This window comes from Pistacia vera, unplaced genomic scaffold (genome assembly GCF_008641045.1).
Source record: "Pistacia vera cultivar Batoury unplaced genomic scaffold, PisVer_v2 Contig720, whole genome shotgun sequence".
NCBI classification, from domain to species: domain Eukaryota; kingdom Viridiplantae; phylum Streptophyta; class Magnoliopsida; order Sapindales; family Anacardiaceae; genus Pistacia; species Pistacia vera.
Genome location: NW_022196580.1, coordinates 398,442 through 450,819, shown reverse-complemented (window position 1 = coordinate 450,819; position 52,378 = coordinate 398,442). Strand labels below are relative to the sequence as shown.

Here is a 52,378-nt window from a genome sequence, read left to right as displayed (position 1 = left end):
GAAGGGACATGCAGAGCACAAATACTGGTTCAAACCTGGTATACAGTGTAGGGCTTGTAAGCAATTTGGCCATGTTGAAAGAGTGTGCAAAAAAAAGGGAGAGCAGTCCCAACAGCAAGCTCAAACAGCTGATGAACAACAGCCAGTGCAGGAGACAAAACAACTATTTGTGGTCCAAACCTGTGATGATACATCGCTAATTGACAGTGGGTGCACACATCATATGACACCAGACTTGAGCTGCTTTGTGAATATAGATCACTCTCATCGGTCAAAGATTAAAGTTGGGAATGGAGAATGGAAGCAAGAGGCAAGGGAGATGTTGCAATTCAAACCCAAAGAGGTACAAAACTAATCTCAAATGTACTTTATGCCCTTAACATAAGTCAAAGCCTTTTGAGTGTGGGACAAATGTTGGAAAAGGATTATGCATTGCATTTTCAAAACCAATCCTGCATTATTCAAGATAGTGAGGGAAATGAAATTATGAGGGTGAAAATGATAGGGAAAATCTTTCCTATTATGTGGAGAGTCACACCACACAAAGCTTGCAATACTAGAGAGGATGAAAGTGAAATGTAGCATAAGAGATTATGCCATGTACACTATAGAAATTTTAGTGAAATGCAGTCTAAAAATCTAGTCTAGAATCTGCTTATTGTTGAGCAGCCGAGAGGTGTGTGCAAAGTTTGTCAACTAGGTAAGACCATTCCCAGTGAATCAAGCTTGGAGAGCCTCTAAAAAACTCCAGCTTGTTCACTTGGATGTATGTGGCCCCATGCAAACCTTATCACTCAATGAGAGCAAGTACTTTGTATTGTTCATAGATGATTGGTCTAGGATGGGATGGATTTACTTCCTAAGACAGAAAAATGAGGTGGCTGGAACATTCAGAAAATTCAAACTAGAAGTAGGAAATTTGACAGAAAAATCCATCAAAACCTTGAGAAGTGATAATGGCATTGAATACACTTCTCAAGAGTTTGAAAAAATATGCAATGAAACTGGAATAAGACATGAATTCAGCAGCCCATACACTCCACAACAGAATGGAGTTTGTGAGAGGAGAAACAGGATAGTCATGGAAATGGCAGATGCTTAATGGCTGAAAAAGAACTTCCCAAACCATTTTGGGCAGAAGCAGCAAACACAAGTGTCTACCTACTCAACAGAATTCCCACCAAAGCCTTGAAAAATCAAACACCTTTTGAAGCTTGGACTGGAGTCAGACCAGCAGTGGATGAACTGAAGATTTTTGGAAGCCTTTGCTACGTCCTAGTGCCATCTGCAAAGTGGACAAAGCTGGAGGATAAGGCTATGACTGGAATATTTATTGGCTACAGCAGCCAATCCAAGGCCTACAAGATTTATATTCCTGACTCTAGGAAAGTAGTGGTGTCCCGGGATATCAAGGTTGATGAGAGAAGAATCTGGAACTTGGAAAAGGGTAGAGCTGATGTAGATACACAACCTCAACTGAGTGAGGTTTAACCTGATCAAATTGAAGAAGATTCAGGGGAGGAATCACAAGAAGAAGTTGCTGTTAGGGGAACTAGAATACTAGCTGATGTGTATGACAGGTGCAACTTAGCACAAATGGAACCTAAAAGTTATTTAGAGGCTGCACAATCAGAATCCTGGAGGAGTGCCATGAAGGCGGTGCTTGCCATGATTGAGAAAAACCAAACCTGGAAGCTGGTGGACAGACTAGAAAACAGGAAGGTTATTCAGGTGAAATGGATTTTCATGAAAAAGCTGAATCCGGATGGGTCAATTCTGAAGCATAAGGCCAGGCTTGTAGTCAAGGGATTTGGTTAGCAGTTTGGAGTGGATTTCTTGGAAACTTTTGCTCCTGTTGCCCGGCATGACACCATCAGGTTACTACTTGCAGTGGCTGCTCAATTCTCCTGGAAGGTGTACCAAATGGATGTAAAATCTGCCTTCTTGAATGGCTGGTTAAATGAAGAAATATACATTGAACAACTTGAAGGGTATGTGATCCAAGGAGAATAGGGAAAGGTTTATTTGCTGAGGAAGGCTCTGTATGGCCTAAAACAGGCTCCAAGGGCTTGGTACAGCAGGATTAATGACCACCTGCTGAACTTGGATTTTGTTAGGAGTCCAAATGAATACACTCTATAAATTAGAGAAGCTGAAGATGACTTGATGATCATTTCACTATATGTGGATGATCTTCTAGTAATTGGAAGCAATCAAACTCAAGTGGATGAATTCAAGAAATCCATGCAAAGTGAGTTTGAAATGACTGACTTGGGTGGAATGTCTTACTTTCTTGGAATGGAGATTGATCAACATGTGGATGGGATTTTTGTGAATCAAAAAAGGTATGCAAGTGAAGTTTTGAAAAAATTATGCATGGAAAACTGCAAACCAGTAAATCTGTCTTTGGTTCCAAACTTAAAGTTGTCAAAGGATGAGGATGGTGAGCAGATTGATGAAGGATTGTACAGGAGTTTAATAGGGTTTCTGTTGTATTTGACAGCAACTAGGCCAGATTTGATGTACGCAACCAGTTTGCTGTCCAGGTTTATGAGTGAACCGACTGAAACACACTTCAAAACAACAAAAAGGGTGCTGAGGTATCTAAAAGGAAGCACTGATTATGGGGTGTGGTTCAAGAGATCAGAAGACTTTAGTTTAGTTGGTTATTCGAATAGCGATTAGGCTGGTTCGACAGATGATACGAGGAGCACTTCAGGATTTTCATTTTTCCTGAATCATGGTGTTATCTACTGGCTTTCCAAAAAGCAGGAAACCGTGGCTCAATCCACAGTTGAAGCAGAGTATATATCTGCTATTGCAGCTGTGAATCAAGCTACTGCCATCATGTGTGACAATCAATCCGCAGTAGCTATGGCCAAGAATCCTGTGCAACATGGACGTACAAAGCACATAAAAATAAAGTTCCATGCAGTGAGAGAGGCTGAGCAAAATGGTGAAGTGAAACTGGTGCATTGTAGGAGTGAATCGCAAGTGGCTGACATTATGACCAAAGCTGTCTCCAAAGCCAAGTTTGAAGAATTCAGATTCAGACTTGGTGTTTCCAACCAACACAAGGAGGTGTTGAACATTGACACTTGGCTGGAAATGCAGCAGTTTAGTTAAAGTTTTTGAATGTGTGTTGGCGGCAAAACCTGAACTGAAGTCTGCCAGGGGTCTATTTGATACCTAGAGTTTTTAACTCATTTTGTAAAAGTGTGTAGTGATGCGTGATTCTTACAACATGCAAAAACTAGCAAGTGCACTAGTCGCTCAAGTAATAGAGTGATGGGTAGGATATCGTTCCCACGAGGACTGGTAGCAAAGCACTAAGTTTCCTATGGTGTTAACAAGTTGAAGTAATCGAAAATCTTGGATTTGTGGGAGCAATTTGTAATTTAAAGAAAAACAAAAATAAAATCTAACAGTAACATTAATTCTAAAAAAAAAAATGGAATTCAGAGATTCAATGTAATTAAAACGGTAGGGTTTTGACTTCGTTTGGATTATTTATGGGTTATACCTAAAGTTACACATTTTCACATTTACGTGCAATGGTTGTAAATCGGGTTCACTACTATGATAATACTCCCTCTCGGCTTGTTTTCCTATTTATCCTTATTAACATTCGCACCCAACAATTGAAGGTTAATAACTCTAAATCATGAAGCACAAGAATCCTAAATTGATTTCATAATTCTTGAATCTATCTCTAGCATCCAATACTATAATGGTTATTACCCATGAAGCTTAACATGAATTATTTCTCAATCCATCATGTTCATCACATACAACATTTAATTTCAGAGTAAAACACAACCATAGCCTGACCACATGAAAATAGCATAACATAAACTCAACCCATTTCAAATCCAAACTACAATCAAAACCCTACCCATAGAAGATTAGTTCAAGCTAATTTAACAGAATAAAAACGGAAAATACAAGTAAACAGATAAACATAATGAAATAAAGATGAAAGAATAGAAAACTCCCCAAAAGATAATTATTCCAGTCAAAATCTGAACTTCTTCTCTCACAATCCGAAAAAATCCAGCTTTTTCTCTCTAAGGAAATTGTAAAAAGACGGCTAACCTAACAGATCCGGCCCTTCTAAAAAGTTCAAGTTTTTCTTTTATACCTAGTCCTAAAAACCCAGTCAAAAACACGCACACACGAAACTGTGCGTTTACAAAACTGAAACTTTAAACTGTCGCCGCGGCGAAGAATGAAAAATTTACATTCGACTCTCCCAATTTCGCCGCGGCGAAGACAATTTCTTCGCCGGGGCGAAGCTTCTTCAAGAGTTCTGAAATTTACAGAACTGCCACTCTGCTTGTCTCTTCGTCCGATTCTTCGATTTTCGACTCTCCACATTGGAAACAAGCTCCTCGTGCAATATCCTACTCGGAACTCTCCTACTTCTGAAATCCTTCATTCTGAGTCAAAACTTGTCAATTTTGTCCTTTATTCACTAAAAGAGTCCATTTTAACCTGAAACACAAAAAGTAGAGAATTACGCACCAATTCAGGTAAAAATGTACTAGAAAGTACCTGAAATCCGACAAAAAGATTAAATAAAAACTGTATAATTTACGGATTATCAATATGCATTCCAGATTGTAAGGGATGTTCTGATGTAGTAGTTGTTAGTTGATATTAAGTGTGTGGCTTTAGATTAATTTAAGATTATTATATGTCTGCAAAGTAGGTATATGACAATGTAAAACTTTGCTTTATTAGCTGTAATGGAAACGTATTTTGGCAATGCAGAAAACATATCCTTCTTCATTCAACTCGGCTCCTTTTTTCTTTTCTTAGTTAAACTCCAGTGCATAAACATCAACACTCCCCCTTGCTGTTGCTGCTCTGCTTCTCTATGTTGGTTGCTACCAGGCGAGAATTATGTCTTCTGGTTGCTGGTGTTAATTACTCAATTTTCTCCATAAATAGCTACATCCCTATGCTATAAACGTATTTTGACTTAGATAATATTTTTCGAAGGAAAAGGAATTGGAAAATGTAGAAGAAGAAATAATTGACTGAGTTTTTGTTTTCGGTTAGTAAGCTCAAGGTGAAGTTGGAATCTGATAAAGTGTTTGTTATTAAAAAATCATTTCAGATATTATTTGGGCCTATCAGTTGGCTAATGGTCTCAGAGATTTTCCCAATTCATACAAGAGGAAAAGGCATCACTCTTGCAATGCTTACTAACTTTGGTTCAAATGCTATTGTCACCTTTGCATTCTCACCATTGAAGGTATTCATCCAATTTCTAGCAATCTATTCCTCTGAAAAGTTCTTCGTTCATTGTCCTTGATTCCTATTTTTGTTCAACTGGTTTAGTGATGATCTGCATTAACATTCGCTAATTCTGCTGGAGTTGCTGGGAGCGGGGAACCTTTTTGTTAGAACCAGGATATTGACTACCAACTTCAAGGCCTGTATTAATGCCACTTTCTTAAAGGAAATTTCGCCCCTTTATAGTGCAAATAGGATCAAAGAATTTCTTTAGGATATAATGAAGAACTTGCTTGCGTTATGCACAAAATATAAGCAGACTTGAGAGAGTTTTGGTTATACTAGAATTGTAGCCTAATTTGTTGTGTACTTTTACAGAAAATCTTACTTCTCATATAGGATTGTTTGGAACATTTGAAAGAGAAGGTACCTCTTAGAAAACCCTTTAAGATATGGATATGACCTTTAGAAGGTACATGATCTTTTGAAGATACAAACCCTTATGAAAATAGACATACCCCATTAGGAAAAATGTCTCACACTTTTCCTCCTTTTTGGTGCTATTGCCTTGTTATCCGTTTTGTTCATAGTCCTCATTGTCCCAGAGACCAAAGTTTTAAGATTGGAAGAAACTGAATCTAAAGTTTTGAAGTGAAACCTCACGAGGCACCAGTATACCAAATATTATATTTTTATTTTTACGTGTAAGTTAGAGATTGTTTTCTTTCATTTTATGTTATTTCATTAACTCAGTTGTAGAAATTCCAAGTGTCTTCATGTTATGGTATTGATGCATGATGAGTATGAATAAATTATGCTAACTGGGTCTATATGAATTGTGTAAAAATGAATTTTTTACTTGGTATCTAATATTTGGTTTGTCTGTATGCAATTCATGAAAAAACAGAAAACCATATTGTAATAGAGTAATGTATTCTTTTTGGTGGATTTATTATTGTCATGTTTGAAAGTTTAAAATGCTAACAGAAGGATATCTGCAATGTTTTAAGCATCTATGATGCAGCAGACAATAATGCGTGAACGGATTGGCAATGGAGGTTCAGTCCTAGGCTCAACCTCTTCGGGCAGTCTGAATAAATTTAGTGCATGTTTGAGATTGTTGTAGCTTATTAATCAACTATAAGTGAGACTGGTATGTGACTAAGTTTAAAGCTACAACAATCTTAAATTGGCCCTTAGTTCAAGATTCACCTACAACATTGAAAATAGTTAAAGTTACTAAATTGTTCTCATATCTTTTTAAGGCAAACCAAACAACTTGATTGTGACCTCTGGGATTACTTTTTAACTTTTCTTGGGTTATATTATAGCTATTCTAACATAGATATGGAGTAGGCCATTGTGCTCAATTGAAATCAGATTGACTTACAGAATACAGTGACAAGCAGAATTAATACAAGAACTACCAGTTTGAGAAATTCTCAGAAAGCTGTAGATTGGTCCAAAGAAAGTTGTCATTACATGTAAGATATTTGATTCAACGACCTTCTGTGAGGATTGAATCACTGTTACTTTCGAATAATGAGGGAAGTGACATTACACTATTAGAAGTTTCATTTCCAGTTATGAACACATCAATTGAACTGCTATCAGGTGATATATCTGGCAGTGTAGCATCGCTGTCAAGATACTGCATCACCTGTCTCATGTTAGGCCTGACTACGGGGTTAGGGTGTGAACAAAACAACCCTAGTTTCAATATCAACTCCATTTGCTCCTCTGCGTAAATACCTTCTAATCTTGGATCACTGGATTGATGATAGCTCCTCTTTTCCAGCAATTGATTACCCATTCAACCAAATATACCACTCCATAACCTTGTTGCTCTACAGGCCTCCTTCCACAAGCCACCTCAAGCATGAAAGCCCCAAAAGCAAATACATCCATGCTGGTAGTTGCCTTTCCAGTTCTAATGAGCTCTGGAGCCAAATAACCTACAGTTCCCACAAGGTTAGTGGTTTGCGGATTGCTATCGTGGTCATATAGTTTAGCTAGGCCAAAATCACCTAACCTCCCATTTAGTTCGGCATCCAATAGAACATTACCTGGTTTTATATCTCTATGTAGAACAACTTGTTCCAATTCTTCATGGAGGTAAAGAAGGCCAGAAGCTATTCCTCTAATGACTCGAAATAGCTGAAACCAATTAAGATTTTGATCTGTATTGTTGTGTAATAATTGGTCTAGGCTTCCGTTTGGCATATAATCATAGACCAAAATAAATTCTCCCTTTCACCTGCAATAGCCACGGAGTTGCACCAAGTTCCTATGCCTTAGCCTTCCCATGCTTATTATTTCGACCACAAATTCCTTCATTCCTTGATTCGAACCATGAGAGACTCTCTTGACTGCAATTTGTTCATTAGAAGGAAGGACGCCTCTATAAACCTTTCCAAAACCTCCTTTTCCTATAAGCTCTGTGTCCTTGAAACCTTTGGTTGCTTTGTAGAGATTCTTATTTGAGGACCATATTCCCTTTCCCAGTCTTCATATACTTCTTCATATTTCTTCTTCCATACAATGTAAGCAGCTACAATTAATACTATCAATAACACAGCCACAGCCACTGCTACTACAACCAAAACAATCATCAGTAGTCCTGGTTTCTTACTTGCTTTCCCGTGTGCAGGAACAGGAGGAAGCTTGGAGACATCAAGGTTTTGTGCTTGTCCGCTTCTGTTGAAGCTCCATCCTAGAATATAATGGTCACTTGTAATTTTGCCAGTTGCTGCTGAGAAACCAACATACATAGAGTCCAAGAGTACTTCAAAAAGATTGAGGGGTGTTGACAAGAGAGGTGTTTTTGGTTTTGCAATTCCATTAGGAGAGAGTGTCACATCGAGTAATTTTTAAGCACCATCATAGTCTATCCAAACCTGACACGACCTGCCTCGACCCACCCTACCCCATAAGCTCCGGGCGCACCTATGATACTCGGGCGGCCAAGACGTGCCGTGTGGGAATCTAAAAACCTGTATTCTAAATACGTTTTTCATAAAAACATTCGCTTGGACTCATTTTGAAAGCATAAACACATAAGATATATATATGTATACATTTGAAAATCTGAAAGCTAACTTGTATGTTCATAAAATCCAAAAACGGATGGTATCAGATATTCATATCTTTTATAATCAACANGTTTGGCATATAATCATAGACCAAAATAAATTCTCCCTTTCGCCTGCAATAGCCACGGAGTTGCACCAAGTTCCTATGCCTTAGCCTTCCCATGCTAACAATCTCAGCCACAAATTCCTTCATCCCTTGTTTCGAATCGTGAGAGACTCTCTTGACTGCGATTTGTTCATTAGAAGGAAGGACGCCTCTGTAAACGTTTCCAAAACCTCCTTTTCCAATAAGCTCTCTGTCCTTGAAACCTCTAGTTGCTTTATAGAGATTCTTATAGGGGAACCTTTGAGGGCCATATTCCCTTTCCCAGTCTTCACATACTTCTTCATATTTCTTCTTCCACACAATGTAAGCAGCTACAATGACTACTATAAAAAACACAGCCACCGCTACTACAATCAAAACAATTATCAGTAGTGCAGGTTTCTTACTTGCTTTCCCGTGTGCAGGAACAGGAGGAAGCTTGGAGACATCAATGTTTTGTGCTTGTCCGCTTCCGTTGAAGCTCCATCCTAGAATATAATGGTCACTTGTAATTGTGCCAGTTGCTGCTGAGAAACCGACATACATAGAGTCCAAGAGAAATTCAGAAAGATTGAGGGGCGTTGACAAGAGAGGTCTTTCTGGTTTTGCGATTCGAACAGGAGAGAGAGTCACATTGAGTAATTTTTCAGCACCATCGTAGTCTATCCAAACCTGTATTGGATCTCCACTCATGAGCACTAAGCTTTGGTTCTTCCGTTCTTCATTCGAATAATAAGTTACTGTAGCAGATTCATTAGAAATCAAGCCGTTCACATCAATTCCCACATGGTTTCCATCTATGTCATAAAATGCAGGGTTTTGTACAGTATCAAACTCGATCGCTAAGATGTGGTTTGTAGGCTGGCCATTGTTTTTACGATTGAAAAGTCCCAAATAAGAACCTGCAACAGTGCCAGTAAAGTTCATAGACGGTGAGATGACAAAAGCTATGCCATGGCCTCCCGTATTAACCCATTCTGGAACTATGGCAAAAACAAAATTCGTGGAAAAGGAAAGAGATTCAGGGGAAGATGTGTTCAATTTGAATGGGAATGGATAAAAAGCATGACCAGTTTGCCTCTGAGAAGTGTTGGTTAGCTGCAATAGACCTTTGGGGTGGATTATTGAGATTTCATCCAGTTGTAGATTGGCTTCATGGAAACCATGATTGTAGATTTCATCCAGTTGTAGGTTGTTTCAAATTTCTGAGAGATGAATATTTGTTTAAAGAAAATTGAAATGTTGATCTATGTCTATGATAGTGTAGTCTTGGACTGCAAGAACATAGGAGAAAATATTAACCTGCCAACTCAGGATTTCAATTCAAGGGTCTAAACTGGATTCACATCACTTAATGAATTCCAGAAGAAGTAAAAATTGATCTTCTAACCACCACTGGGTGACCCACTAGTCAAGTAGGGCTCTTGGATGTATTACTTGAGAGATCCTAGGTTCAAACCATTTGGGTTGTTAATAGGGATGACCACTGAGAGAATTTTCCTAGCTGTCAACTTCAGGACCCCAGGGGATTAGTTGAGGTGCACCCAACCTGACTTAGACACCTTGGTCACAAAAAAGAAAAAATTGATCTTCTGCCAACAAATACTAACGACCAATATAAGTCAATTTTGTTATTTTTCATGACTATCCAAGTATATAAACAAATTCAGACCAATTTGTAGATATCCTGTTCTTCAACCACTTGGTTGAAAACAAACCACATCATTGTTATATGCTAATCTCTAGGTTTTTTGGATGTTATTCTAGTATTATTAATTTTAAGGAATCAGGGATGTCAATTGTTATGCCTAAAAAATCAGGCTGATGTAAGCTTACATCAGTGAGTGATGTGACTAAATCAATCCTAGTAAGTGCATTAGTCGTGTTCAAGTAATAAAATGATAAGTTTGAGTATCGTCCCACAGAAATCAAAGCAAATATTCGTAATTACCTAAAGCTGCCTACATGTTATTTGAGAAAATGAAAGTTTAAAGTGTAAAACTAATGAATTAGAAATAACTAAATTAAACAAATAAACAATGTGAAGAACTTTGCAAAATTAATGAAGTTAGGGTGCAAATTTCCTCCTAATTATGCTTGACAACTACTCTTAACCCGTTTGTGCTATGAATTGGTAGGATTCTTTTAAGACCAATTATCCTTATTCAGGAAAAATATTCAACTAAATACAGATCCCTATTCGTTTACTCTAAAATTAATAAGCATAAATTCATCAATCTCTTACAACTAATTCACCCTATTCGGTTATGAATTAGGTGGACCACAAATTAATCCTAGAATCTCTATTCAATTACTTTTAGTTTTAATATGTTGTGCAATGTTATTCCCATAAAACAATTATGAATATGAATTAAGCAATAAACCCTAATTTCCCTATTCGAAACATCATCAAGGCAATTGAATCAATCCAAATTTAAGTCACCACAGTCTAGGCCGTGGTGCTTTCTGGTCTCTTTGTTTTATCTTAATTCCACTACCATGGCCATGGTGAACCACCAAGGCATGACCGTGGCCTTCAAGAATGTTAGATAGTCTCAACTTTTTTGAGCATTAAGTCCCAATTTCATTCCAATGCTCTAATTTACTCAATCAAAGCCTGAAAAATACAAAAGCCATCCAAATCAATAACTAACCATTCATATCTCAAACTTAATAAAAACTAACAACAAAACAAAGAAAAAAATGAGAAATTAACTGAACTAACATCAAAACAACCCTAAAAACACTCAAATTGTGCAACTTATCAGCTAGCACCAATAAGAGATTAAGAAGGCTTTGCGCTATCTAGAATTTGTCACGTCGCCCCAAGATAGAGAGAATACGGTTGTCACCAACTCAGCAAGCTCAAGTTTAGTCTATAAATGAGTAAGGTCCGCACACCTATCTAAGCCCCATATAATTTAATGACATTTCATAAGTTATCAGCCAATAGGATGCAAGGAAGAACTTACCAATAGGATGCAAGGAAGAACTTACCAATAGGATGCAAGGAAGAACTTACACGACACCTATCCACTTGTAAACTTATAATCATTACCTTGAATTTAATGGCTATAAATAGAAGACTCCCTCTCACAAAATCGAGATCTTGGACTTTTATAAAAGCAAATAGTAAAGACAACCTACGAGAAAAAGACTGGCTTAATATTCTCTCTTAATTCCAAGCTCTTGTACTTATGTTTGCAGTTCATGACCTATTGTAACCTAGCTTATAACCAAAAACACTCATATAAAAGAAAATAGTCAATGTAGGAATCACTCTAAGCATTTGAACCACAATAAAATTGTCACTGTCTCATTTATTATTTAGTCTTTGCATGTTACTGTGACCTTAATCCAAATCTCAAGTCAATCACATCTAATTTCTAAGACCTACTTAACACTTTACACATGCGAGGTCATTGATGTCAAAAGCACACATCAACATCAATCATTTAAAATTTATCTCTATTCAAGCCTACATATAATCCATGATAACGGGAATTAGATAGCTCACCACATTTCTTGTTAATCTTGACAGCAATAATTTTGAACCTAGGATCTTGATAGCTGCGTATTTACAGTTTTAGCATGAAGTTTAGGTAGAGTATTGCAAGGCATAAATGAGTCTCCCCAAACTCGATTAACACTCCTTGTCCTTCCCTCTATACAATCTTAATCATGGCCTTCAAAGACACTAGTGTTTTGCTTAAGGAAGGATCCCCTCGTAGTTGTACCATTCGCTCTCCTACTTTGAACTTCATAGTCTGCTTCTTCCAATTAATTCCCGTTTCCCCTAAAGTCTCCAACCACGCCATCCTGAGTACTACATCAGTGCTCCCCATTTCAAAAGAAAAAAAATCTTGAACCACAACCATTCCTTGTAATTCCAGCAGAACCGCTTTACATTCCCCCTGACATGTCACTCGATAACCATCTCCCACTCTGACTCTGAAAGATGGGGTTGTAACCACTAGTAATTCCAACCTACCCACTGCCTCCAAACCAATGAAATTGTGGGAAGCCCCACTATCAATCAACACAATTAATTCTTTACCGTAGGGACTCCCTTTAAGATTCATTGTTTTTGGCCCCTGTATTCCCACCACCGAGCTGATGGATAGCTCCACATGGCTTTGATTTTGTTCAATTGCAACTTCCTCTTTTTCCTCTTCTTCCTGCTGCTCTGGATCATCATGTTCTCCCTCAAGAAAAACAATCTGAAACTGTTTCTCACTGCACCTATGTCCAGGTGAAAATTTTGCATCACATCTATAACATAATCCCTTTTCTCTCTTTCTCTGGATCTCGGATTCTGTCAACCTCCAGAAAGGAAAATCTCGCTGAAAGTTGGAAGATCTAAAGGTGTCTGTTGGAGTTGACGCGTAACTGGAATTGTTCTCGGTGGAAACATGCCTACAATTTGTGTTTTAGGGCTGAATCTTTGTATTGTATATTGAACAACAATGCTACGGACACCAAAAAACTTGCACCAAAAATATGTACTGGCTTACGTATATCAGGCCTCTGATTTTTTTAACAATATAATATGGACGGGAGTCCATGTGAGTGGCTGCGTGTTTTAATTTTTGAAACTTCCCCAAAAATTTTAACCTAAAACGCGACTTTTATTTTATTTTATTTTGATTACAGTAAAGGACGAGCGTCCATAAGGGTGGGACGACCATCCTTTACATAAGGGACGACCGTCCATTAATTATGGACGCCCGTCCACAATAACGGGATGCTAGTCCACCATTTATGGACGGCCGTCCTTTGTTTTATTTTTATTTTTTAAAGCAAAAGAAAGGACGGGCGTCCTTAAGTAATGGACGCCCGTCCATTATTTATGGATGGGCGTCCATAAAAGTTGGACGACCGTCCATAAAGAATGGATGGGCGTCTATTACTTATAAACGCCCGTCCACAATGGTTTTTACTTAAAACGAGATGCATGAGCTTTACTTAAAACGAACTGCATGAGCTTTACTTAAACGAACTGCATGAGCTTTACTTAAACGAACTGCATGAGTTTTGCTTAAAACGAACTGCATGAGCTTTACTTAAACAAACTGCATGAGATGACCTGCATGAGCTGAATATATATTTTTTTTTTTTTTTCATATTTGGGTCAAGGACGGGCGTCCATTATTTGTGGGCGCCCATCCAAAAGTAATGGACGGCCATCCAAAAAGAATGGACGGGCGTCTATTACTTATGGATGCCCGTCCCCAATGGTTTTTACTTAAAACGAGCTGCATGAGCTTTACTTAAAACGAACTGCATGAGCACGAACTGCATGAGCTTTACTTAAACGAACTGCATGAGCACGACCTGCATGAGCTGAATATATATATATATATATTTTTTCATATTTGGGTCAAGGATGGGCGTCCATTATTTGTGGGCGCCCGTCCAAAAGTAATGGACGGCCGTCCATAATGGATGGACGGCCGTCCCTAATGTTTAACAAATTTGTTTAATTGTATTTTATTTAGGGACGGACATACTTTAAATGGGGACACCCGTCCCTTGTAGATGGACCCCCGTCCATATAATATGGACGGGAGTCCATCTGAGTGAACGACCGTCCAAATTTGATGGACAGCCGTTCACTAGAAAAAAATTGTTAAAAAAATCAGAGGCCTGGTACACGTAAGCTGGTACACAATTTCGGTGCAAGTTTTCAGTGTCCGTAGCATTGTTGGTATATTGAATGTGTTTGGGTGGTGCTGGGTTGGGTTATGTGGGTTTGGGTTATGTGTGTTTGGGCTCTTTTTTGTTCTTCCATTCCAGTTGGGTTTAAGTTAAAACGTAGGCCATGACTAATTCCCCCAAATTTTCCTTGTTGGCCCAACCCTCCTTTGGCCTCTTCCAAGATTGAATTTCTTTCTTCCACTCTTTGGGCTAGAACTGAAATTTGAGTTAAAGAATTTGGCCGACCCAAAATTTCTGGTTGCTGGAGCTTCACTTCAGCTTTGATCTCAGGTCGTAACCCATTCAAAAACACTGTAGAAAGCACATCCTCCCTTTCTCCTACTGTCATTGTCGCAATTTCTTCAAACCGCCGGCAATAATCCAACACAGTTCCCATCTGCTTCATTGACATAAGCAGTTCCAGCGGGCTGATTTCTTGTGCACCACTGAATCTCTACAGGAAAGCTACCTTGAACGCAGTCCACGTTAGTCCCGGTGTCCTAGATTCATTCCATTGATACCAATGGAGGGCCTCCCCTTCCATGCACAACGCCGTGGAGAGGACCTTGCTCTCGTAGGCAACTTGATTAAGGGCGAAGTACCTTTCCACATGAAAAACCTAGCCATACGGATCTTCGTCGGAAAAAGTGGGAGTTCTAATTTTCTGCCTCCCCACTCTCATCGGTTTCCTCCTTCGTGGTGGTGATAGCCTCTGTGGTAAGGAGGAGGTGGTGGTGGTGGTGGTTCATCGCGGTGGTTCCCCGTGCCTGAGTTGTTGTCTTCTTCTTGCCCCGTCATCCTCTGACAAGTCTCTTCCTCAACCTTCCGTCATCTTTCTTCTTTTGCTCTATGGTGAGCTTCATCCTGTTCATCCTTACACCTCATCCAGTTTTGCACATCCATCATTATCTCCCTCATGGATGCCACTGTTTCTGTCAACTTAGAAATGTCTCTCTTTACCCCAATAACCTCCTTCTCAACAACATCCATTCTATTTTCCATTCGAGTACTGACCATACCCCGCGGGCAACCTCACTCTAATACCAATTGATAGGATTCAGCAACTCAACAAACCCAACAATGAAATGTAACAGTAAAAAAAAGAAATGTAACAGAAAGTTCAAGAACTGAAGGTTGTATTTGAATTATTCAGACTGTGTATTACACTTTTGGAAATGCAAACAAAAACCAGAATAAAAGCTTACTGCGTACTCAAAATCAAGGACTCAAAATACTCAAACAGATTCAAAGAAAAAAAGATAACTCTGCTGTGCTTCGAGGGCCAGCTGCCTCCCAATAAACCTTGTCTTCTCTTCTGCCTTTCCCTCATGATCTACTGTCTTTTTGTAATGCCCAGTATAACAGAATGTTGTACTGCTCCTCTCCCATATTGCCATCTGTCTAGTATTCCAATAACAGAATGTTGTACTGCTCCTCTCCCATATTGCCATTTGTCTTGTGCTGACTGTCCTCTGTCTTGTTGCCATCTGTCCTGTACTGTTTTGCCAGCCCAGCTTGTGATCCTCTGCCATGCTTCCTTTGCCTATTGTAGACCTGCATTGTATGTGATCTATCACTTTATTTGATATTTAGAATCTCAGTAAGACTTACTTAAACCTGATGAGTTTGTTTAGTTAGTGAATACTAATTTTTATACATATAAAAAAAGAATAAGAATGGAGGCGTTAAACATTCTTTTGTTTTCGTATACTGAACAATCGTTGATATGTATAAATATAACCTGCAATATTATAACAAGAGCCATTGAACTTGTCACATCAGCGTAAATTTCATAGTCTCCTCAACCCAGCAATGAAGCTTTGATTGTTTAAAGAATGTAGGCAAGTCAAACATACAAGTACTCAACTATTGTTAAATGAATAATATATGAAAAAAGTGGAGACTGGTGCAGGAAACTTACTAAATTAATCTAATGCCCTTTGTTTAAACCCTACAACACAGTTATTTCTTGACTCTAAGCCATGTAGTTACAGCATTTTCATGGGTTATATATCACAGCTTGCTATTTTTATAATGATATGGAGACATACACATTCTGGGTTTCTGTTAAAAGCTAAACTAGAGTCGACGTGTATTAGCCAGCAAAACAAGATTATCTTACAGAATAACAAGTCAATACCAGTTTTACAAATTCACAAGTTAGAGAAACAGAGTATTTCAGAATCTTTGAATATTTCTCTCTACCCTCCAACCATAATATGTCCAAAGGACGCAGCTATTGCATAAAACTCTAGATTCAGCGGCCCAGCACGAGGATTGAATCAACAGTGGACAAGGTGTGGGAAGAAATATTTCCAGGCAACGAATCAAATGACAAAACAATATCAGGAGCTTCATACCTCGCTGTTATTGCGCCTATCACAGCGCTATCTGGTGTTATACTTGGCAATTTTGCTTCACCATCCAGATACTGCGTCACCTGCTTCATGCTAGGCCAAGTTTCTGGGTTAGAGTCTGAACAAAAGAGAGCAAGTTTAAGAACCAACTCCATTTGCTCTTCCACATATATACATTCAAATCTAGGGTCACTAACATCTAGAATTGCTCCTCTTTCCAGCAATCAATGACCCAATCAGCCAAATCTATATTCCAGGCTCTATCGGCCTCCTTCCACAAGCAATCTCAAGCATAAAAGCTCCAAAAGGAAATACATCAGTGCTAGTAGTTGCCTTTCCAGTCTTAAGCAGCTCTGGAGCTAGATAACCAACAGTTCCTACCAGGCTGGTGGTTTGTGGATTGCTACCAGGATCATGTAATCTAGCAAGCCCAAAATCTCCCAACTTTCCGTTCAGTTCGGCATCTAAAAACGTTGGCAGCTTTTATGTCTCTATGCAGAACAACCTGTTCCTACTCTTCGTGGAGATAAAGAAGGCCCGAAGCTTCTCCTCTGAGAAGTCACTTACGACACCAAAATTTGAAGTTTCTTCAACTTAAATTTCCGGGTAAAATTAAATAACGTACAATGACTAATAACTCACAGGAAATAAGCTTCAACTATAAGTGATGTACAAAAAATAGGCATGAAAGACAGGTTCCAAAAATATCTAAAGCCCCAAAAGTATAGTGCATCTCTCCTTGGTTCCAAATTCAATTATCAAACAGATGCCCACATTTGTATTCAAGGGAACGAATTCATTGCTTCCTGATGATAGCCACGTCAAGCGTAGGCCCGGCCCCAATAAGTTTTGTCTAAGGAATTTTAACAAATAGTTTTATAGTGTGACATGTCGTATCGAAGGATACGAGCTTCGACTTGGAGGAACATATTCTGACATGTCGTATAGAAGGATCCGAGCTCCGACTTGGAGGCAAGTGGGCCATTGATGCTTTGCACCGAGTATCTTTCTTTGGGGCAAAGATCGATAATCCAAGTCAAATAAGATATAAAGGACAAATCGTCCTTACCAAGGCACAAGAAGTCGTCCTAGAAATGAATGAGATGTCGTTCGCAGCAGTTAAACAAAGACAGCATGTTGTCTTCTAGTAGAACGATGTGTGTTGGCCACTGGCTTTGCATTCTATATTAGCCATTAAACTGGATGTGATTTTTTTTCTTTAAAAAATGCGGGGTACTGAACTGGCGTATCTGAGGGGATGGAAATTTTGTGTAATCCTGAGATGCTGAGATCTAAACCCCAAGATGGTATCATGACTCATGAGGTTAGTATATGATATTAGTTAGAAAAAAGTCATTGTAATGTTACACATCTTAATGGATATTCCAAATTTTGCATTCTAAGTGCTAATTCATATTATAGACAAAGTCACTTCAAATGAGATGTTTAAACCACTGCTTGAGATGTGTAATTTCATTCATATTATTTTCCATGAGTACGCATTTAAAGTGAAAAAACAAAAAGAGAGACAAAGAAAGAAACCACGAGACCTTAACCAAGGCAAAAGAGATTCTTTATGAACAAAAAAGGATCATACATATGAGATTAAACTTACAACTCTTTTATTTGTTTTGTCTTCTGCAGCTTTATGACCCTTGATTAGGCACTTTTCTACTGTTAATGTCAGTTTTTCTGGGCTTGCATGAATCATGGACTAAGTAGTCACCTTTTAGATGAAAGACGTGTACATGAAACTCCAAAACGATGGTTGATTCAACGACCTTCTATGAGAATTGATTCAACAGTTGACATGGTGTGAGAAGAACCCCTTTCCAACAATTCAGAAAAATTCACCAGAACATTAGAAGCTTCATTAGTTGCGGTGAATGCAGCAATCAAAGGGCCATCAGGTGTTATATGTGGTAACATGACATCACCATCCAGATTCTGCATCACCTGCCTCATGCTCGGCCTAGCTGCTGGGTTTGGGTGTGAGCAAAACAGGCCTAGTTTCAGAACTAACTCCATTTGCTCCTCTCCGTAAAGACCTTCCAATCTTGGATCAGCAGCATCAAGAATATTTCCTCTTTTCCAGCAATCAATGACCCAATCAACCAAATTTAGGTTTTCAGGATCTATAGCCATAGGCTTCCTCCCACAAGCTGCCTCAAGCATACAAGCCCCAAAAGCAAACACATCTGTGCTTGTAGTAGCCTTTCCAATCCTAAGAAGCTCTGGAGCCAGATAACCCAAAGTTCCTATCAGGTTTGTGGTTTTTGGAGTGCTACCATGATCATAGAACCTAGCAAGGCCGAAATCCCCTAATTTTCCACTTAAGTCAACATCTAAAAGAATATTACCAGGCTTTATATCTCTATGCAGAACAACTTGCTCCCCATCTTCATGAAGGTAGAGAAGGCCAGAAGCTATTCCTCTGAGAATTCGAAATCGCTGAAACCAATTAAGGCCTGGTCTTGTATCGCTATATAACATTTTATCAAGACTTCCGTGAGACATATAATCATAGACTAATATAAGTTCCTGTCTTCTCCTGCAGTAGCCACGGAGTTGTACCAAGTTCCTATGTCTTAGCCTTCCCATGCTGACTATCTCGGCCACAAATTCTGACATCCCTTGTTTGGAATCATGGGAGACTTTCTTGACTGCAATTTGTTCATTGGAAGAAGGAAGTACACCACGGTAAACCTTACCGAATCCTCCTTCTCCAATAAGCTCTTTGTCATTGAAACCTTTGGTTGCTTTGTAGAGATTCTTATAGGAGAACCTATGAGGACCATATTGTCTTTCCCAGTCTTCACATAATTCTTCGTATTTCTTCTTCTGAAAAATGTAAACTGTTGCACCAGTTGCTATAAGCACAACCACTGCTGCTATGAGGGAAGCAATAATCTTTAAAATTCGTTTTTTTGATCCTCTGACAGGAAGTGAAGGAAGCTTCGTAATATCAAGATTTTGTGCTTGTCCACTTTTGTTGAAACTCCATCCAAGAATATACTGGCCACTTACAAGTTCACCTGTTGATGCAGAAAAACCAACATACATAGAGTCCAAGAAAATTTGAGAAAGATCAATGGAAGTTGACAAGAGGGGCCTGTTTGGTTTCGGGATTCTGATTGGAGAAAGTGTTACATTGAGTAATTTCTCCGTTTCATCGAAGTCAATCCATATCTGCATTGGATTTCCACTTGCTAGCTCCAAGGTTATGTTCTTCACTTCTTCATCGGAAAAATAAGTGGCTGTAGCAGATTCATTAGACTCCAGGTTGTTTACGTCTATTCCCACATGGTTTCCATTTATATCATTATATTCAGCGGATTGTACAGTATCAAGCTCAACGGCCAAAATGTGGTTTGTTGAAAGGCCATAGTTTGAAGAATTGAAGAGTCCCAAATATGAGGTTGGCTTACTTTTGCTTAAGTCCAGGGATGGTGAGATGACAAAAGCCATGCCATGGCCACTATTTTTATTATTAGGATCTGGAACTATTCCAAATACAAAATTGGTTGAAAAAGAAAGAGATTTATAGGATGATACGTTGAACTTGAAGGAAAATGGGTAGAAAGCATGGCCCGTTTGAAGTTGGGTAGCGTTGGTTAACTGCAGTAGACCATTGGAGAGGATTTCTGCCATGCCATCCAGATGCAGCTTGGATTCGCTGAAGCCATGGTAGATGAACTGGTTTTCATCTTGAGCTGAGGTCAAGGAAATCAAGTAGACATTGAAAACTATCCAAAGAAGAAGTGACCTGTGAGCTGCCGCCATTGAGATAAAGAGGTGCTTGCAAGGAGAGACGTTTTGCTTGTTTACTAATCTCTCAACTCTTCAGACTTACTTTTCGTACTCTAAAAGATAATGAAAGGAAAAGGTCAACTTCTGACTTATATGTTTTCCTATCTTATTAAATGGCACAGTGAAAGCTGATATAGTGTCTATCCTCATTATCAGCATAATATCTTACCAGTGAAATGCAGATTCAAAGAAGATAACATAGTATGATATGCATTAATTGGTTATGCATGATGCTTTATTTGATATTTAGAATCTCAGTAATATTTACTTGAACCTTTAGACATTGTTTAGTTAGTTAATACAAGTTTTTATAAATATATTTTATAATAAGAAAGGAGGCGTTAAACATTCTTTTGTTTTCGCCTGCTGAATGATTCTAGAAATTGATGAAAGCCAATACGTCACCGGCAGAAGATAATATTAACTAGTATTTGCAGTAGTCATACACTCAACAATCATTGATATATAAATATAACCTGTAATATTATAACAAGAGCCATGGAACTTGTCACATATTGCTGGCATCAATTTAAATTTCATATTCTCCTCAACCCAGCAATGAAGCTTTCATTTTTTAAAGAATGTAGGCAAGTCAAACATACAAGTAATCAAAAATTTCCACAAAGCTGTAACTGCCATCTTTATTAAACTAATGCATCATTTCCAGGAAATCAGGGCTTTGTACAGTGTCAAACCCAACCCAAAAGACGAGGTTTGCAACAGATGAAAGAAAGAGAACCAAGACTGGAAACTGATGCTCTGTTTTTTATTCAAAAAACAGGGATAAACTTATACAAAACACCCGCCACTGTTTCACCTAATGGAATTACATATTTTGAATTTAAACACAATACACCAACTAATACACGTACAGTCATAGGTAAAATTACATTTAACCACCTAATACACCTGAACACATCACTGAACCAATCCATAACAGTGACCCAAAAACTACTTCTGCATGAACAGTGAGAGACCAAACGGCGGTAAAACATGCGGTTCAAATTTTTCTGCCAACTTCGTCATTTCCAGCATGGTATCACCATTCAACACGTTTAGGGAAAAATATTGTTAAATGAATAATATATGAAAAGAGACAAAAAGTGGAGACTGGTGCGGGAAACTTTCTAAATTAATCCGATGCCCTTTGTTTAAACCCTACAACACAGTTATTTCTTGACTCTAAGCCATGTGGCTACAGCATTTTCATGGGTTATATATCACAGCTTGCTATTTTGATCATGATATGGAGACATACACATTCGGGGTTTCTGTTAAAAGCTAAACCAAACTAGAATAGATGTTTGTTAGCCAGCAAAACAAGATTATCTTACAGAATAACAAGTCAAGTCAATAGCGATACAAGTAGTACCAGTTTTGCAAATTCACAAGTTAGAGAAACAGAGTATTTCGGAATCTTTATTCTCTGTACCCTCCAACCATAATATGTCCAAAGGACGTAGCTATTGCATAAAACTCCTGATTCAGCGGCCCAGCACGAGGATTGAATCAACAGTGGACAAGGTGTGGGAAGAAATACTCAGGCAACGAATCAAATGACAAAACAATATCAGGAACTTCATTCCTCGCTGTTATTGCGCCTATCACAGCGCTCTCTGGTGTTATACTTGGCAATTTTGCTTCACCATCCAGATACTGTGTCACCTGCTTCATGCTAGGCCTAGTTTCTGGGTTAGAGTGTGAACAAAGGAGGCCAAGTTTAAGAACCAACTCCATTTTGCTCGTCCACATACATACCTTCCAATCTAGGGTCACTAACATCTAGAATTGCTCCTCTTTTCCAGCAATCAATGACCCAAGCAGCCAAATCTACCATGCCAGGCTCTATAGGCCTCCTCCCACAAGCACCTCAAGCATAAAAGCTCCGAAAGCAAATACATCAGTGCTAGTAGTTGCCTTTCCAGTCTTAAGCAGCTCTGGAGCTAGATAACCAACAGTTCCTACCAGGCTGGTGGTTTGTGCATTACTAACATGATCATGTAATCTAGCAAGCCCAAAATCTCCTAACTTTCCGTTCAGATCAGCATCTGAAAGAACGTTGGCAGCTTTTATGTCTCTATGCAGAACAACTTGTTCCCACTCTTCATGGAGATAAAGAAGGCCCGAAGCTACTCCTCTGAGAATCCGGAATCTCTGAAACCAATTAAGGTTTGGTTTTGTATCGCCATATAAGATTTTGTCAAGGCTTCCATTAGGCATATAATCATAGACCAATAGAAGTTCCTCCCTACGCCTGCAATAGCCCCGGAGTTGAACCAAATTCCTATGCCTTAGCCTTCTCATGCTCACAGTCTCGGCCACAAATTGCTTCATCCCTTCGTTTGAGTTATGGTTGATTCTCTTGACTGCGATTTGTACATTAGAAGGAAGAACACCTCTGTACACCTGTCCAAAACCTCCTTGTCCAATAACCTCTTTTTCTTTGAAACCTTTGGTTGCTTTGTAGAGCTTCTTATAGGAGAGCCTATGGGGACCATATTCTTTTTCCCAGTCCTCATATACTTCTTCATATTTCTTCTTCCTCACAATGTAAACAGCTCCACCAACTGTTATCAGCACAACCGCTATTGCCACAAGCAAAACAGTAATAGTTCGATCTAGGCCCTCACTGGTTTTCTCAGGTGGAGGAGGAGGAGGAAGCTTTGAAATATCAAGGTTTTGTGCGGGTCCACTTTTGTTGAAGCTCCATCCGAGAATATAGTGATCACTTATCCGCGTACCAGTTGCTGCAGAGAGACCAACATACATAGACTCCAATAGAACTTCGGAGAGATCGAGATGTTTTGAGAGCAGAGACCTGTTTGGTTTTGGAATTTTCAGTGGAGCTATTGTTACATTGAATAATTTTTCTGTTCCATCATAGTCTATCCAAATCTGGATTGGTTTTCCACTTCCTAACTCCAAAGTTTCCTTCTTTTCTTCTTTATTGGAAAAGTAACTTGCTGTAGCAGATTGATTAGAGATGAGGCTGTTCACATCAATTCCAACATGGTTTCCATCTATGTCATAAAATTCAGGGATTTATACAGTATCAAGCTCAACCGCCAAGATGTGGTTAATAGGCTGGCCATTGTTTGTAAGATTGAAGAGACCCAAATATGCACCTGCGACAGCGCCAGTGAAGTTCATAGACGGTGAGATGAAAAAAGCCAAGCCATTGCCTCCAAAATTAACTGCTTTTGAAACCATGGCAAACACGAAAGTTGTGGAAAACGAAAGGGTTTGAGAGAAAGATGAGTTGAATTTGAAAGGAGAAGGGTAGAAAGCATAACCGCTTTCAAGCTCAGAAGTGTTTGTAAGCCGCAATAGACCATTGGGAAGAATCTTTGCCAAGCCACCCAGTTGCAGTTTCGAGTTGTTGAAACCATGGTAGATGAACTGGTTTTCTTCTTTAGCCAAGGCCAAGAACAATGATAAATTGAAGACTACCCACAAATAAAGATATTGAGCTGCAGCCATTTAGAAAATGGATATGCTTTATGTAAAGAAGAGTTTATTCTTTCTGTTTAGTAGTCTTAAGACTCCTAATAGATCAGTTTTCTTGTCTTAGGATACTCTTGCAACTCAAGGTTAAGGCGTTAAGAGAGAGAGAGAGACAGTAATCAAGTTGACCCTGTAAGTTATGGTCAGCTAATTTTTGGAGAAATTGAGAGCAATGAAGAAGAAAGAAATTGAGGAAAATACTGTTCTACTTTTCTTATTACGCTTGACTGCTTATAAACTACAATCATTAACCATACAACTTGCTTGAGTTAACAAATAACTCGAGTTACAATAAAGTCAACAAATCAGCTAACTACCCTACTAATCAAACTACTTATCTGTACAAACTAGCCACAATTAACTGTACAACTCATACAATTAACACCCCCTCTCACGTTGGAGGGTGACAGAGAACCCCTAACTTGTGCAACAATTTGGAGTGAAGAGTGCTACCAAGAGCTTTGGTTAGCAGATCAGCAGGCTGCTCCGAAGAAGGCACATAAGCAGTCTGAATCAAGCCAAGTTTGAGCTGTTCCCAGACAATGTGGCAGTCTATGTCAATATGTTTTGTCCTCTCATGGAACATGGGATTTGAGACAATGTGATTCACAGCCTGATTGTCACAATGAAGTAGGACAGGAATCAACTTTGGAAACCCAAGTTCTATAAGTAATTGCACCAACCACATAACCTCACATACAGTAGAAGCCATCACCCGATACTCAGCTTCAGAAAAGGATTTAGACATAGTTGCTTGTCTCTTAGATTTCCAAGAGATCAAAGACTTACCAAGAAATATACAATAACCTGTAATCGATTTCCTTGTCATGAGGCAAGAGCCCCAATCAGAATCACAAAAGGTCGATAGATTCAAATTGTTTTCAGTAGGAAAAAACAACCCCAAACCTAGAGCTGACTTAATATATTTAACTATCTTAACTGTAGCTCCCATATGAGACTTTTTAGGATGATGCATAAACTGACTGAGTAAGTTGATAGAGTAATACACAAATACAACAGTTTTCCCACCAATCTCTGATAAACACATGGGTCAGAAAGAAGAGGATCATTTGTAGTGGGAAATAAGGCATCATATGCAGTAGAGGTGAGCTTCAAATTTGATTTCATAGGGATTGAAGAAGGCTTAGAACCAGATAAACCAAATTCTGAAATGAGCTCTAATGCATATTTCTTTTGGCATAAATTGATTCCGTTGATAGATCTAGCAACCTCAAAACCCAAAAAATATCTCAACATCCCCAAATCCTTCAATCGAAAATTAGAATGCAACATTTTCTTGGTTTGATTAATCATATCAACATTGTTTTCAGTAAGTACTATATCATCAACATATACTAAGAGTATGACAATACAGGAATCTGCCCTTTTAATGAACAAGGAATAATCTGCCTTAGATTGATTGAACCCTCCAGCAAGAAGAGCTTGTGTAAGCTTAAAGTTCTAGGCTCTAGAAGTTTGCTTCAATCCATAGAGGGATTTTTTAAGCCTACAAACAGTGTGCTGAGTATATCCCTTAGCAACCAACCGAGCCTTATGCCTTTCCAAAGAACCATTAGCCTTGTATTTGAGTTTGTATACCCACTTGCAACCGATAGTAACTTTTCCAGGACGGAGAGGGACTACAGATCAAGTATTATTGAGGTCTAAGGCCTTAATTTCTTGCTCCATAGTAGCCACCCAATTTGGATCCCTAGAAGCCTGAGAAAAACTAGTAGGTTCTACTAATGATTGTTGGGACAAATAGGCTTTGTAAGTAGCTGAAATATGTGTATAAGTAACAAAGTTGGAAATTGGATAAGGAAAGTGGGAAATATGGTTGGCTGAAGGATTGGATAGAGAAGGGCAAATAAAGTCTAAGGTCCACATAGGAGGTTTGGAAACTCTAAAGGATCTCCTAACAGGCTGAGGTAAAGAGTTTATATCAAAAACAGGAGAAGTGGGGGAAGGTATAGCAGGCTAAGCAACTAAAGAAGGAGAAGGTTCTATGATCTGGACAGCATCGGTATGGGAAGGAATTACAAGAGATGAAACTGACTCCAAGTCAAGGAAAGAAGTGTCAACTAGAAAAAGAAGTTGTGATGTTTGAGACCAGGTAAAGGGGAATACAGATTCATAGAAAAGAACATCCCGAGAGACAGTAACAGTATGTGAAGACAGATTGTAAAGCAAATAACCCTTTTGGGTTAGAGAACGTCCTAAGAAAACACAAGGAACAGACCTTGGGGACAGTTTATCCTTAGAAGTAAGGACAGTAGCATAAGCCAAACAGCCAAATACTTTTAAATGATCCAAAATAAGAGGTTTTCCCAAAAAAAAAAAAAAAAAATTGCAAATAGTGATAAACCGTGAAGGACAGATGTAGGAAAACGATTGATAAGGTACACTATTGTTTGGACACAGTATCCCCATAGATGAGTTGGAACATTTGACTGCAATTTTAAGGCCCTAGCTACTTGTAGGATATGCCTATGTTTCCTCTTAACAACTCCATTTTGTTGAAGGGAATAGGCACAAGAACTTTGGTGTACAATGCATTTGCTAGTGAATAAAGCATGATAATCCTTGTTAAAAAATTCAAGGCCATTATTAGTCCTAACACATTTAGGGGTTAAATGGTATTGAGTTTGTACCATTTGAAGGAAATGTTGGATGGTGGCAAAAGAATCAAATTTGAATTGCATTAAGAAAAGCCAAGTAACTCTAAAGTGATCACCTACAACAATGAGGAAATACCTAGCCTTACCATGAGTCAAACATCCATATGCAATATATCAAAAACAGCACTGGATTGGGAATTGCTATGATGTAATACACTGTATAGCTAGTAATTCTTTGAGAAATATAAGATAAAATCCACTAAATAACTTTTATAAACATATATACATAATGTAAAATCCAAAAATTCTAATTTTTAATTCATATAAATATATACACAAAATACTGATATACTTTAGTAAGCACAAGGTAATCTTGAACAATGCACCAAACTCCTCCGCTTCTTGATGTCCCACCTGGTCGTAAATCATCTAGTACCTGCAAAACAGTAAAATAACGGAGTTAGCACTAATTGCTCAGTAAGTAAACCAAACTGCACGACTGTTCTTCCTCCGTTACTCATGTTCTGATTTTTCTTTTCTCACTTTATTCTTTGCTAATATTCTTCATTCCTTTCTACTATTCTGCTTTCTTTTATGATATTCTGCATTCTTTTTTGATACTTTGATTTGATACTTACCAACGTGCAAAGACAATGAATAAAACTGTACATCGTCGAGCACATAAAAATACTGAATCATGTAACTAGCATAATACATATGTAGAATAATAAACTTTCCTGAGAAAAGAACTTTCTTTTCATTTCTGTTGCTGTTTCTCTTATGTTGTATCTCTTTCTTTTCTTCTCTGTTTCTCTTTCTTTTCTTTCTTCTTTCTAGTTTGCAGATCAAACTAGGTTGATGCATGGATTTGGAACCCTGACCATATGAGTGGATACAGTCCTCATCTACATGCACTACTCATGGATTGTACAAATACTGTATCTCTCTACTATGGCCGCTCGCTCGTGGCAACGTACATGTAGGTATACTCTACTGGGTACAGTCCTCATCCACATACACTACTCATGGACTGTACAAATACTGTATCCCTTTGTTGATGCCGCTCGCTCGTGGCGGTGTGTATATGGGCATCTCTGTCACTCACGGGTTCCCCATCGCAAAAACCTTATATCATAGCATGCTGTAGAAGAGAATAGAAAGAGATACTATGCACATTTCAACATGAATTTCCAAGCTACGGAAATTCTACAGTTGCATTCTTTAAAAACATACACTTTCCATTTATGAATATATCATTTCATCATGACAATTTCATGGATGCATAACAAATTCATAGAAACATATCATCCTTAGGCTTGTTTATACATACACAAGCTCATACTTAGGTAATATATAACATATTATACATAGCCTCCATGGTCATTCATTACATCAAATATATATGTTCATACAATCATTAAATAATCACAAAGACCACTCATTCAAACATGCTTCACAACCCTTTAAGCATCATTTTCATACTTGGAATCAATCATAGATTATTGGACCACAAATAAACTAATAAAGTGGAAGCACTTTTGAGATAGTCATTCTACACATATCATATTCAAGAAGGCATATCTTGAGTTATATACATTGGATTGTTATGGTCTTGGTCTCATTTTAAAGCTTAGAGAAAGGGCTACAACTTTTATGTTTAGTTCTCGACCCAATTCAATAGGTAGGATGCCCAAAAATCACTCAGAAAGCCACGGATTTGACAAGGCAACCATGGTAACATGCCTACTTTAAGGCTTTTCCATACCTATTTACCTCCACTTACTCCTTAACCTTTCCTAATCATTCTCCCCTGTGAAAACATGCAATATGTTAAAAACCCATCACACAACTAATTCCATTGATTATCATCGAACTTCAATTCTTGCCTTTCTCTAACCCTTTCTTCATTAGGGTTTAGCCAACTCATGCATGCAATTTCTCTTTGGATTTTCATCAAACACTTCATATGCACGCAACTACCATGTTGGCTACACTTCCACAACTCTCTAATTCAACCAAATTGTGAGCCCAAAACTCACTAATTATAGCATCAAACCTGTCCATTTTCAACAATTCTCTACACTTCAAAAATTTCAACACTAATTCTTCCATAACTTCACTAAATCATCACATAACCATACACTACTTCTCATGGCTGGAAATTACACATCATTAAACATCAAAAACAGCCAATAAATCTCTCATATCATCACATACGAACATGCAACAATTAATTCAACACAAGTCTTGCTCAAATTAAGGTTCAAACTAGGTTTAATTACCTTGAATATGCGAGATCACTTCCCTTTTGCTCTAAATCTCTTCCTCTTGGACCTAGATCATATCAAAACCATAAAAATCTAAAAATTTTAATTTTAATCACACTCCTTTTGCTAGAATCTTACCTTAGGATGCTTTAGGATTGAAAATCTCCAAAAATCCAAACCAAATCCCATGATTTTCCTTTGAAATTTAGTGAAGGAAATTGAGAGAAAATGGTGTATAGGTGGCGTTAACAAGGGCTGAAGTATGTTAGGGTTTCTTCAAATAAAGCCTTATATTAAATAATATAAGCATGTATTCCCATTTTGCCCTTACACTTTCTATGAAATTTCATCTATGTCCTTTAGTCAATTACTAAAATACTCTCATTTTTATTAGCTTCTCCATGTTATTCTATTTCTTTTCACTCCCCACTCTTTCATCTAATTAAGAGTGAAATGACTATTTTACCCCTAATGAAGTTTTAAAGAATTTTCTTTACATTTGTCTAAGGTAACTTCAAAGAAATCCAACTAAGGGTATTAAGGCATAAGTAAAATTATGTACCTTGATGTGGGTGTTATATTGAAGAAAAGGAGTCTTGGTCTGTTTAGCTAAAAGGCAAATAGCACAAGGTGGAGGATTAGACATATTAAGCTTATGGTGCATAATTTGCAAAACTGAATAAGAAGCATGTCCTAAACGTTGATGCCACAACTCAGGACTAACAGATAAATTTGCAGTCATAAACAAAGCAGGAGAAATCAAAGTTTTTTTCAACTGAGCATCAAAAGGTACATTATTGTTTGAAGGTAAAACAGCAGATGCATTACAAACATTTTTATTTGACAGGTCTATATTTGATAATAGGGATGAAATTTTCGTGTTTGGATCAAAAAAATATAGGCCATGGCTATGTCTACCAATCCCCTTCAACTTTCCATTACAAAGATCCTAAATGAGACAAAAATCAAGATAGAAAACAATAAAGCAATTGTTAGAAGTAGTGAATTTAGAAACAGAAAACAGGTTGTGTTTAAATTATGGTACGTGAAGAACTTTAGAAAGGTGAATTCCATTATCAAGATCAACATTGGATGTTGAATTTTCGCGTTTTCTAACAGTTTCTTCTTCAAGTACTAATATTGTTGTTCCATCTTATTGTAAGAAGGCTTCTCGTTTTGGTGTACCATTTTTTTAGTCTCCAAAAGGTTCTTCGTGTTATAGTTCACCAATAAGTGTACCAATATTTCTAATAAAGATATCTTGTTATGCCATAGGCTTGGACACCCTTATATATATGATCAAATTCTAAAGCATGTTGTTTCTAAACCGCACTCTTTTACGTCTTTTGTGCACAATATTTCATGTTGCATGTTCAACTTGTAAAATGTAAATATCAATCTTCTTTTCCCCTCTCTATTTGAATCAGTCTTCTCTGATCTGTGGGGAGATGCTCTCCAAAGAAGGTTATAGATAGTAATCTTCTCTAGTGATCTCTTGGGTTTATCGTCTGAAAATAAAAATGTGATCCAGCTTTTGTCCAACTAAACAAGGGAATGGGTTTATTCCACCAAACCAAACACCTCCATAGTTCCCAACCTAATTTCCATGCAACTATGCTCAATCCGACAAAGACTTTAAGTCTTCAATGCTAATCAATTCACCTTTCTATAAAAGATTGATTTTTTCTTAATTTTGAAGAGGTGGTGACGTGACTAATCTCCATTTCTGAACCACGAATTCACCCATCAAACTTTTTTTTATTTTTAAAGCCTCTATGTCCCACACTCAAAGGTATAAGACTAATTTTCAATTGGGACTTAGGTAAATATCCCTAGCTATGAATTGCTTCTAGGGAGGTTCAAACTCCTTACATTATAGGTAAAATTCGTCCACTAAAAGTCTAGTTACCAGCTATAGTGTATACATATATTCACGAAAATTATAGGATGCGAACATTTTAAGATTTTTAACATGAGAAACAAATATTAATGTATTGGTCATTGGATTTTGATTTTGGCGTTAAACAATGTTGCTTATTATCAACTTAGAAGTAGAATATATTTGGAGGCCAAATAATAGCGAATTTTCTTTTGGCCCTAGCTTAAACTAACATATAGACATGCTAGGTAAAGAGCCATACAAAAATAATTTATGGCAATTTATTTGCTTTTGTCACTTCAAAGAGTTCAATGAATTTGGGCTAGACATTTTGTCTACTTGTTGCAGAATAAAAACTATAATATTCAAAGTTTTTTATGGAGAAAATATATACCAATATCTTTTTTATTAAATATGAACTTATAGAGAAAACATATGTGAAAAGTTTCAAAGTTTGGGAATAGGTATTACAAAGGAAACTTCCAATGAGAATAAAAGTTTTCTAAAAGAGATGGACATAGGATGTGTACCTTCTTCTAGCTTATGTAGCTTAATAATTATAGTTGTAAGTTGTAACCCGAGGATGTCTTTTATGCAGTTGTCAGCAAGGCAGACTTTGATGGTTATAATTTTTGTTTGCTTTCATGCCGTGCAATTTTTTTTTATAGCTAGACAAGCAAACCCAGCTCCAAATTGGACCATTCTGTCTTTAAATGTTATAAAACATTGAAGCACACATTAATTTATGCCTTCTGTGGTTAAATAAGAGAAATCGATCTCTCATTGTAGCCTCCGCATGCTGCTTTCTGTAATGAAATGCGGATGCAAAATGCATATTCCTTTTGACTCTATTGAACTATAGCTAGTTCTGATCAAAACTTCCCATATTTTATTACTAGTTTCTATATATATAAAAATATGTCAGTTGTGAACCATTTGGCCTACGTTTAACTTGCCACATAGGTCTTTCAAGGAGTTATATATGCTTCAATATATTACAAGGAAGACCAAACAAGGATTCAACAAATCTCGCACACATCATGGCTCAGACATGTATTCCAAAAACCTTAAATCTGTTAATTCATTGTTCTACTATCTATGTGTGATCTTGTAATCATTTTGGATGTTGAATTTTCACGTTTTCTAACAGTTTCTTCTTCAAATAATATTGTTTGTTCCATCTTACTGTAAGAAGGCTTCTCATTTTGGTGTATCATTTTTTTAATCTCCAAAAGGTTCTTCTTGTTGTAGTTCACAAAATAAGTGTACCAATATTTCTAATAAAGATATCTTGTTATGCCATAGGCTTGGACACCCTTATATATATGATCAAATTCTAAAGCATGTTGTTTCTAAACCTCGCTCTTTTAAGTCTTTTATGCACAGTATTTAATGTTGTATGTTCAACTTGTAAAATGTAAATATCAATCTTCTTTTCCTCTCTCTCTCAGTCTAAGATATCATCTCTATTTGAATCAGTCTTCTCTGACTTGTGGGGAGATACTCTCCAAAGAAGGTTATAGATATTAATCTTCTCTAGTTATCTCTTGGGTTTATCATCTAAAAATAAAAATATGATCCATCTTTTGTCCAACCAAACAAGGGAATGGGTTTATTCCACCAAACCAAACACTCCCATAGTTCCCAACCTAATTTCCATGCAACTATGCTCAATCCGACAAAGACTTTAAGTCTTCAATGCTAATCAATTCACTTTTCCCCAAAAGATTGAATTTTTCTTAAATCTGAAGAGGTGGTGACATGACTAATCTCCATTTCTAAACCACGAATTCACCCATCAAACCTTTTTTTTTTAAAGCCTCCATGTCCTCACACTTGAAGATATAAGACTAATTTTCAATCGGGACTTGGGTAAATATCCTTGGCTATGAATTGTTTCTAGAGAGATTCAAACTCCTCATATTGTAGGTAAAATTCATCCACTAGAAATCCAATTACCAACTATAGTGTATACATATATTCACGAAAATTATAGGATGCGAACGTTTTAATATTTTTAACATGAGAAACAAATATTAATGTATTGATCATTAGATTTTGATTTTGGCATTAAACAATGTTGCTTATTAACTATTATCAATGTTCCTTATCATCAACTTGGAAGTATAATATATTTGGAGGCCAAATAATAGCTAATTTTCTTTTGGCCCTAGCTTAAATTGACATATAGACTTTCTAGGTAAAGAGCCATACAAAAATAATTGATGGCAATTTATTTGCTTTTGTCACTTCAAAGATTTCAATGAATTTGGGCCAGACATTTTGTCTACTTATTGCAGAATAAAAACTATAATATTCAAAGATTTTTATGGAGAAAATATCTACCAATATCTTTTTTATTAAATATGAACTTGCAGAGAAAACATATGTGAAAAGTTTCAAATTTTGGGAATAGGTATTACAAAGGAACCTTCCAATGAGAATAAAAGGTTTCTAAAAGAGATGGATACATGATGTGTACCTTCTTCTGGCTTATGTAGCTTAATAAATTATAGTTGCAAGTTGTAACCCGAGGATGTCTTTTATGCAGTTGTCAGCAATGCAGACTTTGATGGTTATAATTTTTGTTTGCTTTCATGCCGTGCAATTTTTTATGTCTATTGCCAATTATCCATTAGACAAGCAAACCGAGCTCCAAATTGGACCATTCAATGTTATAAAACATTGAAGCACACATTAATTTATGCCTTATGTGGTTAAATAAGAGAAATTGATCTCTCATTGCAGGCCTCTGCATGCTACTTTCTGTGATGAAATGCGGATGCAAAAAGCATATTCCTTTCAACTCTATTAAACTGTAGCTAGTTATGATCAAAACTTCCCATATCTTATTACTATTTTCTACATATATAAACATATGTCAATTGTGAACCAGTAGATGTCTATTGCGGCAACAATGAAGCAATAGCTCAAGCAAAGGAACCACGGTCTCACCAGAAGTCTAGATACATACTCAGACGATTTCATCTCATTAGAGAAATGGTTGAGAGGAAAGTTGTGCAGATTAATGAAGTGGATACTGATGACAATCTCGCCGATCCACTAACGAAGCCTTTGTCGTAGCAGAAGCATGAAAAACACTTACGGTCATTCCGTATTAAATACAATAATGATTGGCTATAATGCAAGTGGGAGATTGTTAGAGTATGTGCCCTAGAGCCAATCAATTATTGTAAAATTGACTCTATAATAATGTTTATTAATCAATAAAAGGCATTTTATTATATATCATGTAAATCATATCTGTATGTATTGATATATGTCTTAGGATTGTAGAACCGTGACGATTGTATCAAGTGTTTCAAATCTTGATAGTAAGAACCCTATGATCACATATGGTGGCCATTCTAGAAATGCTTGTAGCCCCGGTATTATTCTGACCAAGGACACAGATAATACAGTAAGGCTATCATAGTGTTGAACGACCCTGTCGAAAGACAGTAACTGATCTCACTTGTCAAGGTTGTTTGCCGACAACCTGGTGTAACGTATGGGTGCTTGCTCTAGGCAAGTTTACTGGACAAACCCACTAGAGGATTTCATATAGACGGTAACCCCAGTGTCTATGGAATAAATCCTCTAATGAATGGTGGTGCATGTGATCCTTAGACTTGAGATCACCGGAGCGCCTTGTGTACCGATTGGTGTAGTATGACACTAGCCCAACGTAGTTCTATTCAGAGCTATCAATACAGTAGTGATTGGCTACATCAAGGAGTGTATCAAGATTATGGTGGATCAACAAAGGATTTATCACTCCCAGGTACAAAAGATGTTATCTCATTGCGCAATTCAATAAATGGCAATGACACTAAATCTGTGGCCATAGTGGGATTGAGTTGTTGCTCAATCCAATTTATTATTCTGATCATTGGTCTAGTAACTAAATACAAACATATCTAGGATAACTGAGGTTGACACTATTTCTGTACCTCATCCTCGATCAGATAACAGACGAGAAAAGGATTTGATTGCACGATAACCATATTGTTGATAAGTAGCTATTTCGCTGAATCCGAATCTATCGAGTAGTCATAATGTCTTGCTAGGAGCCAATCTTGGTATGTGTGCAGTGAGACAATTAATTGGTTTTAATTGTAATACTACTTACTGTCGATATGATAAGGAGCCTACGAGTCACACACTTAGAAGATAATTTAAGAATCAGTCTGTGAAATGGGTATTTTCGTCTTTTAGGACGAAATGGTATTTTGGTGATCTCACAGTGCAATTAAATTTACTGAGATTGTTGCTTGTATTTAATTTTAATATTAAAATTAAAATCAATGAGATTATATTTGAATATATGTGCGTATGTATTTAAATGGATTATTATTATTAAATTAAATGCTAATATATATATATATATGAGATTATATTTAAATATATGTGCATATGTATTTAAATGGATTATTATTATTAAATTATATATATATATACACACATTAATTGATTTTAATTAAAATTAAAATATCATAAAGGGTGTGTTTGGTTGCAAGGATAAATTAACTTGAGAATCCATGGCAATTCCTATTGGGATTAGGGCTTTAATTAAGTGACACTATATAAGCGAAACTTAATTAAAACATAACACAACAATTTTTCATTCATTGAATAAAACAAAACCCTAGCCACCTTCACTCTCCCTCTCACGTTTTTCAAAGTGTAAATCAAAGAATTTTTATTCTTTGATTTACTTGATTCTTGAAGCCTTCTATTTGTTCTAGCAAAACAATAGTCGGTTCTCCTGATTATCTTCGTGTGGATCATCGTTCGTGCGGTTCTACTTTGAATCGATAAGCGAAATCAAATTAGAGACGTTTGAATGAGCTTCCAAACGTACATAAGTAAATCTGATCATGTATGGATTCGCTATTATATTGTTTTAATACAGATTTTTTTATGAACATGTAAACATTATAATCTATACCAAGATTTTGGGATTAAAGCATTTTGCCGCTACGTATATCTGATCACTTGCTAACATATGGTGTTGTGGGAGGGTTTTGGAGCCCTTGTGGTTGGAATTCTACTCTCAAAAGCATTTTTGAAGGAGTTCCAATGCTATGTAGGCCATTTTTTTGTGATCAGAACTTGAACGTGAGGTATGTGTGTGATGTGTGGAAAGTAGGCCTTGAATTGGAGAAGGAGTTGGAGAGCGGGAATATAGAGAAAGCTGTAAGAACACTCATGGTGAACACAGAAGGAGAGGAGATGAGGAAGAGGGCTATGCATTTGAAAGAGAAAGTAAACCTCTCTCTAAGGGAAGGTAGTTCTTGCTACAATTCAATGAATGAATTAGCAGATCAAATGCTATCACTTAGATCTAAGTAGAGTTGTACTAGTAACATATTGAAATACCCATATAATCTATGATCGATTGTTGTCTAATATTTTAATGATATTGACTGTTTGTATCAATTTGAGCTCAACTGAATCTTGAAGATCTTAATTAATACTATTTCGATTTTTCACCACAGGTGTTGGACTCTTTAGTGAAATCATAAACGTGCAAGAGCAAGAATAAGAGGATAAGCATATGTAGTTTTCAAAAAATTGAAAGGTTTGCTTAATTAATTTTTTGTAATATCGACTATCAATTCAATTGAATACACTAGTTTCTGAGACTGCTACAAAATTGAAAGCTCTATTTTCACATCAAAGAATATGAGCCACATCTCAAATGACAGTTTGAAGGGGGTCCAGCCAAAAACCATCCTAGGCTTTTAGATAACCGAAATCAGAATGTAGGATAAGGCATGGAGTTACCTCAAAAAAAAGCATCGGGGCATGTGAGGTGATGAAAGTCTCACAAACCTAGGCCAAATACAACCAAAACAGATAAACTTCATCACATTTTCATTCTAGTTATGCATCAATGCCAAAAATGGAAAGCTCTGTTCTTGTATGCAATTTGACATGCACTATTTAATTACTGATTAAAATGGTGAGTGCTGATGAGTTCTATATTTATAAATTACTCCTTTATCAATAATATACTATTGAAAGAAGTGATATTTTGCTTGAAACAATTTTTTGGATTATGCTGGAGTTGTGATCTGGCTGCAAAAGAGAAGAATTTGAAGTTTGGAAGCTGGTTTGGAGCAGTTCATGTAGCTGGTCTGTAGGCATGCTGAAGTGATATATTTTGGTGAATTCAGCTTGCATTTGGTTGCCAACTTTGTATCAATTTAATGTGATGTAATTAGGGTTGATAAGAATGTATGGTAAGGAAGTTATTAGGACTAAAATATGTTTGTGATTAGGTACAACAGTTTTCTATATGCTTATAAAAATCTACTATATTTTTTTCTGCAATATATTAGAACTAATACAAGTTCTTCCTCTCTCTGGTTTTTCTCTCTTTTTTTCTCTCCCGTATAACCACATTACATGCTCAAATAACCAACAACTAGTATCAGAGCTCTACTTTGATCTTAAAGGGCCTGCAAAACCTTTAGCTTGGCACACTCTCTGTCAGTCCTTACCTCACCGAAAACCAGGCTTCATGGTAGCAAGTTCAGCCTCACTCTTGCATCCAACCTTCAATAGGGAACAGTACCATATGTGGGCTGTTAAGATGAAGGCTTACTTGAGAGGTCAGAGTTTATGGCAGTATGTAGAAGAAGAGAAGCAGTCGCCACAATTGGGACCAAATTCAACCTTGAATCAAATAAGACTCCATGAAGAAGAGACTGCAAAAGCTCCAAAAGCCTTGTCTCATTTATATGCTACAGTCACTGATCAAGTCTTCACAAGGATAATGGCTTGTGAGACAGCAAAGGAAGCTTGGGACAAACTTAAAGAAGAATTTGAAGGAAGTAGCTAAACCAGAAACATGCAAGTCTTGAACCTAAGGAGAGAGTTTGAGACATTGAAAATGCAAGAGGTTGAAGTGGTTAAAGAGTATGTAGATAGATTAATGAATGTGTTTAACAAGATAAGGTTGCTAGGGGAAGAGATAACTGATAAAAGAATTGTTGAAAAGGTGTTAGTAAGCCTACCTGAGAGGTTTGAATAAAAAATCTCTTCTTTGGAGGATTCCAAAGACTTGTCTCAAATCACCTTAACCGAACTTGTCCATGCTCTTCAAGCTCAAGAGCAAAGAAGAAAATTAAGGCAGGAGGACAGTGGTGAAGCTACATTGATTGTCCAACAAAAGAGCAAGCCAACTTAGGGAGAAAATAAGAAGTTTATAGGAGATAAGAGAGGAAAGGGGAAAGTAAGCAATTAGTGGAACAAACCAGCAGGTTTCAGGAGTTTTGCATCATGTTCCCATTGCAAAAAAAAGAACCATGCTGAGTACAAGTGCTGGTTCAGACCAAATGTTCAATGCAAGGCATGCAAGCAGGTAGGCCACATTGAAAAGGTCTGCAAAAACAAACCACAGCAAGCACAAACGGCTGAAGATCTGCAGCAGAATTTAGAATCTAAGTAGCTATTTATGGCATCCTGCTATGTTGTTCAGTTCAATGCTGGAACTTGGCTGATTGATAGTGGATGTACAAACCACATGACGCCTGATCTGGAGAATTTTGTGAAGCTGGATCAAGCATACCAGTCAAGTGTAAAGGTGGGAAATGGTGAACTTGTGAAGGTTAAAGACAGGGGAGATGTGGCTGTACGGACCATGACAGGTACAAAAATTATTTACAATGTGTTGTTTGTTCTTGAAATCAACCAAAATCTACTTAGTGTAGGACAAATGTTTGAAAGAAATTACATCCTACATTTTGAAAACAAAACATACACAATATTAGATAATGAGGGAAATGTGATGATGCATGTTAAAATGGTAGGGAAGAGCTTCCCTGTTGAACTCAAAAAATCAGAATTCCATGTTATGATAGTGAATTCAGATGACACAGACCTATGGCATAAAAGATATGGTCATTACCATTATACTGGCCTTAGGCAAATGAAACTTAAAGGTATGGTACACACCTTACCTGAAATGGAAGAGAAAGAGGGCTTGTGTAGGGTATGCCAAAATGGAAGCTTAGCAGACCAGCCTTTCCAACAAATCAGGCCTGGAGAGCTACTAAAAAGCTCCAATTGATGCACACTAATGTATGTGGACCAATGCAGACCCCATCCTAAATGGATCCAGATTTTTCACTTTGTTTGTTGATGATCATTCAAGAATGACTTGGGTGTACTTCCTAAAGCAAAAAGGAGAAGTTGTTGCTGTGTTGAGGAGGTTCAAAGCTGAAGTTGAAAACCAAGCTGGAGTAAAGATCTAGGCTGTGAAAAGTGATAATAGGAATGAATACACCTCAAGCGAGTTTGAATCAACATGCAAGGAGGCTGGAATATGGCATCACTGTCGCTGTCCCTACACTCCTCAACAAAATGGAGTGAATGAGAGGAAAAATAGGACAATGACGGAGATGTCTAGGTGTTTGCTAATTGAAAAAGAGCTTCCGAAGGAGTTATGGGCAGAATCTGTCAATACTAGTGTGTATTTGCTTAATAGGCTTCCAACCAAGGCTTTAAAGGATCAAACTCCATTTGAAGAATGGTATGGAGTTAAGCCTCAAGTGGAACATCTAAGAGTCTTTGGGAGTATATGTTATGTGCTCATACCAACCATCAAAAGATCAAAGCTTGATGACAAAGTAAGGGCTGGAATTCTGGTAGGTTATAGCCTCCAATCCAAGGCATACAGGGTTTTCATTCCAGAGTCAAGAAAGGTTATGGTTTCAAGGGATGTAAAGGTTGATGAGAGGTCAATGTGGAACTGGGAAGAGAAGAAAATTCAGGTTGATCCACGGCCACAGCAAAGAGAGCAAGTTGCTAACCAAGTTGATAGGGCAGATTCTGAAACAGAAGAAGAAGTTTCAGTTAGAGGAACCAGACCTCTTACTGAGATTTATGGGAGATTCAATGTTGCAATGCTTGAACCAGCATCTTATCATGAAGCAACTAAGTCAAAGGAATGGAGGCTTGCTATACAAGAGGAGTTGTCCATGATAGAAAAGAATGGAACATGGGAGCTTATGGATAGGCCTGTTGGGAGAAAAGTGATCCAAGTAAAGTGGCTCTTCAAGAAAAAATTTGCACCCTGATGGTTCAGTTTTGAAGCACAAAGCTAGGTTAGTGGTGAATGGGTTTGCACAACAACATGGTGTGGACTTTCAAGACACATTTGCCCTAGTTGCTAGACATGATACAATAAGATTAGTCCTTGCTTTGGCAACTCAATTCAAGTGGAAAGTGTATGTCAACTCAACTTTCTTAAATGGTTGGCTGGATGAGAAGATTTTTGTTGAACAACCTGAGGGACATGAAGTCAAGGGGAAAGAGGACCACGTGTACTTACTGAGGAAGGTGGCCTCAAACAAGCTCCAAGAGCTTAGTACAACAGAATCAATGACTACCTAGTCAGCCTAGGTTATGCGAGGAGCCCAAATGAGCATACTTTGTATGTGAAGAAAGCCAATGAAGATGTGATTATGGTTTCCTTGTATGTAGATGATTTGTTGGTAACAGGAAACAATGCTATTCAGGTTAAAGAGTTCAAGAAAGCAATGCACAAAGAGTTTGAGATGACTGATTTAGGAGAAATGACTTATTTCCTTGGAATGGAAATCCATCAATCTCAAGATGACATTTTCATTTGTCAAAGGAGATATGCTAATGAAATGATTAAAAAGTTTGGAATAGATGAATGCAAGTCGATTGCCACACCTTTGGTGCAAAATCAAAGGTTGTGCATAGATGATGGAGCAGCCCCGGTGGATGAGACAGATTATAGGAGAATGATTGGGAGCTTGTTATATTTAACAGCAACAAGACCTGATCTCATGTTTGCCACTAGTCTCCTATCAAGATTTATGAGTAAACCAAGTGAGGAGCATCTTAAAGCAGTCAAGAGAGTGCTCAGATTCATTAGAGGAACTGCAGATCATGGAATCTGGTTCAAGGAATCTAAAAATTTCAGATTGGTAGGCTATGCAGAATAGTGATTAGGGAGGCTCCTGTGATGACATGTGAAGCACATCAAGGTATGTTTTCCTACTGAATTATGGTGCCTTTTGTTAGCCTTCCAAGAAACAAGAAATAGTGGCTCAATCCACTACAGAGGCTGAATACATATCAACTACTGCTGCAGTAAATCAAGCCAGATGGTTGAGATTTTTGCTGGCTGATATAGAGGTAAAACAGTGTGAGCCTACTGAAACTTTTTGTGATAATCAATCGGCTGTTGCTATGGCAAAGAATCCAGTCATGCATGGTCGAACCAAGCACATAAAAATCAAGTTTCATGCAGTGAAGGAGGCTGAGCAGTCCAGGGAAATCAGATTGACACACTGCAGGGGGAAGTTCAATTGGCTGACATATTTACTAAGTCTTTATGTAAGTCCAAGTTTGATGACTTGAAGCTTAAACTTGGTGTCTCAAGCAAAAATATCAAGGAGGAGTGTTCAAAGAAGTGATATTTTGCTTGAAACAATTTTTTGGATTATGCTGGAGCTATGATCTGGCGGCAAAAAAGAAGAATTTGAAGTTTGGAAGCTGGTCTGGAGTAGTTCACGTAGCCGGTCTGTAGGCATGCTGAAGTGATATATTTTGGTGAATTCAACTTGCATTTGGTTGCCAACTTTGTATCAATTTAATGTGATGTAATCAGGGTTGATAAGAATGTATGGTTAGGAAGATATTGGGACTAAAATATGTTTGTGATTAGGTACAACAGTTGTCTGTATGCTTATAAAAGTCTGCTGTATTTTTTTTCTACAATATATCAGAACTAATACAAGTTCTTCCTCTCTCTGGTTTTTCTATCTTTTTTTCTCTCCCGTACAACCACATTCCATGCTTAAATAACCAATATATACAACTCAATTAGATCTGTCAGGTTATCCAGAACAAATATTCAATGAGGCATCTGACTATCTGAGACTAGAAATTGATTCTAACTTGCAATTAATACAGAGTTCTAATCACAGACTGAGAGATTGGTGCTTACATTTTGTATGAAAATCTTTATAAAATTTCTTTATAAAAATAATATGGATCCGTTTGGTTTATTATTTCATACCCTGTTCTCAAAATAACTATTTGTTTCATTATTTAGAAAATACTATTACATTTTATTCAATTACTTTTAGGCCCCTTAAGTTTATTAATTTAATTAAACACCCCTAGAAAAAAGTTTAAAAATTAACAAAAACACCCCCACCCACCCATAGTTTCTAGATTCCGGTAACAACCGTCGATGGTAGTCGGAATCTATCACAACAGCATACAAACGACTAGAACTAGCCGGTAATTCGTCGATCAAGTAATGGTCGTCGTTAACGGTCAACGACAGTTATATCTTTGGCCGTCGCTAACAGCCAGATCTGGGCTTTTGCAATTGGCCAGATCCGTGGGAGATCTGACCAGAAAAGGCCAGATCAACACACAACTGGCCAAGTCTGACCGGTCTACGTCGTAATGCCAGATTCCGACGGTGGTGGCCAGAATCTGACATTGTGTGTGGGTGGGGTGTTTTTGTCATTTTACAAAAATTTTATATATTTGGGTGTTTAGTTAAATTAGCAAACCTAGGAGGGTTTTTTGTTCATTTTTAAATTTTACCTCGTAATAATCATGCTACTTAACTATCTAATACTATTTTTAAAATCATATCCAAAATAACAAATCAAACATACCTTATTGTTACCATTCAAGGTTTGGGTCATTAACGAAAGCTTAATTTGATACCCCATTTCAGAAGAAAGTCCAGAACTTTCTAGCGAGAAAGAAGCCCGAGAGGCTTCATTAACTAAACAGAAGAGATTGCGCGCGAAAGTACCAGAATTTTCCATTCTTCTTATAAAATCCCCAACACACTGTCGTTTTAGACCATCAGAGACCATTCTTCAAAGTTGAAGCATCAAACTCAGCTATCAAATTATTCAAATATCATACTTTCGCATTGTCAGAAACCATATGGCACTGATTCCGAGCTTCTTCGGCAACCAACACAGCAGTATCTTCGATCCCTTCTCTCTGGATGTTTGGGATCCATTTAAGGACTTTTCTTCACTCTCCACTCGTTTCCCTCAGGAAACCTCTGCTTTTGTCAATACCCGCATAGACTGGAGAGAAACTCCGGAGGCTCACGTGTTCAAGGCCGATCTTCCTGGGCTCAAGAAAGAAGAAGTGAAGGTGGAGATCGAAGATGACAAGGTGCTTCAAATTAGCGGAGAAAGGAATATACAGAAGGAAGACAAGAACGAGACGTGGCATCGTGTAGAACGTAGTAGTGGGAAGTTCTCCAGGAGGTTTCAGCTACTGGAGAATGTGAAGATGGATCAAATTAAGGCTTCTATGGAGAACGGAGTCCTTACTGTTACTGTTCCCAAGGTTGAGGTTAAGAAACCTGACGTCAAGGCCATTGAAATCTCTAGTTAAAACACTGAATGTTCTGTTTAAGAACAATGTTGTGGATTGTCTCTATGAAATTCATGTAAACGCAATGGAGTTTTGCTAATAAATAATAATGTATGTTAAATTTTTTTTTTTTTTGGTTTTTTTGTTTTTTTTTTTTTTTTCGGTCTTTTCTGGTTTTAATTGTTGTTCTTGGAAAGCAAGTGCAATAATTTAAAAAAAGGAGAAACAGTGAGGTCCACCAATACCTATCTTTTATCTTGTTGTTTGGCACTGCAAACATGCGATATAAGTCTCCAGCAGTCCGTAGAGCTCCGCCTGTGAGTTTCTGTCAAACCCAATTTATGATCATTCCAATCTCAGAACGAAAACCTGGACTAGCCATCTATTCATTCAAATCTTCTAGAGCTCTTATGTATCACTTGTATGATCCAGTTAATTAAATTAATGTAAGTTACATGAAGAGGGGAACACTTGATAATTAATTACACGATCTGTCGCGACTTAGAATCAATATAGCAAAGTTCACTTTAAAAAATAATTTAAAAATATTTTGAGAATTTCTTATAATATAATTTTTTAATTCTGATTTAATTAAACAAATTAAGATTTTAAAATATGGATTAATAAAATATTTAAATATATACCTGTTTGATGAAACATGATATATCACAGCAAACATGTTTGTGAAAGGTTTATATACTATTAATTTTAGAAGTTAGAAAATACTATGAAAAGAGAGATTTTCGGAGGAAGCTCCATAGGGAAAGTGAACAAGAAATAAGATCTCTTTTTAATGAGAAATCTCTTGATCCCAAGACCCTTTGGTCTTTTAACTCCTTAATCCATCATTTACTCTGGCAAGTTATAAGGGGTGGTTTGATCTAATATTTTTCTAAAGGAATATCATGATTTTCCTACAATCTCGCCATATTTCTTATATCAAGATCCTACAAATTTTTCGGGCTTATTGTAATCATAAATTATAGCTTAATATACTTTGTTATTAAATAATGTGGGTTGACAGTAGAAGTGTAGGCTTTTGGGTTTAGTGGGTCCATAATGAGAGAGACCAGTAAAACATTATGTATATTGTATTGACTAAGTCCTTTTTTCAAAACTAATTAACGTATGTTTTACCCATTTGAAAGCTGTCATTTAGAATAGTTTCTGGAGAGGAAGATCAGAGACAAGGATTCAACAAATCTTGCACACATCATGGCTCAGATATGTATTTCTAAAACCTTAAATCTATTAATTCATTGTTCTACTATCTATGCGTGATCTTGTAATTATTTGGGATGTTGAATTTTCGCGTTTTCTAATAGTTTCTTCTTCAAGTACTAATATTGTTGTTCCATTTTATTGTAAGAAGGATTCTCATTTTGGTGTACCATTTTTTAAGTCTCTAAAATGTTCTTCTTGTTGTAGTTCACAAATAAGTGTACCAATATTTCTAATAAAAATATCTTGTTATGCCATAGGCTTGGAAACCCTTATATATATGATTAAATTCTAAAGCATGTTGTTTCTAAACAGCACTCTTTTACGTCTTTTGTGCATAATATTTCATGTTGCATGTTCAACTAGTAAAATGTAAATATCAATCTTCTTTTCCTCTCTATTTGAATCAGTCTTCTCTTACCTATGGGGAGATGCTCTCCAAAGAAGGTTATAGATATTAATCTTCTCTAGTGATCTCTTGGGTTTATCATCTGAAAATAAAAATGTGATCTAGCTTTTATCCAACCAAACAAGGGAATGGGTTTATTCCACCAAACCAAACACCCCCATAGTTCCCAACCTAATATCCACGCAACTATGCTCAATTCGACAAAGACTTTAGGTCTTCAATGCTAATCAATTCACTTTTCTCTGAAAGATTGATTTTTTTTCTTAATTTTGAAGAGGTGGTGATGTGACTAATCTCCATTTCTAAACCACGAATTCAACCATCAAACTTTTTTTTTTTTTTTTTTTTTTTTAAGCCTCTGTATCCCATACTTGAAGGTATAAGACTAATTTTCGATCGGACTTGGGTAAACATCTCTGGCTATGAATTGCTTCTAGAGAGATTCAAACTCCTCACATTGTAGATAAAATTCGTCCACTATAAGTCCAATTACTAGCTATAGTGTATACATATATTCACGAAAATTATAGGATGCGAACGTTTTAAGATTTTTAACATGAGAAACAAATATTAATATGTATTGATCATTGGGTTTTGGTTTTGATTTTGATTTTGGCGTTAAACAATGTTGCTTATTAATTATTATCAATGTTGTTTATTATCAACTTAGAAGTAGAATATATTTGGAGGCCAAATAATAGCGACTTTTCTTTTGGCCCTAGCTTAAATTGACATATAGACTTTCTAGGTAAAGAGCCATACAAAAATAATTGATGGCAATTTATTTGCTTTTGTCACTTCAAAGAGTTCAATGAATTTGGGCCAGATATTTTGTCTACTTGTTGCAGAATAAAAACTATCAAAGTGATATTCAAAGATTTTTATGGAGAAAATGTATATACCAATATCTTTTTTATTAAATATGAACTTGCAGAGAAAACATATGTGAAAAGTTTCAAAGTTTGGGAATAGGTATTACAAAGGAACCTTACAATGAGAATAAAAGGTTTCTAAAAGAGATGGATTTAGGATGTTTACCTTCTTCTGGCTTATGCAGCTCAATAAATTATAGTTGTGTTATGCCTAAAAAATCAGGGCTGACATGAGCTCATGTTAGTAAGGGTCAATCAGAGTTCAGAAAGGCTTTTGTGCCGTCTAGATACTGCCACGTCGCTCAAGGACGAAAGAGGTAAGGTTATCATCAGTGTGGCAGGTGAGTGCCAGACTTGTGAGTGGCTAGAAATTATCCACCTACCCAAGCCGTACGCGATTTAAGGATGTCTCCCGTGCAGACAACCAATGAGAAGCGGGTTAGGAATTGTAACACACCTGCCTGACTGCAGAATCATGATTACTACCTTGAATCTCCCCAACTATAAATAGAGAGCTCCTCTCTCATTTATGGGATTGGCTCATCCTTAGTCTTCAAAAGCATACTCTCTCTCTCTCTCTCTCTCTCTCTCTCTCTCTCTCTCTCTCTCTCTCTCTCTCTCTCTCTCTCTCTCTCTCTCTGTGTATTTCGATTCTCTCGAGATTGTAATTCAGCTCGCTGTACGCGACCTAACTGTAACCATCTATTAATATAACCATAGTGGATGTAGGATTCGCTATTGAGCATCCGAACTACTTTAAAAGTCGCTTCTCATTTATTCTTTCATTGCACATTTTCATATCACGTGTAATTTCTAAATCCGTTTAGCACTTTGCACGTGCGAGTCGTTGGTGTCAAAATCAAGTATCAACAAGTTGTAAGTTGTAACCCGAGGATGTCTTTCATGCAATTGTCAGCAATGCTGACTTTGATGGTTATAATTTTTGTTTGCCTTCATGTCGTGCAATTTTTTATAGCTAAACAATCAAACCCAACTCCAAATTGGACCATTATGTCTTTAAATGTTATAAAACACTGAAGCACACATTAATTTATGCCTTCTGTGGTTAAATAAGAGAAATCGATCTCTAATTGCAGGCCTCCGCATGTTGCTTTCTGTGATGAAATGCGGATGCAAAATGCATATCCCTTTCAACTCTATTGAACTGTAGCTAATTCTGATAAAAACTTCCCATATTTTATTACTAGTTTCAACATATATAAAGATATGTCAGTTGTGAACCATTTGGCCTGCGTTTAACATGCCACATAGATCTTTCGAGGAGTTATATATACTTCAATATATTATGAGGAAGACCAGACAAGGATTCAACAAATCTCACACACATCATGGCTCAGACATGTAATCCTAAAACCTTAAATCTATTAATCCATTGTTCTACTATCTATGTGTGATTTTATAATCGTTTTGGATGTTGAATTTTCGTGTTTTCTAACAGTTTCTTCTTCAATTACTAATATTGTTGTTCTATCTTATTGTAAGAAGGCTTCTCATTTTGGTCTACCATTTTTTTAATCTCCAAAAGGTTCTTCTTGTTGTAGTTCACAAATAAGTGTACCAATATTTCTAATAAAGATATCTTGTTATGCCATAGGCTTGGACACCCTTATATATATGATCAAATTCTAAAGCATGTTGTTTCTAAACCTCACTCTTTAAAGTCTTTTGTGCACAATATTTAATGTTGCATGTTCAACTTGTTAAATGTAAATATCAATCTTCTTTTCCTCTCTTTCTCTCTCTCTCTCTCAATCTAAGATATCATCTCTTTTTGAATCAGTCTTCTCTGACCTGTGGGGAGATGCTCTCCAAAGAAGGTTATAGATATTAATCTTCTCTGGTTCTTTGGGTTTATCGTCTAAAAAGAATTGTGATCCAATTTTTGTCCAACCAAACAAGGGAATGGGTTTATTCCACCAAACAAACACCCCCATAGTTCCCAACCTAATTTCCACGCAACTATGCTCAATCCGACAAAGACTTTAAGTCTTCAATGCTAATCAATCCACTTTTCTCCAAAAGATTGAATTTTTCTTAAATGAGGTGGTGATGTGACTAATCTCCATTTCTAAACCACGAATTTACCCATCAAACTTTTTTTTTTTTAAAGCCTCCATGTCCGAAGATATAAGACTAATTTTCGATCAAGACTTGGGTAAATATCCTTGGTTATGAATTGCTTCTAGAGAGATTCGAACTCCTCACATTGTAGGTAAAATTCGTCCATTAGAAATCCAGTTACCAGTTATAGTATATACATATATTCACGAAAATTATAGGATACAGATGTTTTAAGATTTTTATGGAGAAAATATTACCAATATCTTTTTTATTAAATATGAACTTGCAGGAAAAGGCAAGGAATTGCCTCAAAAAAAGCATCTGGCATGTGAGTTGATGAAAGTCTCACAAACCTAGGCCAAATACTACCAAAACAGATCAACTTCATCACGTTTTCATTCTAGTTGTGCATCAATGCCAAAAATGGAAAGCTCTGTTCTTGTACGCAATTTGACGTGCACTGTTTAATTACCAATTAAGATGGTCACTGTTGATGTGTCGATGAGTTCTGTATTTATAAATTACTCCTTTATCAATAATATACAACTCAATTAGATCTGTCATGTTATCCAGAACAAATATTCAGTGAGGCATCTGACTATCTGAGACTAGAAATTGATTCTAACTTGCAATTAATAATCACAGACTGAGAGATGGAGAAGCAAGGAAAGAGAAGTAACCGATTGGTGCTAGTGCCAGGATCATTCCAGGGACACCTCAACCCAATGCTTCAACTGGGCACCATTCTTTACTCTCAGGGCTTCTCCATCACAGTTGCACACACCAAATTTAATTCCCCCAACCCTTCAAATCACCCTGATTTCAATTTCCTAACCATCTCGTATGCCGCGTATGATAGCGACCTCTCCTCAGGGAATATACTAGCTTTAATTCTGCGTCTCAATGTCAATTGCAAAGCTCCTTTTCAAGAATGTTTGGCTCGGTTGACGGAGAAACAGAATTCGGATGAAGAGAAAATCTCCTGCATCATCTATGATGAACTCATGTATTTCTCTGAAGCAGTGGCTACTGAGATGAAGCTTCCGAGCATTATCTTGTGCACAGGTGGTACAACCGCCTTTGTTTCTCGCGATACCACTGTCCCACGGGCAGAAGGTAACAATTTCTTGCAAGGTATGTGCCAAAGTCTACTTGCTTAAATTTTTTTAATGAAACTTTGGTTTCAATTAAAAGACTTCACTTGAGATTATAATGCAAATGGTATCTAACACCAATTCAAATTACAGGTCTTGGATCAAAAGACATAGTGCCCGGATTTTATCCCCTCAGGTTAAAGGATCTACCTTTTTCGAAATTCGGGTCATTAGAAACTATGACACAAGTGGTGAAAGAGTTGCGCAATACTAGAAAGTCTTCAGCTATCATCTATAACACAATAGACTTCCTTGAGCAATCATCACTGGCGAGGACCCTACAACAATGCCACCTTCCACTCTTCTCCATAGGCCCTCTGCACAAATTTGCTCCAGCCTTATCAAGTATCTTGTTCGACGAAGATATAAGCTGCATGAGATGGCTTGACGAGCAAACTAATGATAACACAATAATATATGTAAGCTTGGGAAGCATAACACAGATTGATGAGAATGAGCTAGCTGAAATGGCGTGGGGCCTAGCCAACAGCAATCAGCCTTTCTTATGGGTGGTTCGACCGGGCTCAGTGCGTGGCTCAGAATGGATTGAGTCATTGCCTGAAGGTTTTGAAGAAGCGATCGGACAACGAGGGTGCATTGTGAAATGGGCACCCCAGAAGAAAGTGTTGGCCCATGCCAAAGTGGGAGGGTTTTGGAGCCACTGTGGATGGAACTCAACAATGGAAAGTATAAGTGAAGGTGTTCCAATCATCTGTAGACCAAACTCTGGAGACCAGAGGGTGAATGGAAGATATATAAGTAATGTGTGGAGAGTGGGACTGGAAATGGAGAATGAGTTGAATAGAAGGGAAGTAGAGAGAGCAGTGAGAAGACTAATGGTTGATAAAGAAGGATTGGAGATTAGGCAGAATGCCAAGGAGTTGAAGGAGAAGATTCAACTTTGCGTTAGGGAAGATGGCTCTTCTTACAATTCCTTGAATGAGTTAGTGAAATTCATCAAGTCACTTTGATTGTATTTGATTACTTATTTTAGTTAATGAAGTTCTGTTGGTTTTGCAAGAGAATAAACTGATGAAAGAGACACAAACGAAGGCTGGAAAATATGCTCTGTTTTGCATTCAAAAAACAGGGATGATATATACAACAACCTGCCATTGTTTCAAAAAACATCAGGACCAAATGAACACCAATACCTACTAAATCAACGGGATCACTTAAATACAGAAAATGAGATGTTTGTATTAATCTTTTCTAGTCACATGTGAAAAATTGAAACCTCACAAGAAGTCTATACTTTATACCAATGTTTTAAAACCCAACCCGGGGTGAAACCCGGCAAAGCTTCCGGGCTCGGGTTGACCAGTTTAACCTGTTTGACCGCTGGTCAAACCCGTTGACAAAATTTTAAAATTTAGCAAATATACCCCTAAAAATTTTGAAGTCCCTATAGGTTTGAAATTTATCAAACACACCCCAACTACAAATCGACGAGCTACTGATTAGCAGTGGCGACACCCCAGATGCAACCCCAATCGTCCCTTGAGCCCATTTCCATCAAAATATACCCAAGATCTGGCCGAAATAGGTTTGATTTTGGCCAGATCTCATCGACGTCAACGTCGGCATTCCAAGCCAGATCCCATCGTTCTGGCAACAACAACCCTCCCCATCACCCCAGAATTACTCCCTTTTTCCTCCCAACCAAAACCCACCTCATCCCACCCCCGTTAGCCTCGTCAATCGCTGAAAAAATCTCATCATTCCCGCTGCTAGTTTTGTTCGATTTTCCGTCGATTTACTCACCGAAAATCAAATCTTTCACCACCATTACATTCACCGGAAATTGCTCTTCAAAAGCCCTAACATTCCGACAGTTAATTGTTCGTCGATCATCACCGAAAATCCGGGTATTGGGTGAATAGGAAAAAATTAAACCTGGCCCATTGAAGCTTCCGGGTCCCGGTTGAACCAATTCAACTGGCTGGGCCGGGCCGGGTTTCAAAACATTGCTTTATACAACAAAAGAGCACAAGAAAGTAATTTTTAGCCCCAATGTAATAGTCAATAGCTCCTATTGTTAAGTACGCCCTATTTGTATTTTGAAATCTCCTTTTAAGCCCCATTTAATATTAAAATTACCCTTTTACACATAAATATGTTTTTTCTTTACACCTCATTTTTCTATTTTTTAGTTCATCTAGATTAATAGATTTCGGTCATGGTAAATATCTATGCATTTAATTTTTGTTTTCCTCGAAAGTCTCCTAAACCCAAGATTTTGTCTTCTTAATTACTAAATAGTTTTTCTAAAACCAACATCTGTTAAGTAAAAAATTATATATTCCTAAAAAAACTCTAATAATTCTAAGAAAACTATATCATGACGGAGACAATCCATTAAATTGAAATTTTTGCTTTTTTTTTTTTTTTAATTGGATTAATTTATAACTTCAAATTTAAAAAGAACAACCATACTTAAAGTGTACCATTGTAAAGAAAAAAAAAAAAAGAGGATATAAAAATATCATATTCGGAATAAACTGAAAAATTTAAGTCTAACGGTGAAGAGAAAAGTGTTCTTTTTTTCAAAAAAAAAAAAAAGCAATTTAAAGAATAAACTATAAGTTTTAAAAGTTGCGAAAAATAATAGATAAAAGGAAAATATAAAATAAAAGGCTTTAATGAAGCTTAAGTTGCTTAACTTGATAGCCCATTCCAGAAGAAAGTCCAGAACTTTCTGGCAAGCCCGGAACTTAAGAACTTCTCGAATTTACCAAAAGGCCCCAGAGGCTTCATAACTAAACAGAAGAGATTTGCGTGCGAAGTACCAGAATTTTCCATTAGTCTTATAAAAACCCCAAGCCTCTCCCGTTTTAGACCATCGGAGACAATTCTTCAAAGTGAAACATCAAACTCAGCAATCAAATCTAATACTCTCGCATTGTCAGATACCATATGGCACTGATTCCGAGCTTCTTCGGCAACCAGCGCAGCAGCATCTTCGATCCCTTCTCTCTGGATGTTTGGGATCCTTTTAAGGACTTTTCTTCACTCTCCAGTCGTTTCCCTCAAGAAACCTCGGCTATTGTCAACACCCGGATAGACTGGAGGGAAACCCCAGAGGCTCACGTGTTCAAGGCCGATCTTCCTGGGCTCAAGAAAGAACAAGTGAAGGTGGAGATCGAAGATGACAGGGTGCTTCAGATTAGCGGAGAGAGGAGTGTAGAGAAGGAAGACAAGAACGAGACGTGGCATCGTGTGGAACGTAGTAGTGGGAAGTTCTCCAGGAGTTTTCAGCTACCGAAGAATGTGAAGATGGATCAAATTAAGGCTTCTATGGAGAACGGAGTCCTTACTGTTACTGTTCCCAAGGTTGAGGTTAAGAAACCTGACGTCAAGGCCATTGAAATCTCTGGTTAAAACACTGAATGCTCTGTGTAAGAACAATGCTGTGGATTGTCTATATGAAATTCATGTAAATGCAATGGAGTTTCTGTTTTGCCAAGAATTAATAATGTAAATCGTTGTAATATTGAAATATAATTATAACGTTGCGACAATTTTTTTCTTGATTAATTTATATTACTATTGATTTTTGGGCATAAAGTTGAGGAGCAAGGAATAGATCTGAAATTCAGCAACATTATAAGACAGGTGTTTTTCATAGTTATCTTTGGGCATATTTTATGGTTTTAAACATATTTTCATCACATATTTATTAGAT

The 52,378-nt window shown here is 37.2% G+C and overlaps 7 protein-coding genes and 1 pseudogene across 7 annotated transcripts in view; 4 read left to right on the top strand and 4 right to left on the bottom strand.

Annotated features, from left to right (window-relative positions):
- LOC116114713 overlaps positions 1-355 on the top strand; it is a 959-nt gene extending 604 nt beyond the window's left edge. The window contains exon 3 of the mRNA XM_031400845.1: positions 1-355. Within this exon, the coding sequence (XP_031256705.1) occupies positions 1-355 (355 nt within the window).
- Positions 356-6,739: 6,384 nt separating this feature from the next.
- Positions 6,740-9,606, bottom strand: LOC116114712 (annotated as a pseudogene).
- Positions 9,607-12,083: 2,477 nt separating this feature from the next.
- On the bottom strand, positions 12,084-14,521 carry LOC116114710. The gene is made up of 2 exons (XM_031400844.1): positions 14,277-14,521; positions 12,084-12,660 (listed from the first exon to the last, which is right to left on the bottom strand). The coding sequence occupies exons 1-2, from the start codon at positions 14,519-14,521 to the stop codon at positions 12,084-12,086; spliced, it is 822 nt and encodes a 273-aa protein (XP_031256704.1).
- A 3,724-nt stretch (positions 14,522-18,245) lies between these two features.
- On the bottom strand, positions 18,246-20,255 carry LOC116114700 (probable L-type lectin-domain containing receptor kinase I.6). Its single transcript, XM_031400837.1, has one exon. The coding sequence runs from the start codon at positions 20,253-20,255 to the stop codon at positions 18,246-18,248; it is 2,010 nt and encodes a 669-aa protein (XP_031256697.1).
- Positions 20,256-21,791: 1,536 nt separating this feature from the next.
- LOC116114709 (L-type lectin-domain containing receptor kinase I.8-like) lies at positions 21,792-23,762 on the bottom strand. The gene is given in 3 exon segments (XM_031400843.1): positions 21,792-22,019; positions 22,021-22,151; positions 22,154-23,762. Coding segments are annotated over 3 exon segments (1,968 nt in total).
- Positions 23,763-42,511: 18,749 nt separating this feature from the next.
- LOC116114720 (18.2 kDa class I heat shock protein-like) lies at positions 42,512-42,977 on the top strand. Its single transcript, XM_031400849.1, has one exon. It carries the CDS (start codon positions 42,512-42,514, stop codon positions 42,974-42,976), a length of 465 nt encoding a protein of 154 aa, XP_031256709.1. The 3' UTR covers position 42,977.
- A 5,215-nt stretch (positions 42,978-48,192) lies between these two features.
- LOC116114701 (UDP-glycosyltransferase 76E2-like) lies at positions 48,193-49,664 on the top strand. Its single transcript, XM_031400838.1, has 2 exons — positions 48,193-48,673; positions 48,787-49,664. The coding sequence occupies exons 1-2, from the start codon at positions 48,193-48,195 to the stop codon at positions 49,662-49,664; spliced, it is 1,359 nt and encodes a 452-aa protein (XP_031256698.1).
- A 1,945-nt stretch (positions 49,665-51,609) lies between these two features.
- Positions 51,610-52,074, top strand: LOC116114719 (18.2 kDa class I heat shock protein-like). The gene has a single exon (XM_031400848.1). It carries the CDS (start codon positions 51,610-51,612, stop codon positions 52,072-52,074), a length of 465 nt encoding a protein of 154 aa, XP_031256708.1.
- Positions 52,075-52,378: the final 304 nt, after the last annotated feature.

What these genes read in the sequence shown, in the direction of transcription:
- LOC116114710 (XM_031400844.1), bottom strand. Translation starts at nt 14,521, where the DNA reads ATGAAGCAGATGGGAACTGTGTTGGATTATTGCCGGCGGTTTGAAGAA. An exon ending in TTGGAAGAGGCCAAAGGAGG is followed by an intron (nt 12,661 to 14,276) that starts GTTGGGCCAACA and finishes ACCTGGACATAG; the next exon opens with GTGCAGTGAGAAACAGTTTC.
- LOC116114700 (XM_031400837.1), bottom strand. Translation starts at nt 20,255, where the DNA reads ATGGCGGCAGCTCACAGGTCACTTCTTCTTTGGATAGTTTTCAATGTC.
- LOC116114720 (XM_031400849.1), top strand. Translation starts at nt 42,512, where the DNA reads ATGGCACTGATTCCGAGCTTCTTCGGCAACCAACACAGCAGTATCTTC.
- LOC116114701 (XM_031400838.1), top strand. Translation starts at nt 48,193, where the DNA reads ATGGAGAAGCAAGGAAAGAGAAGTAACCGATTGGTGCTAGTGCCAGGA. An exon ending in AGGTAACAATTTCTTGCAAG is followed by an intron (nt 48,674 to 48,786) that starts GTATGTGCCAAA and finishes TTCAAATTACAG; the next exon opens with GTCTTGGATCAAAAGACATA.
- LOC116114719 (XM_031400848.1), top strand. Translation starts at nt 51,610, where the DNA reads ATGGCACTGATTCCGAGCTTCTTCGGCAACCAGCGCAGCAGCATCTTC.